The 72,089-nt window shown below is 43.1% G+C and overlaps 2 protein-coding genes and 1 long non-coding RNA gene across 3 annotated transcripts in view; all 3 read left to right on the forward strand.

Annotated features, from left to right (window-relative positions):
• The first annotated feature begins 13,170 nt into the window (after positions 1-13,170).
• On the forward strand, positions 13,171-16,305 carry LOC143500192 (uncharacterized). The gene is made up of 3 exons (XR_013126720.1): positions 13,171-13,296; positions 15,725-15,887; positions 16,127-16,305. It is a non-coding gene; the product is annotated as an uncharacterized LOC143500192 (long non-coding RNA).
• A 23,743-nt stretch (positions 16,306-40,048) lies between these two features.
• LOC143500201 (GTPase IMAP family member 9-like) lies at positions 40,049-42,401 on the forward strand. Its single transcript, XM_076994214.1, has 3 exons — positions 40,049-40,144; positions 40,883-40,960; positions 41,140-42,401. The coding sequence occupies exon 3, from the start codon at positions 41,145-41,147 to the stop codon at positions 42,213-42,215; it is 1,071 nt and encodes a 356-aa protein (XP_076850329.1). The 5' UTR covers positions 40,049-40,144; positions 40,883-40,960; positions 41,140-41,144; the 3' UTR covers positions 42,216-42,401.
• Positions 42,402-49,162: 6,761 nt separating this feature from the next.
• Positions 49,163-72,089, forward strand: part of LOC143500208 (GTPase IMAP family member 4-like) — a 53,492-nt gene continuing 30,565 nt past the window's right edge. Inside the window, exon 1 of the mRNA XM_076994229.1 lies at positions 49,163-49,235. Coding sequence (XP_076850344.1) covers positions 49,178-49,235 — 58 coding nt within the window. The 5' untranslated portion in view covers positions 49,163-49,177. The remainder of the gene's footprint in view (positions 49,236-72,089) is intronic.

The raw sequence follows: 72,089 nt of genomic DNA on the forward strand, positions 1-72,089 counted from the left end.
GTTGTGCTTCTATGGGGGAAAACGTCACGCTAGTTGATGACAACCTGTGAGAACTTGTTCTTTGAACACTTGCACGTCCGGTACATTGTTTTGGAAGAATATAGTTATGTACATATAATATTAAATATCTGCAGAACTTTTTTCAAGATATTTTGGATATTTTACCTGTGCTTACCTCGCAGTTGCCTTTGAACTGCGGTTATCTATTACACTTTAGGTCTAAACTCATATCCATACTGTTTAAAAGGTTTTTGAAGTAACGTAATGTTTTGTACTACATTTTCCATATGACTTGTGCAGTTTAATGAAGTTTATATATAGGCTACTTTGCACTTGACTTGCCCGGCTGAAGACCTCTGTCTAAACCTCCTGTTTCTCTATAAAATCTGCACAATTAGGGGAGACCGGATATATTTGTAACACTTTTTGCTTCCAGTATGGAAAACACAATATGTATTAGTTAAACAATATACAAGACTCGTGTGGCTTAATGAAATGTGGGAGTGATAGAATTTATAATTATTTTATAACTGTGGGGTATTTTTCTTGTCCAGAATCAACCAGCTTTTTGCTGCCATGGTTCTATGGTGTAACTATTTTGCACTTCACTGCACACACACACACACACACACACACATCAACATTTTTCTCAACTAGGTATTCAACAAGTGTATCAATCACTTTGCAAACATTAATCTGTTTCTTTGTTGAAAGTTTTACTACACAAATGTCTATTATATACACACACAGACAAAGCACATGATCGATTTTTACAGCATTGTTGCTCTTAGGCATGAGAACCAACAGTTTACTAATAGACACATGGGGTGTTTCGTTAGAATCTACACACAACTGGGCCAAATGATGCCAATCATGAGACGTTGTTGTTTTGACAACAATCATTTGATTCTTGAAATTTTGTAAACGTTTAACATCATCAGCGTTCATGTTATTAAAAAGTGTAAAATCATCCCCACTATCGCCAATACAATTATACAACAAATGTGTCAATTCGTAGTACACACGATGTTTCATCACACGTTCTGACAAACACCTTTTTGAGTGATTTATGACCCTTGAGTGACATGTTTGTGTCACGTAGGGCAACGCCCCCTCTCGTAGCTGTCACTCTGGGTTCCCTCATGTCCGTGTTCCCTGCCTGTTTGTCCCGCCCTGCTCGTTTGTCGCGTTTATTCCTTGTTTGTTGCCACGCCCCAGTGTCATTGCCATCACCTGTCCCTAGTTAGTTTCTATGTATATAAGTCCCGTCATTCCCCAGTCGTGTCATCCGTGATTTTGTCTACTTTGTTCTATCAGTCGGTTTGTGCTTCCACGTTCGTTGTTTTTCAAGCCCTGTGTTTCCCGTCATCTGTTTGTTCCTGCCTGGTCCGTGAGTCTTCCCTGTTCTCGTCTCGTCATGCCTGTTTCTTGTTCTTGTTCGGACTGCCTGCCCGTTGTGACCCATGCCTGTGTTATCGACTCTGCTTTTGGTATTCCCCGTATTAAATCTCGCTCATCTCAGCAATTGTGTCCGTCTCCTCGCTCCGTGGTGCGAGCCACGTTACATAATCACGGATCTATCCAGGACACAGCGAGAGAGCGAGACTCCGGTGAGTTTAGTCGCTGTAACGAGTTGTTGGCTGCTTCCGTGCAGTTTAACTCTCATGTGTTACAGCGCGAACGAGCCGGAGACAGGAATACCCCTGGCGCTGTGGGAACAAGGAAGTCTCGTCGCAGACCGAAGAAAGCGCAGTCTCTCACTACTGGCTTTCACGGCGAGACTCCTTTTGAGCGCTGTGAGTCTGCCCTGCTTGACGAACACCACAGGGGTGAGCAACCTGTGGTGCAAGCAGCGGGCAGACGGAGGGAATGCACAGACGAGCTTTGGCTTAACCCTCGGTCGGCTCTCAATGGCTGCTGCGAGCTCTCGATGCCTCAGAGGAGGCGGAGCCATCGCAGAGAGAGCCACCGAGGGGCGTGTGTGTCTGTGTGTTCTTCCAGGCTCAACCCGGACCCTGAGGAGGAGGACCTAACCCCCGCTGATTCTGCCGGCTACTCCACACGACACCCCCAAGTATTTTTTGGGGGGGAGTACTAGCCACGTCGGCTTGGCGGACACGCCCCCCGATGACGTCAGTATGGCGGCTCCGCCCCCCGAGGACGTCGGCTTGGCGGCTCCGCCCCCCGAGGACGTCGGCTTGGCGGTCCCGCCCCCGATGACGTCAGTATGGCGGTCCCGCCCCCGATGACGTCAGTATGGCAGCTCCGCCCCCCGAGGACGTCGGCTTGGCGGCTCCGCCCCCCGAGTGCATCTCCTCACCTCAGGTTCCTGTTCCCGCTGCCCGTAGGCAGTTTGTGCCTGTTCCTGTCCCCACTGCCCGTCGGCAGTCCACGCCGGTTCCTGTCCCTGCGACCCAGGAGAGGTCGTCCACGCCAGCTCCCGTTCCCGCTGCCCGCCAGCGGACCCTGCCTGTTCCCGCTGCCCGCCAGCGGACCCTGCCTGTTCCCGCTGCCCGCCAGCGGACCCTGCCTGTTCCCGCTGCCCGCCAGCGGGCCCTGCCTGTTCCCGCTGCCTGTCTGCAGGCTCCAGTTCCCACTGTCTGCCGCCCGGCCGCGCCTGTGCCCGCTGCCCACCGCGCCTGTGCCCGCTGCCCGGCCATGCCTGTAACCCCAGAGACTGTGCTGCCCTCTATTGGGCCTGGACTTTTTGTGCCCCCTGCTCTGCCCTGTGCCCCCGTCTCTTTGCCCATGTTCCCCTTGCTCCCATGTTCTGTCCCTGGTTTTGTGTTGGTCCCAGTCCCTGTGTGTGTACCTGTTCGTGTCCTTGTGCCCGTCCCTGTGTCTGTGTCTGGTCGGTTCCTCCAGGTCCCTGTCCCCGTGTCTGTTCCCCAAGTCATCACCCACTTTGTTCCTGTCCCGGTCTCAGTTGTCCAAGCCGTGTTTGCCTCCGTGTGTGCCTCTGCCCTGTCCCCTGGCCCCACTCCCGTGTCTGTCCCCGGTCCTGTCCTGTCTGGCCCTGCTCCTGTGCCTCGCCCTGGCCCTGTCCAGCCTCCCTGTGTCCCGTGTCGTACCACGTCCCTGTCCAGCTCTTGGCCAGTCTCCATGTCCCCTGTCTTTGTCCCTGCCATGCGCCAGGTCCCATGTCCTGTTCTGCCCGGTCCTGTCCCTCTGGTCTGTCCTGTGTCTGCTGTTCCTGTCCCTCGCCGTGTGCCGTAGTTCCCTGTCCTGTCCTAGTCGGTGTCCCTGTCCTGTCTGCCCTTGCGTGCCCCGGAGTGGCACGCTTTGAGGGGGGGTTCTGTCACGTAGGGCAACGCCCTCTCTCGTAGCTGTCACTCTGGGTTCCCTCATGTCTGTGTTCCCTGCCTGTTTGTCCCGCCCTGCTCATTGGTTTTGATGGATTCCTTGTTTGTTACCACGCCCCTGTGTCATTGCCGTCACCTGTCCCTTGTTTAGTTCATGTTCATATAGTCCCTGATTTCCCCAGTCTGGTCATCGGTCTTTTTGTTCTCTCCGTTGTTTTCCTGTTCGCCGTATTACTACCTTTCAGTGAGTCCTCCTTGTTGTATTTTGCCATGTCTGTCCGTGTTTCGTGTTCTGATTGCCTGCCCGTTACGACCCATGCCTGTGACTTCAACACTGCCTATGGAATTTCCCTGAATAAATCTCGCTCTCCTCAGCGTTTGTTTCCGCCTCCCTGTTCTGCCCCGCGCAGAACGTTACAGTTTGATTGACAGGTCACCCCCACAACAGGGGCAAGTCTGGGCATATCCTACCCATCTCCACCCAACCACCCCCCTTGATTTATGACATCTTTGAGTGACATGTTTGATTGACAGGCTATCCCCTGTCAATTTTAAAAGAGGTAATTTTAATGTTTATACAGTGTGGTTTAACTCTGATGAACCAATGAAGAATCATTCTCAACCGAGTTTGTTAATTGTTTGAAGTACGCTATTTTGAAGTAGGCATATTTGTGTGTGCGCTGTTCTGTGTGACTAGGGGAGTGTGTGACTAGGGGGCGCGTGTGTGTGTGTGTGTGTGTGTGTGTGTGTGTGTCGCGGGCAGTGGACGGAGGTTTCCCTACAGCGTGAGTCAAGGTCATGTGCAAGTGCATCGGTGTGTGTGTGTGTGTGTGTGTGGGTGTGTGTGTATGTGTGTGTGTGTGTGTGTGTGTGGGAAGACCTGAGTTAATTCATTGAGGGAAAGGTGACGAGGTCAACTCAGCGTGCCGAGGACCCTCAGAGTTACTTCAAGTCAGTATGGGGCCTCACTCAGGAAAAAAATGGTTTGTATGGACAATACCACAGTCGAATGCATGTTGGCTCCTCAAGGAAACGTTCCCCCTCTCTCTCTTTAAATGCTCGCGCTCTAAACACGCACCCCGGATTGGTGTGTTGAGAATGCCTCCTCATTGGTTCATCAGAGTTTTGTTAACTGTTTGAAGTTATTCAAAGTAAGCATATTTGTGTGCGCATGCGCGGTTCTGTGTTACTAGGGGGTATGTATGTATGTGTGTGTGTGTGCTGTTCTGTTCAGGGGAGTTGGTGTGTGTGACTAGGTGTGTGTGCGTTGTTCTGTTCAGGGTGTGTGTGTGTGCATGTGTGTGTGTGTGCGCTGTTCTGATCAGGGGAGTGTGTGTGTGTGCGTGTGTGTGTGTGTGTGTGTGTGTGTCTGAGATCCCTATCTTTTAGCGCTGATCTGTGTGACTAGGGTTTGTGCACGTGTTTGTTTATGTGTGTGTGTGTGTGTGTGTGTGTGTGGGTGTGTTGCAGGTGTCTAGGCTTATACGGCTCCGGAGAGTCAACATCAAAGAAGATCAAAATAATGTTTTAATTAACCTTATCAAGCAAAATATCAAAGCACAACTTAATACTCTTTGGTCGTCTTGACGTTGATTGATGTGATGATGATGTCATGAGTTGGGGTGGGGTGGCGGAGGGGTGGTGGGGGGGGTGTGTGGAGGGGGGGTAAGGGGCGGGGTCAACTAGAGGTCAAAGTCGTAAATCGCTTTTTTTTTTTTAGTTTTGTCATATGCCCCCATATAATCTCTCTCTGCCCAACTCAAAAGTAGCCCAAAAAAACGCACCCCGCCACCCTAGAATTTTTACCCGCGGCTGGATTTTTAAACAAGCCCAATTTGACGTGAAAACCGCAAACCTGGCAACTATATGGCCACATGCTAAAACTAGCGCACATTTCTTGATCACAAGTTTTAGGTTAATTGCATTAAAAATATAGGGCCGATTTAAATGTGAATATCTTTGGACTGGCTTGATCAAATTTGACAATTGAGGCATCTTTTTTTTAGTTATATTGTGCTGCATCTAATAAAACTATTTTAAATGTGATAAAATAATTTTGAAAAAAATGTCCAAGTCCCTACCTTATCGCCCCTTTAAGTAACGCTTAATAACTTCTATAAAATCTGTTTGTCGTAGAGAAAAACACTGGGATAAATACTAACGCAATGGGTCTTATAGAATTGACAAAATATAATTGCTCAAAAAACTTATTTTATGTGTAATAAAAATTCAAAGTTTCTCGTCCGGCCCGTTCACTTACATGGGAATGAGCGGGGTTAAAAGTTGTACTGCAGCCAGCCACTAGAGGGCAGCTGACACACGGAGGCTTCACTTTTCACTCGTGTCGTCCAGTCCACTTGTGTGTGTGTGTGTGTGTGTGTGTGTGTGTGTGTTTGTTTTTGTGAAAAATCAGTACAAATGTCATAATACACAGTCACGAAGTTAGGACTCATGTAAAAGTCAGTACCAAAAACCATGTCCTAACTTTTCTGACGATGCTACGGTGTTCAGAGTGGGTGTCGCAATTTGGCTGAAGTGTGTGCACGCCACCAGCGGATTATTGAGGAACTGCAAGCAAAGCCACGCACACTTCGGAAGACGCGTCAGCTATTCCCGGATGTGACGTCAGTAGTCTACTAGGAAGCATCCAATCCATCCAATACTCATTAGATAAACAAATAATCCTTCGAGCGTTCGCGGCAAAATTACGTCACGTTTTTCCCGGGAAAATTGGAGAAGTTGGACGGAGATGGATGTGCGTGGATGTGGTAAGTTAAAGTTTTTAGAGTATTTGACAACCTTATTATATACGTGTCTATATTAATTTGTTTTTCTTTCTTCATACGCTTAGAACAAATTACTTTTAAATGCGTTACCTAGAGTGAAACACTTTGCTGTTAAATTCGTATGTTTAACCTGGCAAGTGTCCGTCCAGTTTATCAGACTTAGATTTCTTTACGAGTTATTTTATCAGTATAAGTAACAGCAGGGGATCCGTGTTATGTAGTTGTTTTTATATAAATGATGTAATAAATTTGACATCTTCGAATTAGATATATCCAAATCTCCACTTAGTCGATTCAGCTCTCGTCAGTCATCATAATTGGGTTTTTGTTACACGCCGCTTAAAGCTGGGCGTGCACTGTGCGATTTTTGGCCCATTTTCAGCCGATTTTTCACTCGTGTGACTATCTTTGCGATCGGGCTGAGTTTCGGCTCAATCGCGTGTCGTGCATCGTATAGTTTACACAGGTAAACGAGGAGCGATTCACACCTCACGACCAACTCCCGATCAGAAATCGCAGCGTCGCAAGAATATCAAACATGTTTGATATTCAAATCGCTCCTCGTGAGAGTATCGCACTGTTGAAGCAGCTCTACGAGCCGACTCTCCTTTTAAACCCTGCGATTTAGTCGTACAGTTTGAGATGGAGCTGAGTACACCATTTAAAATACCGTACAGTGTACGCCCAGCTTTACTCTGGCTCCGTTTCAGTTCCTTTGCGCGAGCGGTATTACATGCTTTTTCAACACGGCAGAGTGGGGGAAGGGTGGAGACAGTTGTGTAATGGCGGACATCAGAAAGTTGTGCTGAATTTAAACATATATTTACACATATATAATTTATTTAATTGTTAGGAAAATGTATATTTTGAATGTATATTTTGAACATTTCCAGAAATATTCCAAATACTTAGTCGATTGAGATCTGTAATATGCTAACCCTAATCCTGTCCGCATTAGAATGGGGGAGAAGGGGTGCCAGTTACGTTTCTCAGCTTTGCAGAGTGGGGGAGGGGTGGAGACTAAGCAGAGAGGGGGAGGAGTTAGGGTTAGGGCTAGAGTGGCGAGTTCTGAACTTTGAGGGATTTAGCTGGGCAGTGCAAGTTGCTGTTCGGGTGGGGGAAGGTGCACTGGTGACGTTTGCAGTTGTGAAATGGCGGACGTCAGAGAGTTGTGCAGAATTTATATATATATATATATATATATATATATATATATATATATATATATATATATATATATATATTATGTATGATTATGTATGTATATATATATAATGTATGTATATATATGTATATATATATATATATATATATTATGTATGTGTATATATATATATATATATATATATATATTATGTATGTATGTATGTATGTAATTGTTAGGAAAATGTATATTTTGAACATTTCTAGAAATATACCAAATATTTAGTCGATTGAGATCTGTAACCCTAATCCTGTCTGCATTAGAATGGGGGAGGGGTGCCAGTTACGTTTTGAGCTTTGCAGAGTGGGGGAGGGAAGCAGAGGAAACAGAGTGCGGTATTCCGTGAGAACGAATCGCTTTATAAATAGTGCTGTGAAAATAAGGTTTTTTAATTTTTTTTTTTACTCAATTTTAGTTTAGGAAATAATGGTTAATTGCAGTTTTAAAGAAGCAACGATAAACAGACATTCACTTACTGGAATTATCTAAAGTATTTATGTATTGATATTTCCAAATACATATTTTAGAGGCGATCAACATAAAGGCAACATATTTAAGTTAAAGCTGTAAAAATTGTCAGTGTGTCAGGAATAGCTGATAACACAATTACGTTCACCTGTCTCCCCACCACGCCCACATTCCGGGCATACTTAAGCACCTAGACTTCACTTCCTGGTTGCGAAGTATTGCCTCATGTCGTTGCATACCAAGCCGTTATTCCTGACTGTCTCTCTGTGTGTCGAACTCTGCTTGTCCCCTAGACCACGTCTCCTGCCTGATCCCTGGATACCTCCCGGACTCTGCCCTCACCTCTCGACCCTGGACCGCACTGACCACCGCTCCCACGCTACTGCTCTGCACCTGCCATACGTCACTTTGCTCATCTTGTGGCTAGTTGTACAGAGTTATTCAAATAAAGAACGTGTTATTCCGCATCAGGATCCCTCTCAGCGTGTTCTATACATTACAGAATACTTCGCCTATCCCATGGATCCTGCGGAAACACAGGCTCACCTGGCTCGCCAAGAGGCGACTATCGCAGCCCTGACGGAGCGTATACAACAGCTCACCGAGACAGCTTGTAACCAAGAAACTGCGCTCCGTGCCCTCACCGAATCTGCACGCCAGAACGTCCAAGGTGCCAGCCCCGTGTCTTCTGCCCCCCTGACCGTTGCGATGCATCCCGCCAATATGCCAGTTGCCTTACCTGAACGATATGACGGGTCTCCGGAGCGTTGCAAGAACTTCCTGATGCAGTGCTCCATGTACTTCACCTATCACCTGGCCCTGTTCCAGACGGATCGTCAAAAGGTGGATTTTATGCTGACATTCCTGACGGGAGAGGCAGGAGCTTGGGCTACTGCTCTTTGGAGTAGCGGAGACGACTCCCTGAATACGGAGCACCACTTCTCCGAACTGCTCCGATCCGTCTTCGATCACCCCGCCGCCGGGCGCGATGTCGGCACCCAGTTATGTGAAATCAAGCAGGGGAGACGCAGCGCGGCAGACTACGCCCGAGAATTCCGTACATTGGCTGCTGGCAGTGGCTGGAGTGGAACTGCCCTCAAGACGGTGTTCCGCCGCGGTCTCAGAACCGATCTGCAGATTGAGTTGGCCTGTAAAGATGAAGATTTAACTCTTTCCGAGTTCATACAAGCAGCGGTGAACGTGGATAAGCTGCTCACTACTCACCGTCCCAACACAGCAGGTGTACGCACTTCCACTCTTTCCCACCAGTCGTCTCGTCTCCCCGGAGAGGGCAATCGAGAGTACTCCGAAGCGATGCAGCTGGGCCGGTCTCCACTCACTCCCCGGGAGAGGGCGCGTCGCATGCGCGAAGGACTCTGCCTCTACTGTGGCGAGGAAGGTCATTTCCGAGACCGATGTTCCACACGACCACCTCGTTTCCGTGGGAATTCCCCCTCTCAAGCAAAAGTAAGCCCTCCATTACTTTCTCTTTGTGGTAATTCCCAATTTAACCTACCTATACAGCTCACCTGGGGAGGTGTAACTCGCAGCTACTCAGCGTTAGTTGACTCAGGCGCAGGAGGGGACTTTCTCGACAGCGAACTAGCCAGATCGTTAAACGTTCCCGTTGAGGAAGTAAACCCCCCTTTCCGAGTTAACTCAGTAAGCGGACAACCCATAGGTACCGGATTAGTTGACCGACGTACCAAGCCCTTGCTCCTCCGTGTCGGGCTGTTCCATACCGAGATGAGGCAGTTCTTCCTGGTCTCCGCTCCTCGCGATTCTGTCATCCTCGGTTTCCCCTGGCTAAGAGAACATGACCCTGTCATTTCGTGGCAAAGACGCGAATTAGTTGCGTGGAGATCGCATTGCCAGCAGGATTGTATGCATTTACCCCTTCGCTCCTCGATGGTTGAGAGTCCTCACACGCCTCTCTCCGATGCGGTCCCTGAGCAGTACAGAGAATTCGCTGACGTATTCAGTAAAGAGCGTGCCAGTTTACTCCCTCCACACAGAACCTGCGACTGTGCCATCGACCTCCTTCCCGGGGTAACCTTGCCCAGGAGAACTAAGCCGTACCCGCTCTCCCGCCCAGAAGATGCCGCTATGGAATCTTATGTCAGTGAGGCCCTACAGAAGGGGTTTATTCGCCCGTCGACATCTCCCGTCGCGGCTGGGTTTTTCTTCGTAGAGAAGAAGGACGGGGGGTTACGTCCCTGTATTGATTATCGAGCCCTGAACGCCGTCACGTCTAAATATGCTTACCCTCTACCCTTCATCTCTGCCTCACAAGAACGACTAATGGGGGCTGCAGTGTTCACAAAGCTTGATCTCAGGAGTGCCTACAACCTGATTAGAATTTGCGCTGGTGACGAGTGGAAGACAGCCTTCGTCACCGCCAGGGGGCACTATGAGTATCTAGTAATGCCATACGGGCTGTCTAATAGCCCGTCAGTGTTCCAGGCTTTTATGGACGACATATTCCGAGACATGATTGATAAATACGTATTCGTTTACATAGACGATATCTTGATCTATTCCCCCTCTATCCAGGAACACGTAACACATGTCTCTTCGGTCCTCCAGCGTCTGCGAGAGAACGGCTTGTACGTGAAGGCAGAGAAATGCGAGTTTCATGCACCTGTCATCTCCTTCCTTGGCTGTACCCTATCGCCGGGTTGCATCAGTATGGACGACAACAAGGTAGACGCAGTCACAAACTGGCCTGTTCCCCGTTCCGTTAAGGATCTCCAGCGCTTCCTCGGATTCGCCAACTTCTGCCGTCGGTTCATCAGGGGTTTCGGTTCGGTGGCGGCCCCCCTTACCGATCTCCTGAAAGGGGGAAAGAAGCGCCACTTCATGTGGACACCCAAAGCGGAACAGGCGTTTAAAGCGCTGAAAACCGCGTTCACCAGTGCTCCCATATTGCATCTCCTGGACCCTTCGTTACCTTTCATCGTTGAGGTCGATGCATCCGACGTTGGCGTGGGGGCAGTACTTTCACAGAGACAAGGCAATCCACCCAAACTGTTCCCGTGTGCCTATCTTTCCAAAAAATTACAACCGGCCGAGGTGAACTATGGCGTGGGCGACCGCGAACTCCTGGCCATGAAACTGGCTCTCGAACACTGGCGGCACTGGTTAGAGGGAGCAGAGCACCCCTTCCAGGTATATACAGACCATAAGAACCTGGAGTATCTCAAGTCCGCTAGGCGACTCAATCCCCGGCAGGCCAGATGGGCGCTGTTTTTCACCCGCTTCAGATTCACAGTACATTACCGACCTGGATCCAAGAACACCAAGGCCGATGCATTATCCCGGATTCACGAGAAGACGCCGAGCGGCGAGATGCCTGACCACATCCTCGGAGAATCCTGTTTCGTTGACCTCATCCGGTGGGATGTTCAGGACGAACTGGAGGAAGCCCTCCGCGCCGACCCAGGCCCTGCAGATAGTCCCGATGGCAAACAATATGTCCCGGTCCCGCTCCGGGGACGCCTCCTCCAACTCGCACATGACACGCCGGGCACGGGTCATCCCGGTATAACTCGCACCAAACACCTGATCGCCCAGAAATACTGGTGGCCGTCTTGGGAGGAGGACATTCGCGACTACGTACTCGCCTGTGTTGTATGCGCACAATCGCGCACACCCCGAGCACTACCCACTGGTCAGCTCCTCCCCTTGCCGATACCCCGCCGTCCGTGGTCTCATCTGGCCATCGACTTTGTTACGGATCTGCCTGTCTCGGGCGGTAACACGGTGATAATCGTGATGGTGGATAGGTTCTCCAAGATGTGTCGTCTGATCCCTCGCTCGAAACTGCCCACTGCTATGGAGACGGCCTCTGACGTGTTCCACTACGTCTTCCGGATATATGGGTTACCCGAGGATATCGTGTCGGATAGAGGCGTGCAATTCACCTCCCGTGTCTGGACCCAATTCTGCAAGTTACTCGGAATAACCGCCAGTCTAACCTCCGGATACCACCCCCAATCCAACGGAGAAGTGGAGCGCTACAATCAAGAGCTAGGTCGCTTTCTCTGCCAATACTGCTCTTCCCAGAAAGACTGGCACAAGTACGTCCCCTGGGCTGAATACGCACGCAATTCCATCATACATTCATCCACCAAACTGACTCCTTTCCAGTGTGTGTACGGCTACCAGCCGCCGTTCTTCCCCTGGGATAAAACCCCCTCTGACATCCCCGCTCTGGATGACTGGTTGAAGAACAGTGCCCGCACCTGGGAGCTCGCACACGTTCAGCTGCGGCGCGCGCTCCACACCCGTCGTATGAACGCTGACCGCCGTCGTCTCCCCGCGCTCATATATCACCCCGGTCAGCGAGTATGGCTCTCCACTCGCCAGCCTTGCCATAAGCTCAAGTCTAGATACATCGGGCCGTTCAAGATTACCCGCAGGATAAACGCTGTTTCCTACGAACTGCTGCTGCCCCCTCAATACCGCGTCCATCCCGTCTTCCACGTATCCCTCCTAAAGCCTGTTCACTACAGTCCCATGTCTGTAGCCCCGGTTCTGGATCGCCCCCCCGAGCCCCTGGACATTGACGGCCGACCTGCGTATATAGTACGGGAGCTGCTGGAATCACGTCGACAGCGTGGGGGTCTCCAGTATCTCGTCGACTGGGAGGGCTATGGTCCCGAGGAACGAGCCTGGGTGGCCGCTCGCGATGTCCTCTGCCCGTCGCTCATCGCCGACTTTCACGCTGCACACCCACATTTCCCCGCCCCCCGGGGCCGTGGCCGGCCGCCTTCGCGGCGTGGAGCGTCAGGAGACGCTCCGTTGCGGGGGGGTACTGTCAGGAATAGCCGATAACACAATTACGTTCACCTGTCTCCCCACCACGCCCACATTCCGGGCATACTTAAGCACCTAGACTTCACTTCCTGGTTGCGAAGTATTGCCTCATGTCGTTGCATACCAAGCCGTTATTCCTGACTGTCTCTCTGTGTGCCGAACTCTGCTTGTCCCCTAGACCACGTCTCCTGCCTGATCCCTGGATACCTCCCGGACTCTGCCCTCGCCTCTCGACCCTGGACCGCACTGACCACCGCTCCCACGCTACTGCTCTGCACCTGCCATACGTCACTTTGCTCATCTTGTGGCTAGTTGTACAGAGTTATTCAAATAAAGAACGTGTTATTCCGCATCAGGATCCCTCTCAGCGTGTTCTATACGTTACACAGTGTCTGGTCTACATATTCAAAAAGAACATCCAGTATTCTGAAAAGCATGAGGGCCTTTTTGTGTTTGTTTTGAAGTTATTATGCTTCTAGAATTTTTTATTGGAATTAAGATTGGAATTGGAATTAAGATGTTTTTAGGCTGACCTAAAATGAATGAACATTTAATGTTTATTTCCATGTAATTCAGAATTTTATTGTCCCTAGACAATCCTGTACAAACATGTCAAAAAGAAGAGCCAGGCTTAGTCCGGTAGAAGATGCTACTGGGCATGTTATTTCTCAAAAAGATAAACCTTGGTTTGAAGAAAGACTCATAAATGCATATAAAGGTAAGCCTTAATTCATGAGTTTTCCTTAATGACTTCATGATTTGGTTTAGCACATGAAGGTGAAGTTCTTAATTGAAGGTTTTCAAGTAGACACATCTCTTCATCCACATTTCACTACATTAAGCCCACACCACCATACCCAGTCTACACCTGGCCCCATTGACACCGTTAATGTGTACTCCGTCCCACCAGTTCCATATAAATTTTTACCTATTTCATCATCAAACACTAATTACAGAATAGATCCATACTGGCACACTGTCATGCCCAACTCCGCCCCCCTCGATTGTCCCCCTGCCTTGTTTCCCCATTGCCATAGTTCCCTTCTGTCTGTCACGCCCCTGTCCTCAGTGTTCCCACCTGTGTCTTGTTTAGTTTCCCTGTCCCAGTGTATTTTAGTCCTTCTGTTTCAGCCATCTGCGTCAGTCATTGTGTTTGTGAGTACTCCTTTATCCTGCCCTGCCTTGCTCTGCTCTCCATTCCGTGTAGTCTCTCTGTCTTTGTCTAGGTTTCGTTTTCTAGAGTGCTTTGTGTTTTTACATCTACCTGTTTTCCCGTGCGCTGATCTCTCCTTGCCTGCTTATCGTTTCTCCCTTGCTTCCCCAGTATTCCGGTTTGGTCAGTTCTGTTTGGTCTTCCTTATGTTCCTTACCATGTTTCCTACTTGCCCGTGATATTTCTGTTTCCCTCTGAGCTCATTGTCTTTTGCCATAGTCTATTTTCCCTGATCTAGTGTTCCCTACCTGGTTATTCTCTTTTAGTTTTATGCTTTCAGTCTAGCGTTGTCCTTCCGTCATTCCACCCTCCCGATAAGTGTTTTGCATTTAAGAATATATCACGAACACAGTAACTAGATTCCAGTGTTCTGTACCCCTAGTGTTTAAAACCGTATGTTTTATTCTGTTCTTTTATCTCGGTTGATTATATTAGAAATATGCATTCGTGGTTGCTTGTATGTCTGTCGTCTTGAGTTGAACTAGGTCTCTGGTAGCATGTTTAATATTTTTGTTCTGGTAGTGTGTTGCTTGTTTGCTGTGTCATTAAGTTTATGTTCCCTTTAGTGTACATCCCCTTCTACCTGATTGTTCTCCTTGGTTCTATTGTGTTTATTTCATTTAATAAATTGTTTTAAAACTTGCGGTTGCGTCACACCCGCCCCTTGATACGTTATACACACCCAGTGACTAACGCCATCCCCAGCCCCACTTGCACTGTTAATGTCCACCTATGCTATAAGGCACCCTGTGTAACTATAACTCACGGACTCCACTCTAGCTTTATTACCTCATCCTTACACCCTGACCAACCAACCTCATCCTTAAACTAAACTTAAACTTTATTGATCCCACAAATGGAAAATTCAGTTCCCCCGGGACCACGGTGTAACCAACCAACCTCATCCTTACACCCTGACCAACCAACCAACCTCATCCTTACACCCTGACCAACCAACCTCATCCTTACACCCTGACCAACCAACCAACCTCATCCTTACACCCTGACCAACCAACCAACCTCATCCTTACACCCTGACCAACCAACCTCATCCTTACACCCTGACCAACCAACCAACCTCATCCTTACACCCTGACCAACCAACCAACCTCATCCTTACACCCTGACCAACCAACCAACCTCATCCTTACACCCTGACCAACCTCATCCTTACACCCTGACCAACCTCATCCTTACACCCTGACCAGCCAACCAACCTCATCCTTACACCCTGACCAGCCAACCAACCTCATCCTTACACCCTGACCAGCCAACCAACCTCATCCTTACACCCTGACCAGCCAACCAACCTCATTCTTACACCCTGACCAACCAACCAACCTCATTCTTACACCCTGACCAACCAACCAACCTCATCCTTACACCCTGACCGACCAACCAACCTCATCCTTACACCCTGACCAACCAACCAACCTCATCCTTACACCCTGACCAACCAACCAACCAACCTCATCCTTACACCCTGACCAGCCAACCAACCTCATTCTTACACCCTGACCAACCAACCAACCTCATTCTTACACCCTGACCAACCAACCAACCTCATCCTCACACCCTGACCAACCAACCAACCTCATCCTTACACCCTGACCAACTAGTTTTGAAATGTACCGTAGCAGATTATATCCTTGTCAGCTTTAGATCCAGCAGCCCTGGGTACTGTTCTGCAGCCCTTTGCAACATATATCATAATTACTTTTTTTAACCCAATAATTTGTTGGTTATTTTATACAACCATTTCTATTTGATGCCTGAAGATGCTTAGTCGTTACTGTCATTTGCTTACATGATCAATGTACATGTTAGAGCTCTTTATTTAGCAGCAGCATCCTCCAAAATCTTTGCATTTTAGATTCATTGTCTTTAAATTAAACAAAAATGTCCTTTACATTTAATTTCTGTTCTATTTTAGGAAGGGGAGTGTTTGCCCTCATGCACATTGAGAGTGGATGCTTTGTGCTTGAATATAAAGGAAAACTTATTTCACAAAAGGAGAGTTTTAAAAGACAAAGAAGATATACAGAAAAACAAAATGGGTTTTTGTTTGACTTTGAGTGGAATGGAAGCTCATGGTGGTACGTCACGCTGTAAATTTCTAAACATTTCTCTGTTAGTCTAGTTGCTAACTTGCATGCAAGATAAAATCACATTGTGCCTGAAATGTGCTGATTTGTATTTTTATTTTTTCAGGGGTTTATCTATAGTAGATATAAAAATATTTTGTGCAATTGGTATATTTCCTGTAACGTACTACTAATCCATCAATGTTCATGTATTGAGTGGAATACATCTAAGATAAGGATGTTTCTTTCAGCATTGATGCTTCTGAAGAGGATGGAACACTTGGCAGGCTTGTGAATGATGATGCAAAAAATGCCAACTGTAAAATGAAGAAAATTGTAGTTAATGGCAGGCCACACCTGTGTTTATTCGCGATCAAGAATATACTCCCGGGGGAAGAAATAACATACGATTATGGAGACAGTGCTTGGCCGTGGCGTTTACTGGTGAGTTAAAAAAAAAAACACTGAAAAACAATATATGGGAACGATCATCTCTGGCACCATATTTGGGCACCTGTTTGGGTAGTTTGTTTTTGTATCTGAGATAGAGATGTGATGGATGACGGTGTTTAGCTGAATGTTAGTAAAATGTTACACAATTTTACATGATTTTGTATACTAATTGACTTTGTTTTGTCATAAAAGGTTAAAGTTAATATTTCAAAGAAAGACATGTTACAGAAAAAACGTTTTGGTGAACCTGAACCTTCTCTGGCTTCTGAGAGACTGGAACAAATAAACACTATTTCACAGGTACAATCTGTCTATATACTCAACACTCACTTAGATGTCCTGAAATAACATTCAGAGGCACTGTTGGGGTGAAATTTAAATAACCTGCTAAGCCTTAATGTGCTTTGACTTTTTATTAATAAATTTTCTGAAGGTTGATGGCAAAAAATTCTTAATGGGAAATTTTTAGACTGGTGTAGAGTCTACAATGTCATAACAGTTGTCTGTGTGATGTCCTAATTGTTTGTGTATTTGTTTTGCTGTTTAACATTTTTCTATGTACTAAACACATTTAGTTTTTGCCAATAATGTTTAAGATAGCAATGAAATTTGTATTTTTACATAGTTTTACAATAGTTAAGATGTGCAGAGAGCACATTTCACCAATTCTGACCTGCTTGAAGTGTAACTTGTCCTGATATTGGACTGGACCTGAAAGTGTGTGTGTGTGTGTGTGTGTGTGTGTGTGTGTGTGGTCCTAATTATTCACCTTGGCGTAATTGATGTTTAATAAACTGTAATTGATCCTGCTTTAACTACTAATTGTGTTTTTTCTGCTATTGTGGCATTATTAATGGTGATTATGAAATATGTGTGTTCATTTAGAATGTCAGCAGTGACATGCAAGAAGACAAAATGACCAGATCTCCTGGTGAACCTGAACCCTCACTGGCTTCTGATGGTTGCACACCTGTCCCTCCTGCTGAATGGGTAAATTTGATAGCAATGGAATTTTTATTTTTACATAGTTTTACAATAGTTGAGATGTGCAGAGAGCATATTTACCAATTCCGACCTGCTTGAAGTGTAACTTGTCCTGATATTGGACTGGACCTGAAAGTGTGTGTGTGTGTGTGTGGTCCTAATTATTCACCTTGGCGTAATTGATGTTTAATAAACTGTAATTGATCCTGCTTTAACTACTAATTGTGTTTTTTCTGCTATTGTGGCATTATTAATGGTGATTATGAAATATGTGTGTTCATTTAGAATGTCAGCAGTGACATGCAAGAAGACAAAATGACCAGATCTCCTGGTGAACCTGAACCCTCACTGGCTTCTGATGGTTGCACACCTGTCCCTCCTGCTGAATGGGTAAATTTGATAGCAATGGAATTTTTATTTTTACATAGTTTTACAATAGTTAAGATGTGCAGAGAGCACATTTCACCAATTCTGACCTGCTTGAAGTGTAACTTGTCCTGATATTGGACTGGACCTGAAAGTGTGTGTGTGTGTGTGTGTGGTCCTAATTATTCACCTTGGCGTAATTGATGTTTAATAAACTGTAATTGATCCTGCTTTAACTACTAATTGTGTTTTTTCTGCTATTGTGGCATTATTAATGGTGATTATGAAATATGTGTGTTCATTTAGAATGTCAGCAGTGACATGCAAGAAGACAAAATGACCAGATCTCCTGGTGAACCTGAACCCTCACTGGCTTCTGATGGGTGCACACCTGTCCTTCCTGCTGAATGGGTAAATTTGAGTTGGTTGTGCATTCTTTAGAAATATATTTACTTAGTATAATATGAACACATTTATAACAAGTTTTAATCTGATAATTTCTTTCAAGTGCTTTTTGGAAGTCTTAAAATAACATTCAATTGCATTGTGTTGTGAGATTTGTTGACCTACTCAAATTGCAAAAGCCTGTTTGTAGGAGATTAATTTTACATTACATTGCTACATACATCTGCAGATCCCTTCAGATACCATATTTTCCAGACTATAAGGTGCACCGTATTATAAGGCGCATTCTGAATTACGGGGTCTCTTTCTGTATTTGACCCACGTATAAGGCGCACCGTACTATAAGGCACAGTCTCAATTACGGACACTATTTCTGTACAGTACTTACCGGTATTCTGTACGGCACCATATTAGGCACATGCTAAAACATACGGTCTACAAGAAAAGTAAAGGACGCGAAACAGTGATTTTTAAAAGTTTATTATACTACTTGACAAAACACACACAATTTTCTTCTCCTCTTCTCCCACAAATCCATCAAAGTCCTCATCTTCTGTGTCTGAATTAAAAAGCTGCGCAATTTCACTAACGAGCACTCCGGGTTCCCGCTCATCAATGTCTGAGTCAGTCTCGTTGCCAGATAGCTGTTCAGCAATGAGGCCGGCTTTCGCGAAAGCTCGGACAACAGTTACAGCAGAAACTTTGGCCCACGCATCCACAATACATTCACAAACGGTGGCATAACTCGTAACTCGCCCGCCGCTGCCTTCCAGTTTTAGTAAACGTGTGTTCGCCGTCTATCATCCATTGCTCCCACGCCACTCGCAACTTTAAATGCCCCATTTACGCCAATGTCCAGCGGTTGGAGTTGTTTGTTTAATCCTCCCGGAATGACGGCAAGCTCAGAATTAATTTTCTTCACTTGCATTTTAACGTTGTCTGTGAGATGAGCACACATAGTCAGATCAGCAGGGATAGTGGTGTGTGGAAAAAAGTGAAAACGAAATAATCTCTGTCTCGACTTCTTTACTTGACGCAGTTCATTTTCCTGTTTCGTCCATTTCCAAACCATAGATTCTGTAACGTTCTGCGTAGCGCAGAGCAGGGAGGCGGACACAAACGCTGAGGAAAGCGAGATTTATTAAGGGAAATTCCAAACTCTGAGTCAAAAAGGATGGCATGGGTCAGATTATTAAGGGAGTCCGAACATTGAACAAGCAATGACATTTTAACACAAGGAGTACTCACAAAAACCCGGCAGGGAAAACGGAACAGGCTGAAACACACGGGGAAACACGAATACAAACACAAGAGACCGCGAACGTGAACAGAGATACATGCATAGCACAAAACAACCGATAACCAGACTGGGGGAAATACAGGGACTATATAAACATGGAACTAACAAGACACAGGTGAGGACGATGATAACAAGGCGTGGCAGACAAGGGAAACCGGGGCAACAGACGAGCTGGGCGGGATCGAGGAGCAGGGAACAACACACACACGAGGGAACAAGGGAAACCGGAGTGACAGCTAGGAGAGGGGGCGTAGCCCTACGTGACAGATTCATTTATGCCAAATTGTATCGCAGCTGCTCTATTCCCGTTTACAGCTGCATAACTGATAGCCTGTAGCTTTAAGTGTGCCTCGTAAACGTGTCTCTTCACTGGTGCCATTTTCGAGGATTCTGGAAAAACAAATGTTATTTTGCACCATACCTGTAGGTAAGCGTAAGTACTGGTACTGTACGTATTACGTAGTGTTCTTTGATTGGTTTAAGTGGGGTACGTTCTGTGCGTATTACGTTCCTGTGTCAGATATTGGAACTCAGTACTTGTATAAGGCGCACCGGATTATAAGGCGCACATCCGATTTCTGGGAAAATTTTTGGCTTTTAGGTGCGCCTTATAGTCCGGAAAATATGGTAATTTGTGATGGGTGTAAAAGTGTAAAAGTAGTCATCTATGCATTTTTCATTGTTCTATCTTTTTAGACTGCTGTCATGGATGAATCCACTGATTACTCTGAATGTACAGACTACAGTGATGAAGACTATGAACCGAATATAGACAGTGAATCTTCAGACCCTTCCAGCTGTAGCAGGTCTGACATGCTGAGTAATATTTCGCCCAAAAAACTAAAGAGAAACAATGATAAAGACAGTGTGTTAACACGAATCCAGCAAAAGGGGGCAGTCAAAGCTGTCAACTCCCAGTGTCAAGTGTCTTCTTCAGAAATTCATGCAAGTAGCTCACGTGAAAGCTGTCCTACAGAACCTGATACCAGCACCCCTTCAGATCAGGGTTGTGTTCATGTAGTTCCAATGCCAACCTCAAGTAAAAGCTGGCGATACGCAAAGAAGCAGTACTGCCTTTATTGTGAGAAGCCATACTCTAAAATATCAAGACACCTGCAGTATGTACATCACAATGAACCAGACGTAACAAAAGCATTCAGCTTTGATAAGAAATCAAAAGAAAGACGAGTTCGATTACGTTTGTTGACCACCAGAGGCAATTTTTTGCATAATGCTTTGATATCAAGTAGTGGCAAAGGAGATTTGGTTGCCCGTAGGAGACCTCAGAAACTAGGATCCACTCAAGAGTTTACGCACTGTATACACTGCCAGGGTCTATATGCAAGGAAGTCACTCTGGAGGCATATTAGAAACTGTCCACAGAACCCTAAAGTTGATGAGCCTGGGAATAGAAAAAAGATGGTTCAGTCACTCAACTGCATGGCACGTGTTCCTCCTGATGTTAGCAAAGCATTTTGGAAAACTGTTATGTGTCAAATGAAACATGATGAAGTTTCTGCTGTAATTAGAAATGATAAATACATATTACTTTTTGGAGAACAGATGTTCAACAAGCTGAACCCAAGTTCCACAAAGAATGATTACATTCGTCAAAAAATGAGAGAGGTGGGACGTCTACTCTTGGAGGCAAGAAGACTGACACCTATTCGGTCTATGGAAGATTTTGTCTTGCCATCAAATTTTCCCCATGTCATAAAATCAGTGAGAGCTGTTTCTGGGCATTGTGAGGAGACCAACACTTACAGGATTCCATCGTTGGCTCTGAAGCTTGGCCACAGTTTATCAAAAATAGCAACTTCAGTGGAATGCAGTGCAATAATAACGGGCAGAGAGAGGCTGGCTGAGGATGCACACAGCTTCAGGGTTCTCCAAGAGCATAAATGGAATGAGTCCATTTCAGCAGCAGCAGGAACAACTCTTAATGAGGCAAAAATGAACAAACCTCAGGTTTTGCCCTTCACAGAAGACGTCAAAACTTTGCACTCCTTTTTAAATACTGAGATGACAAAATATCAGCATGCTTTGAAGGACCACTCTGATGTCAAAACCTATGCAAGCTTATGCAAGTTGGTGCTTGCCAAAGTCATACTTTTTAACAGAAGGAGGGGTGGAGAGGCTTCAAGGATGAAGCTGGAGTCTTATGTTTCAAGAGTAAAATCACCAGTTCATGAAGACCTTGCCTCTGGTCTTAGTGATTTTGAAAAGAAGCTGTGTGAACACTTCCAAAGAGTAGAAATTCGTGGCAAGAGGGGCAGGAAGGTGGCTGTGCTGCTGACACCTGATATGGTCAATTGCATGGACCTCCTCGTCCAGCATAGAGATATCTGTCAGGTTCCGGAGGAGAATGTACACCTGTTTGCACGTCCAAACGCTCTTTCATCTTATCGTGGATCAGATGTTCTGCGTGAGTTTGGAGAATCCTGTGGTGCAAGAAATCCATCAGCCCTTTCATCCACAAAATTAAGGAAGCAGATTGCAACTCTGTCAACGGTGTTGAATTTGAAAGACAATGAAATGGATCAGCTTGCCAGTTTTTTGGGGCATGACATTAGGATTCATCGCCAATACTACCGTTTACCTGAAAGTACTTTGCAACTTGCCAAAATGAGCAAGCTTCTTATTGCAATGGAAAGAGGGACACTATCAGAATTCCAGGGTGCTACGTTAGATGAAATTGTCATTAATCCACAAGGTAGGGAACTTTTATAATATGTAAAAACTGTGTGTGTGTGTGTGTATATATATGTATGTATGTATGTATGTATGCAAATGTTTTTTTTTTTCTTGATCAGATGAAATTGAAGACTCTAATGCTGATACATCAAGTGATGAGGCAGAGTCAGATGACCCTCAGCCAAGCTGTAGCTCCAGAACTCCTGAACCATCACCCTCTGAAAGTGCACAGTTCTCAAATCCACATGGTAAGCTAGCTCATTTTTTGTCCTCTATTAGCTTCATTATCTTTCATGTAGGCATATGTTTGATCAAAATTGTCTCATGGTTTGACTTATGACAATGTCTTTGCATGTTCATGAAATGTCCACTTTATTATACTTATATTTAAGATAACATTTCCTGTTCTTTAAGATCAGGGTAATAAAGGGATGAAGCGGAAACATGACTTGTCTCTTGACCAAAGTCATCAACATTCCACACAGACTACTGGTAAAGAAACTTAAACTATGTTTTGTTTAGTTTTTTTGTATGTAATCTGCAGTTATAGGTTTTCAAACATTTAGCATTTACTGTATTTGTGCTTGTGTGAGAACTGGGAGTGCATTTCACAGTACATTTGTCTGCAGGCATCACACAGAGCAAGAAGAAGTGGTCAGATGATGAGGTACAAGCTGTTGAGAAACATCTAATGCGATTTATAAACAGTTGCCAAGTTCCTGGTAAGAGAGACTGTGTCTCATGCCTACTATCTGAACCTGATGCTCTTAAACACCGTGACTGGACTGCCCTCAAATACTATGTGAAAAACCGAATAGTGGCTCTGAAAAGAAGACAGAGTTTGTAGTCTCCAAGATTTTTCTTTAAATAAAGTTTCTTAAAATTGTTTAACCTCAGTTACACTTTTCAGGACAATTCGTTGCACTTTATCTGCTTTGTTTGCACTTCATCTGCTTATTCATTTTATTTCCTTTTTGAGTGCATTTTTATTTATTAAATAATTTCCCATTTTGAACAGTATGTAATCAGTAGTGATCACAGTGACTAATTTTAGGACAGTCAGTTAGTCATGGGATTAGTAGGTGATGAGATTTTCATTATGTGAATTGGCCCTTATTAAAACTAGCAAAGTTTTAAGTTTACCAGATTGGTAGTGTATGTGGCAGATATGCATATGGCATGCAGAAATCAAAATGTGGTTCAGAACTGAATTAAAAACAGTAAAGTAAAGCTGGATTCCTGGTGATTTGTATTATTTAATGCAAAGTATTGAAACTTCACTTTTATAAATGCAGGAAATATGACTATATAAAGGATTTGCAATTAACAACCTACTGCTCTTGTTTTTGTGAATAAGGCCAGAACATTTACTTCTGTAAATGCTAGAGTAAAGCACTTTGGTTTCAGGATATCACACTTTTAAAACATTGATGGACTCATTTAGATTCAAAAACATCATTCGTCTCACCTGTTTTGTGTTTCTTAATCTGTGGCTAGTGTGTCCTTGACTTGTACTGTACCAAGTGTGTAACTTGGTCCTTGTATTTACTATGTCCTTATTATGTTGGTAGTGTGAGACTTAAATGAGTGTGTGCGTACATGTCCTAGAAATGAACATAAACCTGAAACTGTCCTAAAATATACCTTAAACCAGAAAAATCTCAGCTTTTTGTAATAAGCACTTAGTGAAAAAATCAACAGATAGACATCATGTGGGTGCTATATGCAACAAAAATCTTGCTTGTTGTGTTTCTAGAATACTCAGAAAGGCATGTCCCCATTTGGTATGGTTTCCCCTGGTGTTCTGATATTTCACGAAAACGCGTATGTGTGTGTGTGTGTGAGAGAGAGAGAGAGAGAGAGAGAGAGAGAGAGAGAGAGAGAGAACAAAAGAACAAACGGAAATACAGAACCGAAAGTGAAAATCGCGGTTCAGTTTTCGACCCCTCGGATCACAGAAACAGCATTAAGGGGAATTTGTGCTTCCTACATTTGAGCGAGACAGTTTTACACACGTCCAGGTTACACCAGTAAATCATTTTGGGAACGAAACAATGCACAGTGAGTAGTCTACCATATTTAATGTGTTTGAAATAAATCATACAATTCATATCAAAATGTGAAAGATGTATTACAAACGATATGGTTGCAACAGAAAAGACTTGACGTTTGTGCTAGTTTAAGGACAGTTTTACTTTATTTAATGCATCCATATAATTAGCCTCGTGTTATACAGAAATATATTTAGTGCTTTAAATGAGCACATTAATGGACATATAAAACGAGGTTGACATTTTGACTCTTTGAAATGTGATGAGTTCTTTCATTCTCAGGAATGAATTCTCAGTCATAATTGATAAGATGAATTGAGGCACCACCCTGATTAATTGGAAAAAAATCATTAATTTTAATTAACATTTAAATGATTAATGAATTACGACTAAATTAATAAAGTCAATAATTTTACTTTTTTTCGAGTACCAAAACTATTAATATTAATAAATATCACTCTCAACTCACAAGTGTTATAACTAAGTGTACCTTTATTGGATGTACAGAGATGGGAGAACATGCCAACAAGATTCTAATGATCAGTCAGAGCAAGCTTATCAGAACAATGATGAGACGACAGTTCAGCTTTAGAAACGCAATAAACAATAACATCTGTACTAGATAACTTCTTAAGCAAAATAAGGTTCCACAGATCTGTGTTCCTCGGGAGCGGAATATGTAAACAACGCGCACGAGGGCATCAAAGGAGTGAATCGAAACTAGCTAGTGGTGGTACGCTAACGCTAGCTAGTTTCGCCAAAGTTGGCGGAAATTATCATACAGTTAAGCTTGCCCACTAAGAGGGAAGATATGATTGGTCAATTTTACTGTCATTTGAAACTGGTATTGCGCTGAATTATAACTGCCTGGCCCTCTGTAAATGAACAGCGGGCATCACAGTCCTGATAGGGGGAGACCCATGCTCACAGGCTTCCACTTAACTTAACCCCTCACCTTCCAACACAGATTGAATAGACACGGTTGAATAATTTATTTGCTTATATTTTTATAATTGTTTAGATGTCGATTGTCAAACTGTAAGTAGATAAAATAAAATTGGATAAATTATATTATATATATTTATGTTTTAAGAATATTTTAGGCCCTCTGATTAGAGGGCCCTGACGGTTCCCCACTGACTCCTAAAAATTATATTCAGAGACCAGACTCACAAAGTACCAACTCGACATTTAAAAATACTTGAATTTAGGGTCACAGTTGCTAATTCTTAAGTAGGAAATGTTTAGAGCAGGGTACCCGCGGGTCCTTAAAAAGTCTTAAAAATGTCTTAAATTTAGTTTTCCATATTCAAGGCCTAAAAATGTCTTAAAATGTCTGGAATTTTATGAGGGGAGGCATTAAGTTATTATAAGTGTGTGTTGTTCAGTTGTTCTGGCGCGATGTGAACTTTGCCGAATCTAGTGCTAATGCAGAAAATAACTGCTCCAGGGTCCTAGTGTGACGGTGGGGTCGTAGCGAAGGATGAGACACGAATCCCTCTGGCTTGACAGACGTCACTTTTATTTTAGCGCTTAACGCGCACGAAAAACACAGATATAGTGCAATAGCGCACGTAGAACACTCCTCATACACTCACAACGTGTAGACTTAGACAACGACGAGCACAGGACACTGCGCGAGCGCACATTAAATAGACAAACCACATTAGCCCCACGTGATTACGAGACGATTCACAGGTGAGACACATTATTCACACGACATAGCCCTCACCACGGAGTTCACTGACGCGGACAAAGCACGTGGACAACGTGTACACACGCCCAAAAGGGAGGGGCCGGGGTCCTCAACGTGACACCTAGTGCTAGATTCCTAGCGTTGGAGTATACGGCCTCAACAACGTCAACAATTTTCGTTCGCCAACTAGACCCCCCCCATCAACAATTCTCGTTCGACGCCACCCCCCCCCCCCCCCCCCCCCCCCCCCCCCGTCAACGATGTGGAACACACCTGCATCCCCAGTAATACTATTATTTTTTCTTGTGAGAGGTATTAAAAAGGTCTTAAAAGTCATTGAATTTGAGATTTAAAAATGTGCAGATACCCTGTTAGAGGGTGGAGGGGTTAGAAAGTCAGGTTAGGTGAAAAGACATCAGGTAGGACAATTTATGGCTTTGTTGCTAGGCATCCTGGCACCTGAGGGGTCCTGGTTCTTCTTCCTGGGCCAAGGATGAAAGAAAGCTTTCTGAACAGATCCAAGAATAAGTGTAGTTTATCTTCAGTACACTAATCTACTTTTAACCAGTTAACTTCAGTTTTTTTTATTACATAGGTCATTCCCAGCAGAGGATTTTACTCGTGGGAAGAAGTGGTGATGGCATAACCAGCACTAGAAACACCATCCTGGGAAATAAAACATCTGAGTCTAACAACGTCCAGAGGAGACAACTTACAGTTGTTGAAGCACCTGGACTTTTTGACACAAGTGTCACTAACACACAGATCCAATATGAGATAGAAAAGTGTGTTGGAAAATGTACCCCGGGTCTACATGCCATTCTCATCATTCTCAAAGTTGGTAGATACACCACACAAGAAGGAAGAATCATCAAAGAGATTGAAGAACTATTTGGGGAAGAAGTCCTTAAATATTCCATAGTTCTTTTTACAAATGGAGATCAACTTGAAGATGGCCAGACCATTGGACAGTTTGTAAGGCAAAGCAGAGATCTACAGGACCTAGTAGATCAATGTGGAGGTCGTGTTCATGTTGTTGATAATAAGTACTGGAATGAGCAGCAGGATGGGTACAGGAGTAACAGGGTTCAGGTAGAGAAGCTACTGAACACCATAGAGGGGATGATGAACAAGAATGGAGGAGAGTTTTACACCAGTGAGATGTTACAGGATGTGAGAAGAAATAAAGAACAGGGGGAAATTATGAGAAAATGTAAGAATTTTATACAATGGATGAAGAAAAATATACACAGAAGACATTGGGCAGTTGTGATAATGACTTCTGTGTTGGTCATAGGAAGTTATTATTATTATTAATTTTTGGAGCATAAATATCTGCATGTGATAATTTATTTGGAAACTTTATTTGGAAATTATTCATCCACCTCCACCTTACAAGGATTTATATAATTGTTAATAAGAACTTTCTTAATAACAGTATGCTTCATTAACAATGCAATGAGAAAGTGAGACTAACAGAAACATGATAATGGAATTGGTTCATTTACAAACAGTGCATATTTTAAATCGTATATTAAAATATAATAGCAAGCTCACAATACTCCTATTATATATTATATTATGGTAACAAGCATATTGTTTAGCTGTGTAAAACAGCAAGGCAAAAACAAAGCACTTTGAAGAACAGAGTACAATACAGAGAATTGCTTGGCATGGCCACAAATTTAGCTAATCCATGCATTTTAAACAGACTTTCGCTATCTCCGCTTTTTTCAGATCGCTGTCTCTTTAATCTTTCATCTTCCTCTATCTCGTTCATCCCTGTTATGCAGGGATGTCAAAGTCAAATACACCGAGGGCCAAAACACCAAATTTGCTACAAGCCGAGGGCCGGACTGGTTCAATGTTTATTAAAACATATTGAAATGATTGCACATAGCCTATTGAACCAAGACCTAACACAGTATATATTAATTAATGCTTAAATTAATAAAGCTATATTTTCTTATGGATCTGTCAGTCACGGACATAGTTGGGGGGGGGGGGGGGGTTTACGGTTAAAACAAATATTTAAATAGCGACAAATCCATGTCCCCCCCCCACTTTTTATTACAAAATTACGTCCATGCTGTCAGTAATTTCAAGTGAAAACATTTTTCAACAAGCAAACAGATAAAAACAAACTTCCTCCAAAGAAAACATGTACTGTACATTAAATGAATAAAGTAATAAAGGTTTGAAAAGTGCTGGAATTTAGGCTAAAGTACTTGAAAATGCTTGAAATTGTAACTACTTTGTTTCACAACAAATAGATATCTGACTGAACAGGGGTGGGTTTCCCGAAACGTTCGTAGCGTTAAGTACTTCTTAACCTCACACGTTTCATACGAGGTTACGAAGTACTTAGCGCTACGAACGTTTCGGGAAACCCACCCCAGTTCTCTTGTATTACGTTAAAAAATACGAGCCTCTTGTATTTCCAGGAAACATGAGAGAACGTGAAAACGTTAAGATTGGGCGTTTTGAAAATAAACAACCATTAAATAATGTGAATAAAAAGTAGTGGTGGGCCGTTAACGGCGTTCGTTAATTTGATACTCTTATCGGGCGATATAAAAATAATCGCCGTTAATCTATTCTTAAAGTTGGGTTGGGAACTGGGTCAAAATGGGTAAGCAAACTATGATGACTTTCACCTTGATAGTTTAGCTCGGCTGTATTCCTAACCAAATTGCACAGTAGGGGCGAGAACGAGTTTTCAAACCTGTGAATTACAAATCGTACGTGTGTTTACATGGATGCAGCCACGAAGTCGCCAGGTTTGCTTCATGGAAAATTCATTTTTAGGAACGTAAAGTGTTACCGGAGCGGAGCTCGGAGCGGTCGTTTTCTGCATGGTCCTAGCGCTAGATTCGTCGCTATTTAAATATTTCTTTTTAACCGTTAAAACTGCAGAGGACCAAAACTGACTTTTGAAAATTACGTCCGTGAGGTTAAATGTACTAAATGTTGGCTTACATTTAAAATATCATGTTTAGCTGAATAAACATGTTATCAACCCCTTTTAATGTACAGTATGTAGGCTTACAAATTCATGTTTAACTGAATAAACCGTTGAACATGAGTAGCCTACATTTTATTGAGCATGTTTTTTTTTCTTCAAGTATCAAAGTAGAACAGCTTCCTCAAGCAGTCATTGATGCATTTTGGAAACAGGAGATGAGCCCCTGGTCTAATGCACCCTCTGTATTAAGAAACCCTATCTCAAAAACTGACTATTAGTCATTACTTGGGTAGCACGCATATGAGCCATTTTAATATAGATTAATCTAGATTAATCTATATTAAAATGGCTCATATGCGTGCTACCCAAGTAATGACTAAAAGTCAGTTTTTGAGATAGGGTTTCTTAAATTTCTAGATTAATTTCAAGATTTCAGTGAGATTAATCTAGATTTAAAAAAATAATATATGCCCACCCCTAATAAAAAGCGAATTATTTCGAATCATTTCGAATATATGTATAAATATTTAACTTAATTAAGTTTAACATGTTGGGAAATATTGAGATGGACCCTGAAAGTGACGTACAAGTGCTTGAATTCTACCTTGTTTAGGTGTATGAACCCTGCAAACATCTTGCGCTGAGGCACGGCGCGCGCAAAGTTACAAAATTCGAGAGGTGCATGACCTCGCGAATTGACAGCGTGCGAGACTCTCGCGCATGGGCGGAGCCACTGCGATTACGTCATTTTCTGACTCTCGCCGTTTGTGCGCGCTGTAGTGACTTCGCGGGCTACCGTTGCATTGTGGGGAATGTAGTGTTTGTGCGTGCAAAACACCAGTGGGCGGCTGTGGCCTGCGGGCCGCTTCTAATAGTAATTAAATATCTTCCAGGGGGCCATAGATAATCAATTCGCGGGCCGGATCTGGCCCGCGGGCCTTGACTTTGACATATGTGCTGTTATGCGTACAAATCAGGGTCAGTGGTCAGTTGTGCTAAATACAGTTTTTGCTGCTGTTTTAAGTCGTAAAATGATGTTATAGCAGAATGAGGCATCGGCCCAACTCATTTAATTTCTGTGATGTCAAGTAGTATTATCATAATTTGCAAATCATATTGTTCTCTACATTATCCTCATAAAACTAAGGAAAATGCTATGATATAAAATATGATCAATATAATCAATTACCTAACAAGGTAACAAGGTCACCTATAGGAATCACTGGATCACTGACCAATTCCCTCTATTTTGTTCTGCCTGTGATTTCCTCAAATGTCACTGTGCAACACAAATACTGTGGTTAAATTAGACAAATTTAGGAATCAAACCTAAAATTATCACTTGGAAATTGATTTTGTTTACTAAAAGAAAAGCTTAATTGTATATATTTTGTGTAGCATGTGAGAGTAAATAAAATTACCGGTATGTTTTTGTGTGATACTATGCATGTTTATTAAAGCAATTTGTAATAGATGCTCAATGGCCTTTTCAAGTGCAAATCTGTACTTTATTCAAAACACATATTTACATTTCCATTAAAATTAAACTTTACCTTTATGGCATTTGGCAGACGCACTTATCCAGAGCGACTTACATTTTTATCTCATTTTTTAATACAAGTGAGCAATTGAGGGTTAAGGGCCTTGCTCAGGGGCACCTCAGTCATGGCCACAGGTCTGGGGATCGAACCCACGACCCTCCGGTCACAAGACCAGATCCCTAACCACCAGGCCATGACTGCCCGCAGTCACACTCTAAACTGGGTGTTTCCTTGCCACTGTCACCCTTGGCTTGCTCACTGGGGGCTTGGACTCGGACACTTGTAAAGCTGCTTTGTGACAACAACTGTTGTAAAAAGCGCTATATAAATAAAATTCCTCCATGGGTGCCATCCATTTCTGTAGGTAGTCGAGGCATGAACTGTACAGGCCCTGAACCTGAGATCTGAAATGGTCAGACCTTTGCCCATATCCATCCTTCTGCTTTTGAGCCAGCATACTCTTGACTTTGAGAGGCATGAAGTTGTTCATCTTGCGCTCATGAAGCAAGCTCTCCACCTTGTTCAGAATCCTATTCACCTCCCTCTCCATCTCTTGAATATTGGGCTGAAACACTGACATCAGTGAATTCATTTGCCACAGGTAAATCTCATTGAACTCATCCTCAAAAAAAAAACAACTTGATCTGCACTGGTGGCCTGTCCTGGGACAAAAAGAATGCTTTCAAAGCTGGATACATTTGCAGCAATCGCTCAATCCCTGGAAATAATGATAGCCATCGTGTCTGTGAGAGAGGAGAGCCCAGTAATTAACATCAGCAAGCTCACAATACTCCTTCAAATTCTCTGTGCAGACAGTGTAGATATTAAAGTGGTGATAGATTTTGAAAATTATTTGTTCAATGTCAAGGTCTAGTGTGTCTGCGCCATGGTGAAAACAATTGTTCAGGATATGAGCTGGACAGCCAACACCAATAAGAGTGGTGTTCTGCAGGGACTTCTTTAAATTAGCAAAAACATTCTTTCCTTCCTAATTACGCCGGATTCCTCCAAACATTGTATTACAATTATCCCCAGTAAATGCAATGCATTTAGAAAAGATTCCCTTCTTTTGCAGTGTCTCTTATGTACTGAGCAATGGTGTCAGCTGATTCATTTGGGGTGCTTTTGATTTCAATTCATTTGCTTTGCACACCACCATTCTTCCAGTCGTAATATTGGATCAGCAGAGGGAACAGTTTTACTGCTCCATGGTTGCTGCCATCAGTGGAGACGCCACAGTAGGGAATACATTGAAGTGCTTCTAAAGCAACGTCGACAGAATGCGGGGCTATCACGGAATGTACAATGGCTTCAGTCTTCGTTCGGGCACATGAGAATTTTGGAGCTGTTGGGGAGTCTGTGAAGGCCTTCCTTAACAAGCCCAATGTGCAGTCCATTGACTTATAGCTTTCGTGGTGCTTAACTGTATGAAAAGCAAGGCTGTCTTCTGCTGCAATTACGGCTACACTGTCTGATTTTGTCACAAAGAAATCTGTGACTTTAGCCGAAGAGCTCTGGCCCCTGGCTGCTTTCACATGCTTTGTTTAATTGACGTGCACTTGCAGGTCGTTGGCACCTTTATTTGCCACAGACACACAAGTGCCTGCCTTACACATCAAGCACTCTGCCTCAAATGGATTACGACCTAGAACCGGCGGACACACGTGTATACACTCGGGGGTTGACTAGCAGGCCCACGCTGTCTTCTTCACACACACACAATGCAAAGTAGATAGATTTGAGGAGAAGGACATGACTAATTTGTGATACAGAAACCTGGAATGAAGTGAAATGGAATGGAATGGCAATTCTGATCACAATGAACTGTATATGTATTATGATTGAGGCAGTCAAACAAAATCCCGGACGATTTTGACATTCCCCCCGCACATTTTTTTAGGTCTCAAAAGTAGGACATGTCCGGGAAAAAGGACGTCTGGTCACCCTAGTGTATGTATGTATGTATGTATGGAACTCCCTTCTTCTGCTTCATCAATAAAGCAAGCACCACAATAAGCTGGTTCTGAGTCTTTACTTGGGTCACGTCTGTAGAATATTGACTATGAATACAGTAATATTGAGTATTGTCAGCAGATTCTCCTCAGAGGTGCTGATTAACAGTGCAAGCACAAAAATGACAGTAATAAATCGGAGCGCTATTATAACTGAAGGAAGCGATGTCTCTTCTGTGACAGGAACAGGCTCTTTTTTCAGTTTATATTGATTTCTTCTGTTCTATTTTGCTCAATTGTATAAATTGTTTGTTGATTCCATTGTCATTACATATTCAGTGGGTCACACCTTCAAATTCCAACCAGTCTCCAACAGACAAAAATTCCCTAGCAACTTTCTGAAGCTTTTTGAAGTACCGAAGTGTTTGTCCTAATTTTATTGCAATATGAATTTTATTTCAGAAAGGTATACTAAAAATGAAAAAGAATTTAGATGGTAAAATGAAATTTTTCTACTTTCTACTTTGAAGAATTACAACAGCACAAACGTGCTGACGTGGCAACAGCACAAACAATGACAACAACAACAAAAATGTACACAACAAAGACACAGCAGACTGTGTCAAGGGCGTCTATACAATAGGGTGTGCCATACCATTACAGGTGGATTTAATCTTTGATTTTGGTGAGTATGCTATCAACGACCACAAACACTGGATTCTCATCTGAGCTCACTTGAGGCAAGGAGGCCCCCGAATCTCACCCAGGAGGCAATGGTAGTTCCGCAGAACTGTGATGTGTGAGGATTCAATATTAGGTAAAAACTGTCCTCTGCTAATGTTACAACCCGGCCTAGGCTACCAGATCGTAACAGGAAAAAGACGGAGAAATAATTATAAATAAAGAAAAATAGTTTATTTGTGGCAGGACAATACAGACTTCGGGAGTTGATATGGCCAAAGAAAAATAACAACTCCGAAACACAAAAAAGAATGACTAGCTTCCTATTTACCAGAGAAAATAAACAAGAAAATATACAATAACCTAGCCTCACTCCCTAGCAGTAAACAGAGGCAAAAAGGAACAGAAATAGCCTCAACTGCCTACGTCCCAAACACTGGTCTGCAAAACCAATAAGGTGAATATTTATTAATATATACAATGGGTGCTATGAACAAGAGGCTATATACAAAGGGCGACCAGACTGATATAAAGGGGAAAACCGTAATTGTAGTCAAAGGAATAGCGTAAGGTCATAACCAACACAGAATCCAAAATACATACAACAAACACTTCCAAACAAACACTCAGAAACACAACGGACAAACTAGTCTTAACTATACAGTAAACCACTTAGCAAAAACTCAAACAACCCTCAATTCCTTCCTTCCTGCCTCCTGTCTTCATTCCCAGGCCGGTTTAAATGGGGTGATGACAGCAGAGACAGCCAACGGGACGTTGGAAGTGGTGTGAGGACAGACAGCCAACGGGACTTGGACATCGTCGTTGCGGAGCACGATTGGATGCGTTACCTGGGGAAACACAACTACACAAGCACAACATGCGGCGCTTGCACATAGTGCGCCATATGACAACCCTAGTGAACTATATATAAATAATCCTACATCGACCTGAGGGTCGTAACACCCCCACCCATAAGAGTGAACTAGGGGGTCCCAGCACGAGACAAACAATCCGCCACAACATTCTCACTGCCTTTTTTGTGTTTAATGTCCAGATTAAAATTTTGGCAGATCAAAGACCATCGCATCAGTCTTTGATTCGTGTTCGACATTCGGTACAGGAACACAAGAGGATTATGGTCGGTGTACACAGTGATGGGAAGGGCGCTAGAGCCAATGTATACTTCAAAATATTGAATGGCGAGTAGTAATGCGAGGGCTTCCTTCTCTATGGTGCTGTAGTGACACTGATGGCGAATGAACTTGGCTGAAAAATATGCAATGGGGAGATCAACATACGAAACATCCTCCTGTAACAACACGGCTTCACAAGCAGTCTCACTGGCATCAACCTCCAATTTGAAAGTCTTTGTGAAGTCGGGAGCGGAAAGGACAGGAGACGAACACAACAACCGTTTTACGGCCTCAAACGCTGACTGACAGGTGGGGGACCACTCAAATGTGGTGGACTTACGTAGTAGGTTTGTAAGGGGTAGCACAACATCCGAGAAGTTTCTGCAGAAACATCTGTAGTATCCTGTCAAGAACCAAGAAAAAGCCTAATCTCCTTCTTGGTTTGTGGAATAGGAAATTCAACTATAGCTTGAATTTTTGCTTCCACTGGACGAACCACACCACGGCCTACTCGTTTCCCCAAATAGGTCACCATGGCATGACCAAACTCACACTTAGCGAGGTTTATGGTTAAATTCGCTTCCTGAAATGAGAAATATTTTCTCAAGAGTACCCATGTGGTCCTCCCATGTGTCAGTATATATAATGACATCATCTAAATAGGCGTCACATCCCTCAATATTTGTCAAAACACTGTTCATAAGGAGCTGAAATGTCGCCGGAGCGTTTTTCAACCCGAAAGGCATAACAGTGTACTGTAAAAACGCATCAGGAATAGCAAATGCCGAAATCTCTGAGGCCCTTTTGGATAACGGAACTTGCCAATACCCCTTGAGCAAATCAAGTTTTGTAATGAACTGTGCATTACTGCACACAGTCATCTATACGGGGGAGTGGGAACGAATCGGTGGTTGTTACGGAGTTGACCTTTCTATAATCCGTACAGAACCGAAAGGTGCCGTCAGGTTTAGGCACCAGTAAGCAGGGTGAACAGCACGGACTGGAACTAGGCATGGCAAATCCATGTTGCAACATTTTGTCACATTTTGTCTCCTCAGACAAAGGCAGAACCGAACTCAGCATCAATGACTGCTGCCCCGATGTCTCTCAGTATGCGAACGGGATACTGAATCGCACCTGACGGCAACACCGCCACAGTCCCATAATAGGTATCGGACTCCTGGGGTAAAGAGGGAGTATGAACTAACCCGATGGGTTTTGCTGGTGAGTGGGGCTTCCTCTGGTTTTTATGAAGCAGCTTTGGACAACCTGCGATAAGGTGACCAGCTTTGTGACAATAAAAACATTGACGTAACTCACCAGACGCCCTCACGGGTGTGTTCAGAGGTGGTATAGCAACACGATCGGTCTGACGTGCTCGCTGGGGAGTTGAGAATATGGTTTTGTTGGTTAATACAAACTCGTCTGCAAGGATTGCAGCATCAGCAAGAGATGACACCTTCTATTCATTTAGATGTACAACTAATCTCTCCGGAGCACATGTTTTAAATTCTTCTAATAAAACCAATTCTCTAAGCTGTTCAAGTGTGTTCACCTTGCAAGACGCGCACCGGCCGGTGCCAGCAGGGGAAATGTGATAGGGTGGATGTTGTCTCATCTCCAATTCCAACTCCAACTTTCACACCCTGACATTCCGATGTGTCTCAAGTTCAATAGCACGGACACGCTGTCTACCCAATTCTAGTTCTAACTCCTTCATGCGTAACGCAAGCATCGGGTCCATTGGACCAGGAGTAATAGGTTCCACACGCACTATATCCAGAGATGGGGACTCGAGTTTGGGACTCGGACTCCAGTCGCACTTAAGTCGCATATACAGTGACTTCAGACTCTACTTGCATTCAAAAGACTTGCAACTCGACTTGGACTCGTGATTTGAGACTTGTGAACAATCTTTTAGTGGAATGTTCTTTTGTGTTTCATTTGACAACCTTTTCTCCGCCTGTCTGTATGCTTTTTAATTCCCGCTGACGTAACATTTTCGGCGCGCGGACCCTCGCGCCGGTCACGTCGCGTCAAGTATTTCACAAGTGACCGTTGCACGCGACTCCGCACACCTCATGCGAACCTGGCGCTGCACGCAAAACATCGCGATCATGGCGCTGGTGAGGACGCTCGCTTCTCTTCCACCATTCATAATAAGTTTTGGGTACAAAACAAGTAGCAAATAGAAGAACAGCAAAATGCAACGTGTGTGGCATAAAAATACAGGACGCTGGTTCCACCACATCTAATTTTATTCGCCACCTGAAAACCCACCCGGAAAGGTTAGTCACTGCCTGAAAGGTTATTAACAATATTGCAATATTGGTATTGACTTGCCACCAGTGCACCATGTTCAGTCATGGAGTCCTCATAATGCGGCCTCACCGAGCCAGGCTAAGTGCAAGTACCCTGTCAATCCTGATCTTTTTTAAATGTAATGCGTTAGTTGCATAAACATTTTCCTTGTATTGGACACTGAAAGACACCTTGAAGTTCAAGTAGATTGTGTTTGATTCAGTTCATTAGGAGACAAATAGTTGTTGCTGCAGGGCTTTTATGTCAGAATCATTATTATTGTAAAATTTGAATTCTGTTTTTAATTCTTATTTTATAATGAGTAATTTGGTTGCTATTTTCTTTATATATGAAAGGTCTGCATATATATATGCACACATATAAATGTGATTTTTTTATTTCACAGCCCTCCTTTATCTTTTAGAACAAAATATAGTAGATGTTCTACTGAAAGAAGAGAATATTGTATCCAGAAATATGTCAGTTTTGTAAGAAAAATACTTTTTGGAGAAAAATACGGATACAAATTTATCTGGAAAACATTTGTGTGTGCGTGCGCACTTTTAAAAATTGTATTTCTTCATTTACCAGTGTGGCCTACACTACGCCACCCCACTTTTATAAAGGGTAGGGGATCCCTGCAAGGCTTCTCAAATAAATGAGTTATAAGGCAGTTTAGCGAAAATATGTATAGTTTATTTAATCCAAGCAATAGATAAAAACATCTTCACCGCCCATCTCAGCGAATGCGGTACTCAGAAGGATAACACCGGTTAACAGTCAACCCTAGTCAGCACATGGAGATGGTAAATACAAATCCCACACAAGTAATAACCCCTTGTGGTCATACCCACAGGACAGAAGCAAAACAGCACAACAAACTTCGTAAAACAACCACCAATGTACCAAACGCAAAAAAACAATATTACTCTACAAAGGAAATAACCAAAAAAATTACACAACCAATATAAATAACCAAATTGATAACCCCAAGAAAAAGAACCAAAGCCGCATACAAAACTCCAACCCCGGAGAACTCAAAATAATCTCACAATTGGGAGGCCTCGTAATGGGACAATTAAATGTGCTGAACTAACACCCCCGGAGTAGTGCACTTCTGGTACCGCCACCGGAAGGGGGCTCAGTCTTATGGTCCAATATGCAACAGAATCTAAAATCAACTCTACGTAAGTGGCTCAGCAGACGTCACTATCGGGAATCTAATATAAAAGGCACGGATATGAAAAGAAAACACAAAAACGCACTTCGGAAGGAAAACAGTGGCCTACAGGCAATTACGCCTCCTGTTTGGAAGAAGCAGACCACAAGCAGATAACGTTAAATGCATTCAACTGGCTGCATTTAAATCCAACAGTACCGGCAGAGCAATCTCGTTAGTAATAAAAACATTCGCGAATGTACTAAAAACGAAAAGCACCCCCCCCCCCAAAGCTGCAATAACATGCACTTATTGGATCTAGGAGCTGGTCAGTTGTTGCGTTAAAATAAAAATATTAAAAACACAACTCACAGTTACATGTATACCTCAGCCTTAACGGCGAAGTTAGTTGCGCAGTGGCCGCAAACAACCATATGCCTTGTAGCTCCCTGAATGGGCCACCGAGCAAGCAAGGTGTGAACCGTGCTTACACTTGACGCAACTCGTTTCCACTTCAATTATAAAACACCTAAACAAATAATGATCCCACTGTCAGCATGCTTATCGACTATACATCGATTTCTAAACAAACAATCTTAACCTACCAAACGCAGCTTCCACGACACTGCCGCACGCCAAACCAGCCAGCTCCCCCCTTGTTGGTTGAGAGTAGAGAAGTCAAAAGCTGCCAATGACTCCAGAGTTTTTATAACCTTAATGAGCCCGCCCCACCCATAATTTATCCCAGCTGTACATCACATCTTATTCTCACACCCATTATTAGCCATGCCACACCAGTTTAAGCTATTATACATCAGAAGTGTCATAACAGACCAGGGGTGGGTTTCCCGAAACGTTCGTCACACTTAGTACTTCGTAACCTCGTATGAAACGTACGAGGTTAAGAAGTACTTAGCGCTACGAACGTTTCGGGAAACCCACCCCATTACAACTATACAGTGATTTGCGACTACAGTGTCACTCAAATATTTGAGACTTGACTTGGACTTGAGATCAAAGACTTGAGACTTGACTTAGACTTGAGGTCAAAGACTTGAGACTTGACTTGGACTTGAGATCAAAGACTTGAGACTTGACTTGGACTTGCAAAAAATGACTTGTGAGCATCTCTGACTATATCTTTAGCCTCAGCCTCAACCTCGGCCTTGATTCCTGGCTCAGACGGGAAGGCAACACCTGGAGTCTCGTCTCTATCTGGCAGAATCTGCTGCCGTACGAGCTCCTCGTACAGAATAGTCTTGATGGCGCGTTTAGTATCAGAACGAGACACACCGCTACATCAAAGAAATCCGCAATCAATAAAAGATCATCCTTCCGACACTTATCAAATTGTTCTAAGGTGGGAAACAACGTGAATTGTACTAAATCGTACTAAACTTTCTATTGTCATATTACAGCCCCGGGCCCCTCCCTTTGGGCGGATGTATGTGTAGTCTATGTCTAGCTACATCTAGGTTACATCCTGTGCTTGACTTTGTCAGAGTCACTACGTGTCTGTGTATTCGTTTCATGTTGTCTTAAGCCAAAAAAGAACATTCTTTAGTTAAGAAAATTATACCTTCTGTCAAGATTTCCTTGTGAATGCCACAATACTTTATAAGTATACTGTATGTGTGTATACTTTTTTACACGTCAGGATTTCACCTGGCACCTCAAAAAACACTGCGGTGGTTGAATGGCCAGCTATTTAATATTGGAGGGATTTTTCTTTTTTGACATCAGGCTCTCTTCACATGAACTGAACTTTGAAATATGACAATACAGAATTAACTGCACCAGGACCACTTGTGATTTTGCTCAAAGTGTGAAGGTACATGGTTTTGGTATTTTTCATTTTCCACCTTTGAAATGTAAACGGACAAGAATGTAGCATACAACAAATAAGTACAAAAAATAAATAAGCAAGCACTGTGATAAATATATAGAATATAAAGTTAAAAGTGGACAGTGTGGTGTTAGATGACGATTAAACAGTGCAGGGAGAGTTAACATTTCTGTCAGACCCTGTGGTTTGAGTGGTTTGACTTCCTGTGCACATCCACCTAGAGACCAAAGGGTAAATGTCTTTCACTCCATATAAGGTAAAACAGCTGTTGATTGGTTTACTGATGATTCTTTGCCTCTACTGATTCTGCAGTTGACTCCGGGGAGGGGGACACCTTGGAATTATTCTGGAGGGATAGTGGGCCCTGGTCTTTTTTTACAATAATAAAACTGCTTATCTAAAAGATGGATCAAGTCATTTGAAAGTCTCTGAAAACAAAACACGACCAGGAATATGTTAGTTGGCTTTGACTCCTTTACATATTATCATGGACTGAGACAAGCACACCTTTTGTGCATAAGCTCAGCATATTTTCCCTTTGAATAGGGAGGAGTGGCTAATGTGAATTACGTGTGGTTTCTACTCTCACAGTTATGAAACAGAGAACCAGCAGCAACTGGTTTGAAACTGGCCACAGATTCATTTTAGACATACAGAAGTCACAGGATTCTCTCACTTTGGATGCTGAAGTACCTGCAAACATTGAACAATCTGACTGAAGTGACTGCCAACAGTGAAGGTACCAAAGTCTAATTAACATTTGTCAGGGTGCAGCTGTTGCAGTCATTGTAAAATAAATGTCAAATACTTTTGACATTACTGTCAAATACTTCACTGTTGTTAAGCTGTTTTGCCTTCCTAATTAAACTGTTTTATAGATTAGGGCAAAGTTACTACATTTCTAAAATAAGCTAATTTAAGTTTACACATACATTAGGAAAATACCAACAATCTGTACTGTTTGAATTTGTTTGCAATAATAATAAAGTTTGCCCGATGTGGAAGTTTGACAGACTGGAAATAAGCTGTATATTTTCATCTCACCACTAGAACTATAAAAAATCTATATATTTAACTATCCGGCAAATGTTGTCTTAGAGAATTGAAAGAGTTCCTGAGAGTAAGGCCTGCACGAAACACTAATTTTGTTTGTGTACTAATGTACAATATTTGAAGTTTTAAGTAGACAGGTTTAATTTGACATTTTTGCTAATTTTCATGGACTTTATGAAAATTCCTAGATAACTCCAAGCTTGTAAAAATGTTCTGCACAATGAATTGTGGGCTGTTATCACATGTTGCACTGGAGAAGTACTGGTGCAAACTTGGAGTGAGACTAGAGATGAACGTTCCAACTTCATGAAAACATTCTCCTCCCACAATGCTCCACTCTCTCTCTGCACTCCACACATTATACATATTTTTCAGTTCTCAGAAATGTAGTTAAAAAACTGAACAGATTTTTGTTTTTGATTAGGTGCGTGGAGTCTCTGTGGAGAAGATTTTGCCTCTCTTGTTTTATTGACAAAGCCTGCCCTGAAATAAAGGCACAGAGGTAAAATCTATATTATATTGAGATACCATGTAAGATTTATTAATCAAATGCACCATTAAAACTAACTTCAGATTAATATCTGAACTCATTTCAAACTGCAATCATGGTAACTGGTATACACTACCATCATATGAGAAAGATAAACTGTTTTCCATCAATGCTCTTTTGTCTCTTAATAGGAGCCATGAATAAACTGAGGATTGTGCTTCTTGGGAAAACGGGTGATGGAAAAAGCAGCTGTGGAAATTTGATACTCGGTGAAAACATATTTGATATTCAAAGTGCACCTATATCAAAAACTCAAATATGTTCCTCAAAAACAAAATCTATTAATGAGAAGGACATAACAGTGGTTGACCCACCTGGGTTTTTTGACACTAAGCTCTCTTCTGAGGAACTAAACCCTGAAATATTACGATGCATTACTGAGTGTGAACCAGGACCACATGCATTTGTGATTGTGCTCAAAGTGGGAAGGTACACAGAACATGAGAGAGAAACTGTGGAAGAAATAACAAAGTCATTTGGAGATGATGCTCTAAAATATGCAGTGGTCCTCTTCACCTTTGGTGATCAACTCAAAAAGGGTCAAACTATTGGAAACTTTGTGAAGAAGAGTAAAGAGTTACATGATCTTGTGAAAAAATGTGGAGGTCGTGTTCATGTTGTTGATAATAAGCACTGGAATGAGCAGCAGGATGGGTACAGGAGTAACAGGGTTCAGGTAGAGAAGCTACTGAACACCATAGAGAAGATGGTGAAGAAGAATGGAGGAGAGTGTTACACCAATGAGATGTTACAGGATGTACATAAAGCTGTAGAAGCAGAGTATATGGCTTTATGTGGGATGGGTAAAGGGGTTCCAGATATTAAGATGAGAAAACAAGCAAAGCAGAATGTTTTTACCAGACTGTTAGTAAGGTTAGTGGGGGTAGGAACTGGGGTTTTGCTGGGTGCTCTTCTTGGTGCTGGGGCTGGAGGGGCCGCTATGGTGACCATCACAAAGGAATTAGGAATAGTCCCAGCAATAGCAATTACTCCAGCTGGACTTGTAGTTGGAGCTGTAGTTGGAGCTGTAGTTGGAGCAGTAGGAGGAGGAATTAAAGGTTATCAAGCAGCAGAAGGGGCAGAGACCATGACTGATGCAATGAACACAGCATATAAGGAAACCCATGATTTTGTAGAAAATGCCAAAAGAAAGGCTAAACAAATATCATGTAAAGGAAATCACAGAGATTACCACAAATTTGATTAAGCTAGAAAACATTTGGATCTATTTAAACAGATGTTATTTGAGTGAACTTAGAGTGAATGTATTGAAGCACTGTACTATTGTGTTCTTTTCATGTGTACACATTTTACATTTTGTTGTTTCAAGTGTTTTAAGCAACAATACATATATTATGTATATCAGTATACTTATATGGTAAACAGCAGAATTGACACAGATTGCACACTGTTCAATATCTAAGATCAACAGGAACCTTCCATATAGGCGCTATATAAAGAGACGCTCATTGCTCATGATGATATCATTTTGGTTACTGGTTGCTGACTGTGTTTTGATTACTACTAACTACTATTAACATGCTTGAATGTCTGTATAATCTTTTCTGTTCAAATGAATTAAAAAGTCTTCATTCACTTCATTCACTGGTATGTTTTCTACATAGCAATAGTTTTGCTTATTTAAAAAAAATGTGTCCCATACTTTCTGTCACGATGAGGCACCCCCCTACCAGTCGCCTCCGTCCACAGCGGCTGTTGTTGTTGTTGTTTTGTTACGTCGTGTGCGTCCCTCGGGTGGGCGGAGCCCGTGATTCGTCTCACCTGAGGGTCATTTGTTTGCCTATATATGTCTTGTCTTTGTACCAGTTGACCGCTGGTCATCATATCCTTAATTTGGAGATATTGCACCGGTTTTTGGTTTGCACACTTTCTATTAAACCATCCTTTTTCCCTGAGACTGGCGTGATCGCTTCCTTTTTAGTTGCTCACCCTGCTCACACTTTCAAGTTTCCCAAACTGACATATTGGTGCCATTTTGTCACGTGCGGCTACGCCCCCTCTCCTAGCTGTCCCCTCGTGTCTGTGTTCCTGGCCCGTTTGTCCCGCCCTGCTCGTTTGTTTGAGTGTTCCTTGTTAGTTACCACGCCCCTGTGTCATTGCCGTCACCTGCCCCTTGTTTAGTTCGTGTCTTTATAATCCCTGCACTTCCCCAGTCTAGTCATCGGTTATTTTGTCTCTTTTGTCGATTTGTCTCCTTTGCTCATTCGTGCTATTGTCTATGCTGTTAGTTTGTTCTGTGCTGTTCACCTGGATCGTAAGTTGCTCTGTGTTTCCCCGTCGTGTTTTCGTCATGCCAGTGTATATGTGTTATTCGGACTGCCCTCCCATTTTGAACCCGGACTGCTTCTCTGACGACGGTTATGGATTACCCTTTAATAAATCTCGCTCTTCTCAGCATTTGTGTCCGTCTCCTCGCTCCGTGGCGCGAGCCACGTTACACATTTATGCTCATATTTAGGTATTCCTTGGATGTATTTAGTATTTGTATAGTCTAGAATATTTATGATTGCAGTATAACTAAATTACTATATCATTTATACTTCATTCAATCTGCATTTAGTTTAATGTTTAGAATGTTCCAGAATGAATAGCCGTTTTTGGAGCTTGCGCATCTATCGAATGTAAACTGCAGTTTTTTTTGTTATAAGTGAGATCTTCAGAAAAGACAGGGCGAGTACACCATTTTCTACCGTCGTTCAAACTTTAACACGCGTAGACTCGTTCATTTTGTCTGTCTGAGTGGTTATTTGTATGAATCTCAAGAAAGAAATGGTCAACAACTTAGGAACAAACATTTAGCCACTACATGAAATTTTCTTCTGTGGTCATGCTCCACTCCTCCACCTAAGGGTGCATCTAAAGGTAAAATGCCAGGATTCACATCCTACAAGTTTAGAAGTTTGGCATTTACTGCAACTTTTGGAAACCAAGCTTGTTATTAACAATGTTATTAAATGGCAACTACTAAATCCTGTTACATTTACATTTGTATGTTATGCTCATCACATTAAACAACTATAATTATAATGGTTTGAATGCTATATATTGTAGTGTTTGGACATCCCTGTCACGGTGAGGCGGCCCCCTACCGGTCGCCTCCGTCCACAGCGGCTGTGTTGTTGTTGTTTTGTGATGTCGTGTACGCCCCTCAGGTGGGCGGAGCCCGTGATCCGTTCCCACCTGATGGTCGTTTGTCTGTCTATATATGTCTTGTCGTCGTACCAGTTGACCGCTGGTCATTATATCCTTAATTTGGAGACAGTGCACGGGTTTTAGGTTTGCACACTTTCTATTAAACCATCATTTTTCCCTGAGACTTGGCGTGATCGCTTCCTTTTCGTTGCTCACCCCCGCCCGTCACAGAATGACCAGCCACCCTTCGGAAGCCGCCGAGTCTCTTTTTCTTTCTCCTTCGTTCGTGGTCATGTCTCGTGGTAAGTGTTTGTCTGCGTGGTGTTTTGTGAAGAGTTCCGCCGTGCTTTTGTGTTGTGTTTGTGGCACGGCGTGGAACAGGGCTGTCTGCCCTGGGAAAACTCTTCGTGTCTGTTTGTTAGTTTGTCTGAAGAGCTCCGCTGTGTCTGTGTTTGTGGCACGGCGAGGACCAGGGCGTCTTCCCTGGAAAGGCTCTTCATGTTTTGTGTTTGTTAAAACGTGTGTTCATGTCAACGGATGTGTGGATCAGTGTGCGTGCTCGTTATGTTCTATGTTGAATGTTTTGTGTGTGAAGCGGTCGCCGCTCGTCACCGTCGCCTCGCTCCCCGTGTGTCTTGTGTTAAATGTGGGGAGCGACTGCGACTCTGAGCGGCGCGCGTCACTGTGTGTTTATGTAGAGCACGCATGTGTAGGTCCCGTCTGTCTGTCTGTGCACCGTTTTTGTTTGCTTGTCTAGTCTTTGCGTGTGTGTTGTGTCCTAGCGTGTTGTCTACTGTTAAGTGTAATTCCACGCTTGCTCCTCCCCTTAAATGTGTGTTTGGGAGGGGGGCGGTTGTGGTCCCGTGCCACTGGGTATGGCACGGAGGGCGTCTGAGGCGCGTTTGTGTTCTATGTTGGTGTTGGGGTGTGTGTGTGTGTGTGTGCTGTTTCTGTGCAGGTGCTTCCCCCTGGCGGTGTCGTGGTGTTCCTGGACCTTGTGGGGGTCTCCACCTGGCAGGAGCCCCCTTGTGTTGTGGGGTGACCGGAGCCCGGTCATGAAGAGCCCCTCCCTAGAGGGCTGGGGCCCCCGGATGTTTGGGGACCATGGGGCTCCGGTCTGAAAAGCTCCTGCTGAGGGAGGAGATCCTCCCTCCTGCCCGGGGTGACCAGGAGGCCCTTGGGGCTGCTCCCTAGCCTGCGTCGGGGGTGCTCTGGGCCTCGGTCTCTGGCGCTCCTGGGTTGCGTGGAGGAGTCCACCTTGTGATGAGGGACCCCGGGAGGGGTTGGCTCCCCCAGGAGGCTGGGGTGACCCCTAGCAGAAGGCAGGGGTCAGCTCTGGGAGGAGGTAGGTCCAGGAGGTGAGGAAGCCACGCCTCGGGGAGGTAACCTGCACACACACATACGCTAAGGACGACACAGGAGCCATAGCTCCTCGTCCTCACACCTGTGGGGCTCACCGGCCAAGGGCCGGTTAGGGCGCGAGGGCCCTGTGACCGACCGGGGCGTGGTTATGTGTTGTTAACGGCCTAGTCGGTCCAGGGTCCCACCCAGGGAGGTGAGTTGACTAACGTTATGTGTTTTGTGTTTCAGCTCGTGGACTGCAGGAGGGGTGTCCCTGCCTGTCCTTGCCTTCCTGCCCCTTCGTGTTGTTGTGCAGCCGCTGTGTGCCACACACCCAGTGGAGGGGAGTGCGGCTTGGTGGGGGGGTCTGTCACGGTGAGGCGGCCCCCTACCGGTCGCCTCCGTCCACAGCGGCTGTGTTGTTGTTGTTTTGTGATGTCGTGTACGCCCCTCAGGTGGGCGGAGCCCGTGATCCGTTCCCACCTGATGGTCGTTTGTCTGTCTATATATGTCTTGTCGTCGTACCAGTTGACCGCTGGTCATTATATCCTTAATTTGGAGACAGTGCACGGGTTTTAGGTTTGCACACTTTCTATTAAACCATCATTTTTCCCTGAGACTTGGCGTGATCGCTTCCTTTTCATTGCTCACCCCCGCCCGTCACAATCCCATTAATATTAACAGACACTCCAGCTAGACACACTCTCCTAATTGTCCTCCTAAAATGGCTCATTGTCCCCCTGACAGCACAGAGACAGACCTTCATTTTCCCACCCCTTTCCTGAACCATATACATAAGAAATATCATGCAATCATACACATGCTGTTTAAATTATGCTATTCAATTCTAGGAAATATCATTATTAATACATGAATTGTTATTTATTTAATTAAGTTCCAGAATTCCAGTACTGGTGTGAATACCATCATCCAACCCTATGCCAGTGATTCTGCACAAAAAAGCAGCAGCTATTATGGACCTGTGTATTCCCAGGGTGCTGGTACATGGCTGCCCTCTAGCCATGGTCAGACTGCCCAGACCCAAATGCAGGGCTCCTCCAGTGTATACAGTGCTTCTCAAGGTTCATCCAGCTACAGCTACAGCTGCATGTTTCTTTTTTGGGGGGTTCTCCTTGATTGGTTGCACGTAGGGTGCTAATTGGGGTAACACCATTCTTATTCACTGAGTGCTTTCCCAGGTTTTCGTCACTTGGACGGTGAACATTGTACCTTATGTGTTGTACAGGCACAAATAAACGGTGAAGCAATTGAGATCTCCAACACGTTGTGGTTTTCTTCCGTAATTGAGTTCCCAGCCTATTGACTTCTGCTACTCTTTGAAATGAGCCAGTTGCCAGGAAGCCGAGCGTTTCTCTCTCCAAAACTGGACCCAACTCAGCACAAGAGGACAGTTCTTAGAAGTCTGAAACAGCTTATAAGCCAGTCTTCATCATGGGCCAAAAAATCACAATGGTCACGGAAAATGCGCTCTCGGCAAATTCGGCCATTATCAATATCTTCCAGTAATGCCAACGCTGCCATCTCCCAAGAACTCCAGCGCAACATTTAATGCATGTTTATATAATCTAGGCTAAGTGGAAACACGTTGAATGATTATTTCAGTAAGGCAGTGAAATTGTCTGATTAATTTACTGTTTAATTTTCTGATTAATTTACTTTATTTTACCCAATAAGGGCTTACTACAATGTATGCGTGAAGGATATCTTAATAGTTGTCATTTCAATACATCACCTCTAAGTGTCGCTAATTGACAAAAACACAAAATTGACAAAAACATGCATACGCCTGAGATGAAAGTGTCGTGGGTGACTGCACTTTCTCACGTTCAAATCACATTTCGTACATCTGACCGTTTGCGTGAAACATAGCTTACGCACTGTTCGTACATGAGGCCCCAGGAGTGGATAGACGTTATGGAATTATATTTACATAAGAGCAGCTGCCCCAACACAGAAAGAGCAAACACAATTTTCAGTCATCTCTTGGGTAGGGCTAAAAACATAGTGAAGGTGGGGCTTAAGAGCAGTTCTGACTCCAACGCTGTTATAAGTCCTGAGAAAATGTACAACATGCTGAAGCGTTATTTCAGTGATAGCCCTGTGTCATGTTTGCCACTCACCGATTTCTATGCCACAAAACCAAAAGATGAATCCCCTGTTGACTACTAGGTCAGGCTTAATGCTGCTGCAGAGCGTGCTGACAGCCATTTACAGTGCAATGGTGGCAGGATGGAGAACATAAATTCTGAGATTGCCATGATGTTCATATGGAACTGCACTAGCCCTGATTTGTCCAGTGTCCTTAGGTGTAAACCAATAACTAAATGGTCTTTCGAGGAAGTTCAGGAGGCCATATATGAATACCAGAGGGAGAGCCAGTCACGCAATCCCCCCAGTGTACTAAGACCCCGCACAATCTTATCTTTTTAATGCTTTTTATTGACTAAAATGTCGATATGTCATTTTTGTTCTCTTTTAATCAAGAATTTTGATAGTGTAGTGAAAAATTCCAAATATACTTTCTGTGAAACACATTAGAATTACATAAACAGGATTTAATCTTTGATTTTGAAATATGGTCAACATCCACAGACCTCAATGGTCCCTCAATGAGCATTATGGAGGACACTTAATAAAATGTCCATGAAACACTGAACCTGACAGCATCTCAGTGTTCATATGTTCACTTGTGCTGGGACATACAGGACAAAAATTATGTTTAATATGTTAAAAACTATAGAGGAAGAAGAAAAGGAAGACGAGTTTAAGAAGAACCCTGATGTAATGGGGTCCTACTGCCATTAACTTCACTTATTACATGTTGACTTTGATTCACATTCACCACCACACCCCACTTAGATGGAGTGTGTTCATCTTGTTCTCTGCACCATCTGTGTGATTTGTCTTTATGTTGTCTTTTATATCATGAGCTCATTGGTCATTTATGAGTATGTTAGTTGATTTGGTTAACTTTAGTGCAATTTTCAATTTCATTTTCATTTATTTCATTAAACTCTTCAGTTATAGACTTGCATTTGCTTCCTTGTTTTTTGCCCTGGACATTCTAGCATTGTGCTGTATGTTAATGACATAATGACCAACCATTTGTTTTTGTTTTTGACCAGAAGGCATAGCTAGTTCTTGTCAGGGTGGTCAGCGCTGCTTCCTACTCACACTAGGAGTTTTCTCCACCCGTCTTGTGAGCTGGAGCTGTGGTGGATGTTCCATCTAAGGGAGAGAACCCCCCAAGCTTTCAGCACCTTGCCCTAGATAACTTACAGCAGTGGATTGCAGAACACCCTTGGCTCTGGAGAGGGGGGGAGAGTGGGCCCTGGTCTGTTTCTACAGTAATAAAACTGCTTGTCTAAAAGATGGATCGAGTCATTTGAAAGTCTCTGAAACCAAAACGTGACCAGGAATGTGCAAGTTGGCTTTGACTCCTTTACACATTATCATGGACTGAAACAAGCACACCTTTTGTGCATCAGCTCAGCATATTTTCCCTTTGAATGGGGGAGGAGTGGCTAACGTGAATTACGTGTGGTTTCTCCTCTCACTTATGAAACAGAGGACCAGCAACAACTGGTTTGAACAGGATCTTGATTTGTTGTTTCATTTTAGATATATAGAGGTCACAAGATTCTCTCACTTGAGATGCTGGAGTACCTGCAAGCACTGAACAATCTGACTGAAGTGACTGCCAACAGTGAAGGTACCAAAGTCTTATTAACATTTGTCTTGTCTCAGGGTGCAGCCATTGCAGTCACTGTATAATATACTGTCAAATACTTCACTGCTGTTAAGATGTGCCTTCCAGTCTTGCGTTTAATTACACTGATTTCTGTAGATAAAGGCACTAAGGTTCTAAATTAAACAAATTTAAATGTACACAAGCATTAGGAAAATACTGACAAGCTGTGCTGTTTTGAATTTGTTTGCCCGATGGGGAAGTTTGACAGGCTGGAAATAGGCTGTATATTTTCATCTCATCATTAGAACTATAAAAATCCAAATATTTAACTGTCCAGCACATGTTGTCTTAGAGAATACATAGAGTTCCTGTGAGTAAGGTCTGCAATAAACACTAATTTTGTGCAGGGACATGTACTAATGTACAATATTAGGAGTTTTAATTAGACAGGTTTCATTTGACATTTTTGCTCATTTTCATGGACTTTATGAAAATTCCTAGAGAACTCCAAGCTTGTAAAAATGTTCTGCACAATGAATTGTGGGCTGTTGTCACATGTACCACTGGAGCAGTACTGGTGCAACCTTGGACTGAGACCAGAGACGAATGTTCCATCTTTATGAAAACATTCTCCTCCCACAATTCTCCACTCTCTCCTCACACTATATATAGTTTTCTATTTGTTAAGCAAATAATATTTTTCCAGTTTTCAGAAATTCAACAACTGCCTCTCTTGTGATATTGACAAAGCCTGCACTGAAATAAAGGCACAGAGGTAAAATCTATATTATATTATGAGATACCATATAAGCTTGATTAATCAAATGCACCAGTAAAACTAACTTCATATTATTTATCTGAATTTAAATCAAACTCTAATTATGGTAACTCATATAATATCATATGAGAAAGTTTTCCATCAGTGCTCTTTTGTCTCTTAATAGGAGTCATGGATGAACGGAGGATTGTGCTTTTTGGGAAAACGTGTGATGGTAAAAGCAGCTGTGGAAATTTGATACTCGGTGAAGACGTATTTGCTACTGGAAGTTCACCTTTCGCAAAAACTAAAAAATGTGCCTCAAAGACAAAATCTATAAATGACAAGAATATACAAATTATTGACACACCTGGATTTTTTGACACTGACCTCTCTTCAGAGAAACTAAACTCTGAAATATTACAATGTATTATTGAGTGTGCACCAGGGCCACATGCATTTGTGATTGTACTCAAAGTGGGAAGGTACACAAAGCATGAGAGAGAAACTGTGGAAGAAATAACAAAGTCATTTGGAGATGATGCTCTAAAATATGCAGTGGTCCTCTTCACCTTCGGTGATCAACTCTGTGAGGGTCAGACTATTGAAGACTTTGTGAAGAAGAGTAAAGATTTACAAGATCTTGTGAATAAATGTGGAGGTCGTGTTCATGTTGTTGATAATAAATACTGGAATGAGCAGCAGGATGGGTACAGGAGTAACAGGGTTCAGGTAGAGAAGCTACTGAACACCATAGAGAAGATGGTGAAGGAGAATGGAGGAGAGTGTTACACCAATGAGATGTTACAGGCTGTACATGTAAGTGTAGATGTAGAGAATAAGACTTTATGTGAGACGTGTAAAGGGGTTCTAAATATTAACAGGATAGAACAAGCAAAACAGAATATTTCTACCAAACTGTTAAGGTTAGTGGGGATAGGAACTGGGTTTTTGATGGGTTCTTTCTTTGGCGCTGTGGCTGGAGTTGGAGCAGTAGCAGGAGGAAGTAAAGGTTATCAAGCAGCAGAAGGGGCAGAGACCATGACTTACACAATGAACACAGCATATAAGGAAACCCGTGATTTTGTAGAAGATGCCAAAGGAAAGGCTAAACAATTATTATCTAAAGGAAATCACAGAGATTACCACAAATTTGATTAAGCTAGAAAACATTTTAGATCTATTTAAACAGATGTTATTTGAGTGAACTTAGAGTGAATGTATTGAAGCAGTGTACTATTGTGTTCTTCTCATGTGTACCCTTTTTACATTAGTTGTTTCAAGTATTTTAAGCAATAATATATGTATACATTCTTTTATACAGAAATATTTGATACTTATATTTTGACACAGATTGCAGCCTGTTAATTATATAAGATCAACAGGAACCTTCCGTATAGGCGCTATATAAAGAGACGCTCTTTGCTCATTATGATATCATTTTAGTTACTGGTTGCTGACTGTGTTTTGATTACTACTCTATTTGATTTAACATGCTTGAATGTCTGTATAATCTTTTCTGTTCAAATGAATTAAAAAGTCTTCATTCACTTCATTCACTGGTATGCTTTCTACATAGCAATAGTTTTGCTTATAAAAAAAATAAAAGCTTGCGCATCTACCGAATGTAAACTGCTGTTTTTTATGTTGTAAGTGAGATCTTCAGTAAAGACGGGGCGAGTACACTGTTTTCTAATATCATTCAAACTTTAACACGCGTAGACTCGTTCATTTTGTCTGTCTGAGTGGTTATTTGAATGATTCTCATAATAATTCTCATAATAAATGGTCAACAACTTAGGAACAAACATTTAGCCACTACATGACAGGTTCTTCTGTGGTCATGCTCCACTCCTCTACCTAGGGTGCATCTAAAGGTAAAATGCCAGGATTCACATCCTACAAGTTTAGAAGTTTGGCATTTATAACAACTTTTGGAAACCAAGCTTGTTATTAACAACGTTGTTATTAAATGGCAACTACTAAATCCTGTTACATTTACTGTACAAAAGGCTGGGACTCTTATTGTAGGATTTCTTGATTTTGCGTATTGTTTCCTGTTTCATCAGCCTGTATTAGAAACGGCAAAGTCTTCGTAGGGCACGCTCCGAGTGCAATTCTAATCTTACCTTTAAGTAAAATTCCTTTTAGTTCTATAGTTAATGGTGGCGGCATTTCTTCACAATGACGAGAAGTAAGTAATGCTGTTGTTTTGTGGGTATCTCCGTTTCGTTTACTTGTCTGTAAATCCGTATGTATGCTAAGTTAGATAGCATATTGTTTGTATTGTGTAGCCTAGTCTACGTTTCCCTAACGTGCCTACAATGCGTGAAGTATGATGTCTACATGTTTCTAAGTTGCCTGTTATTAGTGTTTAGTACTATCTGCCTCAATGCTGTATGAGAATACTTCGAGTGAAGTTTGCATTTGTCCTCGTGAGTTGAATGTTGCATTTGCGCTACGTACTTTGGTAAAATGCCTGCTCCGTGACTGAGCTGTATTTAGGGATTGGACATTTTTTTCAAAATTATTTAATCACATTTAAAATAGTTTTATTAGATGCAGCACAATATAACTAAGAAAAATATGCCTCAATTGTCAAATTTGATCAAGCTAGTCCAAAGATATTCACATTTAAATCGGCCCTATATTTTTAATGCAATGAACCTAAATCTTGTGATCAAGAAATGTGCGCTAGATTTAGCATGTGGCCATAGTTGCCAGGTTTGCGGTTTTCACGCCAAATTGGGCTTGTTTGCAAATCCAGCCGCGGGTAAAAATTCTGGGGTGGCGGGGTGCGGTTTTTTGGGCTACTTTTGAGTTGGGCCACCGCGGGAGTTACAAGTAAACACAAAGAATTGATCGCGATATAATACTTAATTTGTCTATAATACTTAACACTCGACACCCCCCCCCCACCACCACCGTCATCAACTTTGGGCTTTGGGCTAGTTTAGGCTGCTGAAGGGCGGGTTTTACACTGACTTTGTGCGGGATATTTTTGTAGGACCTGGCAACCCTGGTTAGTTTTAGCATGTGGGTAGTCTGTGCCCGCCGTTATCATGGTTAATCGGACCAACACATTGTCTTGGGAGCCTTAAAAACTACCTTAAACTGTACAGACTGGGATAAAACTTCAGGAAACAATAAACAAGAATATAATGTAACGGTCCACGTATCTATTAATATCTTTTGAACAGTCCCACAATGTTTTTGAACGGTCCAAACGTGAAGTTAAAATTCAACCAGGCTCAAAAAGAAACAGAAGCGCGAAATGTGAATTCTTCTAACGGGATGAGAGAAAGTGAACATTCAGTTATGTCATATTACCAAAACTCTGGGAAGAAACCTCCTACAAACCGATGAAAACAGCGATTGTTTTTACCGCGCACTTGCGACCACCGATTTCGCTTAGACAGCGCGACCAGAGAAAAATGGCCGCGGCTCAATCATTGTCATGCGGAAATGTCCAAGTCCCTACTGTATTTACTATTAGAAATCGCCAGTGATTTATGTTTGTATTGGTAGTGTAACACAGGCACTTCACTGTTGATGTAATTACAGATCGTTATTTGTATTTTATAGTGCCTTATTTCTTATTTCTATTTCTTGTTTCCTTTACCCTCTCAGACTGTAAGAAATGTCAACTCATCTTGCTTTACTGTGAATGTGAATTCACGACGTGAATCTGTGGGTACAAAGCTGTGGATGTGAATCAGTTTGAATGTTAATGCTACCTGTTTGAATTTGAGTCTGAATACAATTCATTAATCAAGCCCATCGTCTCCTCATCATTCCTCTGCCTGGCATTCTGACCGATGCCCCATGTTGGATGACGCCTAACACCTAAAACAAATCAGCTATCCTTGTATCTCCCCAACATTGGTCCTTCGAGCCGGATAGGTGTATTCAAGATGGAGTTTGGTGAAGAGACCATGCCTGTCGTGTGTCCTAAACGGCAAATACGTCAACCTTCCTGGCTTGATATCCCTCCATATATGAAGTGGACCGTTACATGGGCTCATCACTTCCCGCAACAGGGATGCGTTCAGGTCATTCAAGTCCCCTAACCTCACAGACTCGTCCTGGTAGCTGCCAGAGTGATGCTGCTCACGGTGAGATCCCTCAGCTAGCCATCAGCTGCTTGCAGAGGAGAGATCTGACCAGCGATGACCTCCTACCTGAATACCACCACCTGCAATGCTCACGCCTAGGCCCCCACTCCTCACCAGAGTTGAGAGCCATCCAAGAGGAAAACACTAAGCTGCTCCAAATAAGGCATTTCTTTGAGTCAGGCATAGCAGAGCTCAACAAGGCATGAAGTGAGATCAAAGAGCTAATAGAGGTGGCACGCTCACTGAGAACAGACATTGGGCAGTCCAATGCCCCCGCATCAAACTACCTCACGCCCCATCCTCCTCCATGCAGCACTGCAGATCCAAGTCGTTCCCTCGCAGTACAGCTTAAGGCGGAAGAGGAGGAAGAGGAAGTGTGGCCCGACCCTCCAGTGTGGTGCAAGCCCGTGGAGGAACTGCGTGAAGGCGTATACAACCTAAAGCTTGAGGCACCAAAGCAAGGCTACAGCCAACCCTCCTATGCCTCATTAGAACCTGCGTACAAGCCTTACAAGCCTCACAAGCCTCCACCTCCAGTGCGGTCTCATCCCTCACCTCCCATGTCTGTGCTTCGTAGAAGGGTACCAGCTTACTATGTGCAGGCAGAGTACCCCCAACAGCTACCTCAACCTTCTGTATCACACTCGCAGCCAATCGCTCATCCTGCTCCAGCCTATGCCAGGACATGGCTTGCAGTGCCTAGCTTAGTCTACCCTCCAGCATCACCCTACAGAGTGGGACCTGCGGCACCTACACCTTACCTACCACCGCATTCCTCAGTACCTGAAGAACATTATAGGGGTCCGAAACCTACTATCCCCAAGTTTGCTCGCCCAGATCCTAGTCACATTGCTCAGCTACGCATAGCTCTGGGGAACCTGCTTCCATCTAATGCTACAGAACTCTTTAAGTACCAAATACTTGTAGACCACCTGAAGCTAGATGAAGCTAAGCTCATTGCTGATGCCTACCTAAACTCACCAACACCTTATTCTGACACAATGGCTGCTTTATATGATAAATTCGTCCAAACCTCATCAGCTTGCCCTTAGAAGGATACGGAGTGTCCTGGGGGCCCCAGAAGTCAAGCGCAGTGACATATCCGCCTTCGAGGCATTCTCACTCCAGATCCATCACTTGTGGGCCTATTGCAGAATGTAGGACCCGAGGGGGAGATTGAACTCCACTGCGGCTCACATGTAGCCAACCTTCTCAGCAAGCTCCCTCCTGAACTATGAGCCAACTTTCGCCAATATCAGTTAAAGCACTCCAGAACCGCCCACACGTTGTACAACCTGTCAGAGTGGCTCCGCCATGAATCATGGTGTCAAGGCACCGACGAGCTAGTCCCCGAGAAATGCAGTAAAGAGAAGCAGAACACAAAGAGTGATGGCCGTCAGGCAAAGAAGACAGTGTTAGTCCTACATGGTGCAGGTGAGGTCCTACAGTCCGCCTCCCAGTCACCTGCGAAGAAGAAACCAAAGAATAAGGCCTACTGTGTCTACTGTGAGAGTACTGAGCACTACCTCAGTCAGTGCACTGATGTTACCAAGCTCTCCAAGGATCAACTAAGAGGATGGATCCAAGTCAACAAGCGCTGTTGGCGCTGTGCCTGAGCCCACCAGGCAGCACAGTGCACACTCAAGAAACCCTGCAACCTCTGCCAAGGGAAGCATCTCCTCGCCCTTCACGAAAAAAACATGAGGACGGACAAGGCTCAGAGAGCTGCAACAGCTAAAGAAGGTAGCACCGTAAACAGTCCTGCCTCTGACACACTCTACCTCGACAGACCCGGCGCCAGCAAACGTGCACTGCTGAAGGTTGTGCCTGTGCTTGTGCACTGTGGTGGAAGGACCTTCGACACCTTCGCAATCCTCGATGACGGGTCTGAGAGGACAATGCTGTTGCCCTCCACAGCTAAGTCCCTCGCCATACGGGGAACTCCAGAAGCTCTACCACTACGCACAGTCCGTCAGGATATCCAGGTACTCCACGGACACAGTTTCATTCCGCGTCTCTCCTGCTGCCACATCTCAGGTCAGCTACAAGATAGATGGTGCCTTCACAGCAAGCCGTCTCACCTTAGCTCAATACACCTACCCTATTGAGCATCTTCAGCGCAAATTCAGACACCTGCGTGGCATCCCCCTACCTGCATTCCAGGGAGCCAAGCCATGTCTCCTGATCGGCTCTGACCAGCCTCATCTAATAACCCCTGTCGAACCTGTAAGACTTGGACCACCTGGTAGCCCTGCAGCTGTCCGTACTCGCCTGGGATGGACTCTTCAAGGCCCTGTCCAACTCATGGGGTGGCCATCACACTCCACAGAGTGCCTGTTTATCTCTGCCACCCCACCGCCAGAAGAGCTCTTCAAGCACGTCCAACGGCTCTGGCAAGTGGACACACTACCTCACCAGCGAGAGAAGGAAGTAACCAGGTCAAAGCAGGACAAGCAGGCAGTCACTCTGCTCGAAGCTCAGACCGTCCTCGTCAAAGTGGAAGGAGTCCACCGGTATGCCACCCCCCTGCTGTGCCATACAAGCATTCCACCACTGCATTCACCTAAAGAGTAAGTGATGCCTTTGCTGCGTAGCACGGAGAGGCGCCTCCTCAGAGACCCCCAGCAGGCAGATGCGTACAAGGTAGAAATGAACAAGCTCATTGAAGCCGGTGTGGTGAAGGAGGTCAGCGAGGAGAGTTCCTCAAAGGAAAGCTGGTATATCCCTCATCACCTTGTGAGCCACAACGGGAAGAACCGCCTGGTCTTCAACTGTTCACACCAATACCAGGGACAGACACTCAACCAGTGTCTCCTGCCTGGCCCCACCCTTGGCGCCTCCCTTCTGGGCATCCTTGTGAGGTTCCGTGAACACCCTGTGGCAGTCAGTGGAGACATCAAGGGGATGTTTCATCAGGTCCGCCTCCTCCCTGATGATTGTCATCTCCTAAGATTCCTGTGGCGCGACCTGAAGGTCAGTGAGCCTCCTAAAACCTTTGAGTGGCAAGTCTTACCATTTGGTACTACCTGCAATCCCTGCTGCGCTGTGTACGCACTCCAACGCCACATAATCAATCACACCAAGCCTGATGACAGCCTGAGTTTCTCAGTGTAGAACTGTTTTTACGTGGACAACTGCCTGCAGAATGTACGCTCAACAGATGAAGCCAAGCTGGTGGACCGACTCCAATAACTGCTGGCCTCTGCAGGCTTCCAGCTGCGGCAGTGGGTTTGCAATGACCCCAGTGTACTGAGCCACCTACCTCAAGAAGCCAGATCTGAAAGCCTCGATCTGTGGCTAGCAGAGGATAAGTCCAACCCGCTGGAGTCCACCCTGGGCCTCAGCTGGAACTGGCAGACAGATACTTTCAGCTACAAACACAGACCAGTTGTATATGATGCCCCAACGCTGCGCAACATATACAGGTCGTCGCCACACAGTATGATCCTCTGGGCTACTTGTTGCCCTACTCCACCCGGGCAAAGCTCATCATCCGGCAGCTGTGGGACAAACAGCGTAGCTGGGATGACTCCAACCTGCCAACTGACCTCCTGCAATCCTGGTCCACCTGGGAAAGTGAACTCAAGTTCCTACCCCACATCGCCTTTCCTCGTCCTTATGCGCCGGCCGAAGCCAGCCTAGAGGCTGCTGCACGAGAACTGCACATCTTCGCGGACGTCTCAGAGCAAGCCTATGGTGCGGTGGCCTACATGAGGACTGAGAATGCTGATGGCCATGTGGACCTGTCCTTCCTTCTTGCCCGCTCTCGAGTAGCGCCGAAGTGCATGCAGTCCATCCCACGCCTGGAGCTGTGTGCTGCTCTGGTTGCAGCCCAGCTAGCTCATGTCTTTGAGCGAGAGCTCACCTTGCAAGTGTTCCGTACTGTATTGTGGTCCGACTCCACTATAGTACTAACCTGGCTACACTCCGAATCTTGTCGCTATAAAGTCTTCATAGGGGCAAGAGTAGCTGAAATTCAAGAGTTAACGGAGTACTACTCCTTGCGCTATGTTGACTTGGTGAATAACCCTGCCGATGACCTGACTAGGGGCAAATCCCTAGAAGCCCTTGTGGAGCCCAACTGTTGGTCTCATGTTTCTCCTTTCCTGCTCCAGGGCCCGGACACCTGGCCAGAGCAGTCTAGTGCAGAGCCACCTGAGGACAAGACAGAGCTGCGCAAGTGCGTTCTGTGGGGTGGCAGTCACGTCTCCCATGACTCAAGCATTTGATAAAGTATATAGCACCTGGCAAGAGCTCATGGATGTTACTGCATGCGAACTCCAACAGAACCCCAGCAGCTCCACCCCTACTGCTGAGGATTATTGCCAGGCCGAGGTGATCATTCTTCAGTGAGCTCAACAGCAGTCATTCCCTGATTATTACCGACTACTCTCTGCCGGGAAACCTGTCCTGTCTGGTAGCCGCCTCATTACCTTGGCTCCTGAGATGGACAAGTCCACAGCTCTCATTAGAGTTGGTGGACGACTCAGGAGACTGGAAGGTCAAAGCGACACGACCTTGCACCCTGTTGTCCTGGACGCCTCTCACCCAGTTACACGCCTGCTCATCCAGAAGTACGATGGAGACCTACATCATCCTGGTCCCAAACGCGTCTTTGCAGAACTGCGGCGGTCGTATTGGGTGATACATGGAAGAGAGGCGATCCAAAGACACCAGCGAACCTGTGTGGAGTCAGGTTCTCCAGTCAACGCTGGAGAGCTCAGCCGGCCGTCCCGAAAATGGTTGATCTCCCCGCTGCCCGTTTACGACTGCACAAGCCAGCGTTTCATTCCACAGGCGTGGATTGCTTCGGCCCCATGACTGTGAAGGTGGGTAGGCGCCACAAGAAACGCTGGGGGATCATCTTCCAGTGTTTAACTACCAGAGCAGTATACCTGGATCTCCTGAACACTATGGACACCGATGCCTATCTCATGGCTTTAAGGCGCTTCATTGCGCGGAGAGGCACTCCAGCTGAACTGTGGTCCGACCAAGGGACTAATTTCAAAGGAGGTGAAAGGGAGCTTAGGGAAGCCTTTGCCAGCATGGCACCCACCTTGCAGAGGCAACTAGCTCGCCCTTTAACCCCCCTGCAGCCCCACACTTCGGGGGTGTGTGGGAAAGAGAAGTGCGTTCAGTCAAATCTGCACTGTATATCTGTGTAGAGTCTCAACCCATCCCCGAAGAAGTGCTCCTTACTGTACTCCTGGAGGTTGAGGCCATCCTCAACTCCAAACCACTGGGCTACGTGTCGGCTGACATTGCAGATATCGATCCGGTAACTCCAAACAGCCTCCTCATGGGGCGGCCTGATGGATCACTTCCCCAAGTGGTCTACCCCGAGTCAGAGATCCTGAGTCGTCGGAGATGGCGGCACTCGCAGATCCTGGCAGACCACTTCTGGTCCCGATTCATCAGAGACTACCTCCCCAGCCTGCAGACCAGACAGAAATGGCACTCCTCTGCTCCTGAGCTCCAGGATAATGCTGTGGTCATGATGGTCACCACTTCTATTCACACTGTACATGTTACCCTTAGGTGAGATTATGCATAAGCACGGCATCAGTTTCCACTCCTACGAAGACAACACTCAGCTTTATTTATCGGCAAAACCTGATGATTTAGGCGTAAACAGTAAAATTGAGAAATGTGTAGAAGAGATAAAACATTGGATGGCGTGTAACTTTCTAGCACTAAATCCCGATAAAACAGCTAATAATAGTTGGGTCTAGGGCTGCGAGAGACAAGATACGTAATGTAGCATTGAATCTACATTCTTTTACTATAACCCCCAGCGCAGAGGTAAAGAACATAGGCGTCACAATAGACCCAGATCTCTCGTTTGATACACATTAATAATTAATAATAACTAGGGTAGCGTTCTTTCACTTACGCAACATTGCTAAAATTAGAAACATATTAAATACTAGTGATGCGGAAAAACTAATCCATACATTCATATCCTCTCGTCTAGATTATTGCAACAGTCTCCTAGCTGGATGTTCTGGTAAATTGATAAACAAACTCCAGCTGGTTCAGAACGCAGCAGCACGAGTTTTAACAAAAACTAAAAAATTTGATCACATTAGTCCCGTACTATCGTCATTACACTGGCTGTAGGGCTGCCACAAACGATTATTTTAATAGTCGACTAATCACCGATTAATTTTTACGATTAGTCGACTAGTCGGATTGTACGTTAATTGAATATAAAACATACAGCTTATCACACTAGAATGCAACTGCTATTATATAACCATCATTAGATTTCAGCTATAACTAAAAATAAAAACAATTAAGATCATAGTTCATTAAACCTTTAATGAAATATGCAGCTTGTTGCAACAAACAATTATTAAAATAAGGATAAGGCACTGCCTTAAAAAACACAAAAATAAATAGGCCTACATTAATAAAGAATTTTTTTTAGGTTTTTCTTTCTTTCATTAGTCTCTGGCATCAAACTTCGCTACATTTAAATCAAATTAGGTAGGGACCTGAAACTAAGGAGTTATTCACAAAAATAAAGTTTTGGTCTCACTGACGTTACAGAAAATACACGAATGCGTGCTAAGGCTAATTAAACCAATCGCCATCACTAATGTTAACTTTTACAGTTTCCACGATAAGCAGGGTTGCCAACTCTCACGCATTGAGAGTGAGACACACGCATTTGACCGTCTTCACACGCTCACACACCACACATCCGATATCTCACGCCGAAAAAAAAGTTGGCAACCCTGCGATAAGTAAGTACTAAGTTAACGCTCTGTTTATGGTAACTTTAGCAGCTAACGAGCAATTTAGATTACAGAGATGACGGTCCCTATTCATCGTTGTCACAAGTAGCCACAACATGCTTCAGGTACGTGGTTGTGCTGCCGTGGAAGGCAAGTTCTGCCTTGCAGATATTGCACGCATTTCGGAACCCGACTACGGAAAATGATCCCGCACTTTTGAGTTCCGTAGCCGGGTAGCCACGATACCAGAGCCTGTCTGTATAACGTCCTGGGATGTTGTCAACTGTCTACCCCGGTTTCCACTAAACTGCGCATGTGCGTCAAGGACAGAAACGCAGACGCAGCAGTGGAAACTGTCGCAGCAGTTTGGAGAGGGGAAAAAAAACGACGCATCGACTAATAAATTAGTCGTCGACTATTTTAGTAGTCGACATAGTCGTGACTAGTCGACTAATCATGGCAGCCCTAACTGGCTGCCAATTAGATTCCATATTGACTATAAAATACTTTTATTAACATATAAAACACTGCACGGCTTAGCTCCAGACTATCTTAGTGAACTTATTGAACAATATAACGCAGCGCGTTCACTTCGCTCGCAAGACGCAGGGTTATTAACTGTTACTAGGATCAAAAAGATCACAGCAGGTGGAAGAGCCTTTTCTTTTAGAGCTCCACAACTGTGGAATAATCTTCCTGCCTCTATTCGGGACTCAGACACGGTCTCAATTTTTAAATCCCGACTAAAAACGTATCTGTTTACTTTGGCCTTTGATTAATCTGTTACATATTTACCACATCACGTATCTTTTTTTTCCGAGGTTCACCTGGGGAGTAACACTGCAGTCGGAGCCTACAATACCAGCATCACTGCTCCAACACGGAATGAAAGCCTGGCGTTCATCAACAGACATTTACAGTGACAATATCAATATAAAAAAAATCACAACTTTCATTTTTATCTTTTACTTAGTCTGATTGTGTGATTTGTGTGTGAATGTGAATTTGTCTGTATTTTGTGTAATTTGTGTGTTAACGGGCCGCCCAATGGAGGATGGGTTCCCTTTTGAGTCTTGGTTCTCCCGAGGTTTCTTCCTATTCCCCACCATCATAGGGAGTTTTTCCTCGCCACTGTCGCCTTTGGCTTGCTCATTAGGGTTCTGGACCCATAGTATTGTTAACCGTGTAAATCCTGTAAAGCTGTTTTGTGACAACATATGTTGTGAAAAGCTCTATACAAATAAACTTTGATTTGATTTGATGGTGGATCCTCAGCTTCCCCGGGCCACGTGGCTCATTGGCCGTGTGACCCAGGTTTATCGCAGCGATGACTGCTACATCAGGTCCACTGATGTACTCATCAATGGACACACCTAAACCCGACCGGTGGCCCGGTTGGTGATTCTGCCAGAAGACGATACTTCGCCAACCACTGACTCTACGGCCCCTGACTGCCTAGTCTACGTTTCCCTAACGTGCCTACAATGCGTGAAGTATGATGTCTACATGTTTCTAAGTTGCCTGTTATTAGTGTTTAGTACTATCTGCCTCAATGCTGTATGAGAATACTTTGAGTGAAGTTTGCATTTGTCCTCGTGAGATGAATATTGCATTTGCGCTACCTACTTTGGTAAAATGCCTGCTCCGTGACTGAGCAATATTTACTATTAGAAATCGCCAGTGATTTATGTTTGTATTGGTAGTGTAACACAGGCACTTCACTGTTGATGTAATTACCAGTCCCACCAGGATTTCGCGTGCCTTTTTTGTGATTGTTGCGGGCTAAAATGTTTGATGTTGCGGGTGTTTTTCAAAAAAATTGCGATATATAAATGAATTTTACTTACTTACTTACTTATATTTCAGAAATCTCTGTAACTCCAAATCCGAACTGTACACGGAATTGGAATTCGGCCTACTGGAACCAACGTGGTGAATGCAGTCCAGAGACACCAAACTTGACTACCTTTCAACCAAGGGAAGAATAATTATTCTTGAAGCCAGTATTCTACTCTCCAGCCCTTAAGAACAAAGGACCACAGGACCATGTGCCTCTAAATGTGAACACTGTGACATGTGGTTGATATAAAGACACAACTTATGATCTTTCATGTATTCAGTATTAAGTGATTTTATTAGAATATCTGTTATTGTATAAACACACCACATTGATGCATATCCATGTATTACTTGGTGTATCAGTAGTTAGATATACCTGTTCTTGTAGTCTTAAACTGTATAATGCATGCATATATATATATATCAGTGTTCTCAAGTCTCACGCATTTGATCGTCTTTACACGTCACACTTCCGATTTCACACGGCGGGAAAAAAAATTTAGTTTATTTACCTCTGATCCATATCTTCTGTCGCCCTCCACTGGCAATCGATCGTGATATACAACTTACGTTCGCCAACCCCCCCGCTCAACAACTTACGTTCGCCACCCCCCCCCCCCCACCCCCCCGCTCAACAACTTCAACAACAAAATCGTCCATTTTTACTCACGATATATATATATATATATATATATATATATATATATATATATATATATCTCACGATATATATATATAGTAAAAATGGATAATTTTACATAAGCGATTTTGATATATATCAAATATATATATACACTGTAAAAAATGTCTGTTGATTTTACGGTAATAAACTATAAAATAGCAACAGTAAAAGATCGTAAAGTAGAAAACAGTATATTACTGTAACAGATGCAATAGTTTACTTTAAAAAAATAAACAGTATAAAAATTAATTTTTACAGTCATAATATGTAGAAAACACACATTTTAAATGTTAATTTCAATATTTTAGGTAAAATATATTGGAAAATTCCGTAATGTAGTAAACAAGGAATTACCCTAAAAATAAAAAAAAAATTCAGTCTAAATTACAGATTTTGCTGATGAGTAATTTTACAGTGAAAACCATTCATCAATCAGCAAAATCGCACGTTGATTTCTACAGAAAGAAAATGCTAAAAACATGGCCAGTGCTGAAAGGTAAAGCATGTTGAAATATAGGACAATGTACTGCCATTTTAGAAATTGTCTTTGTAAATATGGGTCAAATATTTATACATATAAGGAATACCGTATTTTCTGGACCATAAGCTGCACTTAAAAGTTTTCGATATTCAAGTCTTGCGCTATCATTGCTGCCTTCAGTCGAATGGTGACTGTAGAGACGTTTCTCCCGCTGTTCTTTACTCAATTATGTTTTACGTAATGTTCTCTGGTTAGTTTATCGCTGCCAGCGTACACATTACGTATCTGTGTCAGGGACAGATTTTTAAATTCAGTGCACATACAAGGCGCACTGCTGATTTTTGAGAAAATGTAAGGCTTTTCTGCTTAAAGTCTGGAAAAGTGTGTAGCGTCGGTCCACTGGGGGCGGCGCTACTTCCCATGAGCCCCCGCGGCTCCGTTATTGATACGCGTTATGTGTAAGTGTTATGACATGCTGTTGTTGATTATGTATTTGATTATATGTTTTGTTAGTTTAAGTCTCCCTGTATTAGTTTATGTAGTTGTACAGTGTCTGAGTCTACCTACCGTGTTTGTGTAATGTTACAGTGCTAATGACCTGCCCTCATGTTTCACGTATTGTTTTTAATACGTGTGATCACGGCTTCATGCATGATTACGCTGCCAAGGCAAAATAAAAGTTCCTTGTTGTCTTAAAATGTGGCAACAACTGGGCAGCCCGAGTGATGGCGGCCTGCCAGTAATTTACTGTGAAGTTGGACTTCACAATCAAATACTGTAAAATAATAATGGTTGTAATGTGTTCATCATAGAGATAGACATTTTTTACGGTAAAGTTCTGGCAACCACAGCTGCCAGTCTTTTACCGTAAATTTAACAGATTTTTTTTTTACAATGTAGGTTGTTTTCATGTTAATTTTAGGGAAAAACATTGTTTTTTTATTCAGTTAAAACATTATCTTTTACAGTAAAATATTGACTCCAGCACCAGTTTTAACCGTAAAAACAACAATGACTTTGCCTTCCAACCGTTAAAGAAAAAAATGTTATACCCGTAATTTTATGGTGGTGTTCTGGCAACCTCAGCTGCCAGCGTTTTACCGTAAAATCTACGTTTTTTTTTTTACAGTGTATATCGTGAGTAAAAATGGATAATTTTACATAAGCGATTTTGTACAAAATATATAATCTAATACTAAACTTTAGATTATACAGTATTGGAGCATTTAAGTGCTGGAGTACTCTATCATGTCGGATGCTAGCGGAGTTGACGATCTAAGCTTGGCTTAGCCTGTCGGACTATATTGGACATAAATATCATAACATTTATAATATAACATAAAATTACTTTTCTGGTCTTTCTGTAGTATGTGCAACGTTGTTGTTTGTAATAGCTCCTCGGTTTCGTGTAAGGAATTTGTTAGCATGTTAGCTTAGTCAGGCATCCCAAGTCGCGAAAGTTGATTTCAGGGAGGTTTCAGGGAGGTGGTGAGTGAAAGTTGTTGAGCGGGGGGGTGGCGGCGTATGTAAGTAAGTTGTTGAGTGGAGAACAGGCCAACCAGAACCCCCTCTCTCTCCTTCCCACTCGCTGACTGTAAGTCACATTTATCTGCTCTCTGTCTTAATAATCACTTTTTTTGTGTTATGTTGGCCGGGAGATGGTTGCAGAGAGTATGTTTTCAGGGTTGCCAACGCTCACGCATTGAGCATGAGACACACGCATTTGACCGTTTTCACACGCTCTCACGGCACACTTCCGATATCTCACATCCGAAAAAAAAAAATCTTGTTTATTTATCTGATCCATATCTATGATTCAATGAGTTACTAGTTCGCTCTGGCGCCAACCACCCGCGATCGATAGATTGCGATATAACACCCCCCCAGCCTGTGTTTTAACGCATTGTAAACTGGGGTGCCTTAAAATTTTGCATGCATATAAAGGGTCCCACAACTGAAAAAAGGTTGAGAAACACTAATTTAGAGAAATAAAGTTAAATTACCTTAAAATATTTACAACCTAAAAACCCGTGGGACACAGCATTGTAAGATCATAATCAACTGGTTCATACCGGCTATGTACCAGCCTCGTATCTAGGCAAATGGCGTATAGATATGGTGTGAAAATATCTAGCTGAGTAGCATCTGAATGTCTAATGAGTTCCGTGCATTTTGCACCTGATTACCTTTCTTCATTATAATATTATTACAATCTCTGTAATAAAGAAAAAATGAGCAGTTTAAATAGGCCTAAAGGAAATCAGGGCTCTAGACTAACTTTTTGCACTGGTGCGGCTAACTTTTTTTTTCTTAGGTGCACCAGCATAAAAGTTAGGTGCACCCAAATTTTTTGACTGCATCACCGCAGTTTTTCCGGTTTCACTTTTTTTTTTATTGCTGTCCATATAGACAATATTGACTAACAATTTGTCACACGCGACATCATTGCTGTATGTCGGGTTTACATTCAAGCCATTTTTCTTCTGAAGAATTATTTCTGACTTGAATTTAGTGAAGGGAAGTTCTTCTTTTGCAATATTGTAGGCAACAGTAAAATTGATTATCATCTCGGCCTCATCTGATGATCTGTTTGCTGCTGCCTGCCGGTGAAAGGCAGAGGGGAGCAGTGTTAATTTTGACAGAAATTTTTGATTTAGTTCTAGTCTTTGGAGTTGTTTTTAGTTTTAGTCGACTAATTATCATTAGAATTTAGTTTACTAAAATATAAATGGTCATTATATACATTTGCACAAAATGAAACATTTAACCAGTTACAGAATATTATCGGTTGTATGTGTAATATATACAAAAACAGATTTCCAAACAACTTTATTGACCTGAACTTTTTTTTGTTATTGAGCATAACAAAACATTGAAGACCAGTAGGCCCGCTTTACCTGAAAAAACGTGGAGTTTATAAACAATACATATTACATTTTATATAAAACACTGTCCCGTAAAAACAGCAATGGCATAGCCTGCAGATGTCGTTTCATTTGTCGTATTTTTCCCAACGTCATCATCCCACATGGTTTACACACCGTCTTGTTTTTCCTCAAAGTCAAAGGAGAAATGTGTCCATATATCGCAGCTCATCTTTCACTCTGCTGACATTGTCGAGTTAACTTCGAGTTGAATTTCATGAGTGACCACAGTTCACAGGCTGGTTTGGTCCTAACGGGTTGTGTACCGAGGTGAAGACGTTAGTTCTGATTGGACGGTTACCGGTTTGTCCCGCCTCTCCGTGTACGCTAAAGTAGTTACGGTTGGATCTCTTAACTTATCCCTACCTTTCACTAAACTAAATCAGATCTGAATGAATGTTGTCGCTGGCTATTATTTTCGTCTCGTTTTTATTCGTTGACGAAAATGTCCATTAATTTAGTCATCGTTTGTATCCCTTCGTATAGTTTTTATTTAGTTATCGTCTCGTTTTCGTCATGACTATGACAAAATTTATTCGTCAAATTGGTCTCACTCTAGAGCACTGGAAATGCATAGAGCAATTCATGAAAGATTAGTAAATTAAAACAACATTTTAGGGGACATGTGTTTCAAGCAGATACGTGTTTAATTTGGGGGAGTGGCTTCTCGCAAAAATGCAAATTTACGTTGTATTTTCCGGAACAAACCTCCGGGACTAACCTGTATAAAATGTTTCATTGTTACTAAAAAGACAAAGAGAAGCATATCTTTTTTCTACGTTGCTGAGAACGGGGTAAAAACAAAAAACTATGGCTTCTAACAACGTTAACGGTAAGAAGATTTTCACTAACTATTTTCTAGATGAGACAATCAGTCTTATTTTCATTATAGGTGGTTTGATTTATCTTTTTTTAATTGCAAACTACATTTTTCTCCTCAATAATCACTCATCCTAGTGGCAATATTTCTATGTTAACTGTTGTAATCTAATGTTACAGGGGCTGATGATCGCCCAAACACCGTTTCAGAAGTTGTTTGCGATGCCGCGGTTGAAAGTAAGTATTTTATTTTTAGCATTTACTTTTAAAAAGGATTTTAAAAGTTATTTTTACAACGCACTGTTCCTGAAGGGTGTGGGGGGTGTGGTGTGTACAAGAACCCAGAATGCAGCGTGGGGGGTGGTGCAACAGGTGGGGTTTGGGCGGTGCTTTTGTTCGTTTTAAAAGCCCGGGCTAACGCACATCTCTCGTACCACTTCAAAACAGCTCGTTGTCGTTGTCAGTGTTCCTGCGGATTGGGATAGACACCGTAAGATATTTTACTCATCGTGAAACATTGTAAAAAGATCTTAGTTTTTTCGTTTGTTGAGAACATGTTGTATTTTTATTTACAGCCATAGTGAGAAATTAGCGTTGTGAGACCGGTGGGAATAGTGACGCCCAGAATCCGATTGACTCTGCAAGTACCTAGTAAGTTAAATATATATTTTCTTTCTAGTGTGATTTAGATGTGTGATGTTAACGGTATTGAACATGTATTTATTTTTTTCAATAGATACACCTGTGGAAGAAGATCCTTCCGACGAGGATATTACCGATCACGAGGAAGCAGCTTACACACCTCCAGGTAAGTTTTTTTTTAATGAATAGAACAAACCCTTTTTTTAAAGTGTGGAATAATCGATGAAGGTGTGAAATGCTTTCTCAGCACTTTTGATATGCCTGAGCGATTGAACCGTCGTGATGCGCTGTAAAACCAAAACCTACCATGTGGGGCACCCCACCATCATTTTTAAATACTTTGAACCGCTGGAGAATTACTTTGGTATATTCAGAATCAAAGTGCTTCTTCCTAGAGGTCTGTGGATGTCTGTCCTGCCATTCCGTGTGGTGGGCAAGTTGCTATTTCCTCTCTGTAGAGAATGCGCGATGGCAGGGATGTCAAATTGCCAGCACAGTGATGCTGAATGGGCTGGTACGTGGTCTAGTATAGAAGTTTTGAAAGCTCTGGAGCTGGGGTATAGAGTTATCAAAAACCCACAAGCTCATCAGAGCTATTTTCGGGCTACATCAAGAAGTTTTTAAAAACAAAACAGGAGAGCTCAGGCTACCCGTCATGGGTGAAGAATAGTGATGATGAAATGGAGTATAGGCTTCTGTATAGCCAGCGTGAAGGCATCATGTTACAGCCAGAAAATATTACCCAAAACCCTGCTAAGAGATCTGTGGCAAAGCTGGCTCTGAATTCTATTTGGGGTAAACTATGTCAGAAAGCTGACAGATTAAACACCACACTTGTTACAGAGCCTGAATCATTTTTACAGTTCATGTTCTCTGAAATGTATAATGTCAGCAACTTCACATTCGTGACTGACGATGTGGCAGTGGTTCAGTGGCGTTATGCGGATCAGAGATGTTTGGATCCGGGGAATTCAAATGTTTTTATAGGACTTTTACCACTGCCTATGCAAGGTTAGAGCTCTAAAGCGTTATGGAGAAACTTCAGAGGCGTGTGCTGTACACAGACACAGACTCTATTGTTTTTGTCTCGCGCGAGGGTGATAGTAAGCCCGCGCTTGGAGATTTCTTGGGCGATCTTACTAGTGAGCTGACAGACGGTGATCATATCGTGGAGTTTGTGAGCGGCGGTTCAAAGACCTACGGCTTCCGCAGAGCTCAGGGCCAGACGGTGTTGAAAGTTAAGGGGATCACATTGAATTACAACACCAGTAAATTAGTTAATCTGAAATCTCTAACAGATCTGGTTGATATGCATGTTAAAGATCCGAGACAATCAAAAGAGATCATGACATCATGAAACCAGATATTGTGAGATAAAAACGGTTTTCACTTAAGAAATAAACCATTATCGAAAAGATTCAGAGTTGTGTATGATAAGTGCATACTTCTGTCTGATTTCACCACTGTGCCTTAGGTTTTTGACATCTGTAGCGGTCCTCAGTGTGCGGTAGGCGTGGTTAACTATTTATGCATCTAAGATAGCAGGTTAGGAAAAACCCCGGTGTGTTTAATATTTTTTTATTATTATTTTTAATTGTTATTGTTTTGTTGTTCTTTTTCTGTACATTATTGTGAATGTCTGTAAATATGAATCACTGTGATGGTTTTGACGCTAGGTTACAACCTCCTTTTTCATGCATTGTAAGTGGGCCTAGCAATAGTGGGAAATATTTTTTTATTAAAACATTGTTGGATAATTGTGCCGTGACATGTACACGTGTTCCTGATAACATTGTTTGGTGTTACAGCTGCTGGCAGCTGTTGTATGATGATTTGTTGAAAAAATTTTAACAAAACAAAAAAGAAACAAAAAAAAATACGCTATTCCCTGTTGAAAAGATTAACTGGTTAATTGATGATCTATTGCAAACGGCGTTGAAAACTCCGGAGATTCAGAGAGCTTTTACAAAGTACATACACCACAGAAATTTGTGTTCTTTATCTGGTACAGAATCTGTTTTATCAAGGAAAGGCAACAAGAACTATTAGTTTAACACTAGAAGGCCCAGAGAAGTGTTTTGAAACACTTCTACCTTTGGAACCCAGAGACGGGTCGAGTGAGTTGAAGGATTTTAGCTAACACCCTATAATCAGCTGTGAACAGGCACTTTTGTTCTGTAAATTAGGCCATTATTGGTGCACCACAGGAGGGTGCCTGCTTAAACTCACAACTAATTGTTGTTTTCCATTGAGTTTAGCCATTTAGTTTCTAGTTAGTTCTATTCAGTTTATTGTATTTTATAATATAAAGGTTATATATATTGTATGGGTGACCTGTAATAGTCGCTGATTCGACTATAGTCGACTATACCCCCTAGTCGACTATGAACGTCATAGTCGAATGTACCATTCTAACTGCATGAGGGCACAAGGATGCAGCTAAGCATTAGTTGTTACATGAAATGTCTTTGTTTTCGTTATATATAGCCTTTTGTCAAATAAAATCATCCTAATTTCTGTTAATAAATATTTTTAAATGATGTTTGCGCATTAACAATAGGCATATTCCTTACTACACATTAATAAATCACACCCTGCAGTTGCACAATTCAAACGAGCGGAGCTGAACACGCAGCATTTTCCGAGATTAAAATGGCTACTAAAAAACTTCAAAAGTATTTTGAAAAAGATAAAGACGAATAAAACAAAGTAAAGTGCAAGTTATGTCATCAATGTCTTTCATTTCGCACGACAACAACCAACATGTCATACCATTTAAAACGCGTAAGGCGAAAAAAAAAGTTAAGCCGTTTGTTGTTTTGGTCGTGTCATCTCGTCTCGGTGCGTCTCGGCAAGTAGGCCTATAAACATTTTTGTTGTTGTTTGCTTTTAAACCCCGTTACTTGAACCTTTCCTTATATTATATTTGCTGTTGTGTGGCAATTGTTTTATTTTTTCAGGCAGGCATATGCACAGTGCATGTCTGACAGTTCGATATGCGCAAAGCGCACTGACGGTTAATGTTCTCTAACGTTTCATAAAAAAAAATAAATAAGTAAATAAATAAAAGCTGAATAAAGCCAAGCTACCATGTTTATTCATTTATCTGAGTGTTTTAGGTTTTTACTTTGAAGAGGAAAAAAGTCCTGAATGAGAACAGTCGACTAAAGGGAAAAGCTGACGAATCAGATTCGACTATGAAAATCCTTAGCTGAATACACCCCTAATATATTGTATATTTAGTTTTATCTGAGCCACAAAGCACAAAAAATGAATTATTTTTAATATAGAGAATTAGAGAAACGAGAAATAGAGAATTAGAAATTTTACAGCCAGGTACAACTGTGAGTAATGACCAGAAGAATTTGTGTCCAACTCAGGAGGACTGAAATTTCAGCATGAGAAATATACAAAAGAACAACTGTTATGTTTCCATGCTTTTTATTATTGCCATAAAAATGATACAAAAAATACAATGAATAAAACAATTCCACACATATTTACAATAGGCTGCAGTGCAGTTCTTGTGTGACTAGCATTTCAGCAGTCACTCAGCAGTCTGTCAGAACATGCCTGGCACTGCCAGGGTATCTCCTTGGTACATTTGCCACACGTGTGTCTGTAGCAGTCAACACAGCTCACAGTTGCACAATTGTTTGTGCATAGATGTTTGACCTGACACTTCACTCTTTTGCCAGGACTGAGTGTAGAAGGTTGTTGCCGAAGCAGTTTCTCCTTCCGTGCCTTCTTCTCACTCACATGAGTCACCCAACTCTTTTGCAAGCTCTACCAGGAAGTCCACCCGTCTCTCCTGCACCCCAGTGCATGCCTGATAAAGCACATGTGCATTCAGTGCTGCCATGTTGATCATGTTCT

This window comes from Brachyhypopomus gauderio, unplaced genomic scaffold (genome assembly GCF_052324685.1).
Source record: "Brachyhypopomus gauderio isolate BG-103 unplaced genomic scaffold, BGAUD_0.2 sc137, whole genome shotgun sequence".
Taxonomy (NCBI): Eukaryota; Metazoa; Chordata; class Actinopteri; order Gymnotiformes; family Hypopomidae; genus Brachyhypopomus; species Brachyhypopomus gauderio.

Bases quoted from the DNA above. Each gene is read 5' to 3' on its own strand.
- LOC143500201 (XM_076994214.1), top strand. From the start codon at position 41,145: ATGAATAAACTGAGGATTGTGCTTCTTGGGAAAACGGGTGATGGAAAA.